The sequence below is a fragment of the Salvia hispanica genome, chromosome 4, assembly GCF_029641045.1.
Source record: "Salvia hispanica isolate PSC_SH4W2 chromosome 4, Shi_PSC_v1, whole genome shotgun sequence".
NCBI classification, from domain to species: domain Eukaryota; kingdom Viridiplantae; phylum Streptophyta; class Magnoliopsida; order Lamiales; family Lamiaceae; genus Salvia; species Salvia hispanica.
The window spans coordinates 13188949-13261037 of NC_142695.1; the positions used below are offsets into that span (position 1 = coordinate 13188949).

General features: G+C 38.1%; 4 protein-coding genes across 5 annotated transcripts; 2 read left to right on the forward strand and 2 right to left on the reverse strand.

Moving 5' to 3' along the window:
• Window positions 1-6107: 6107 nt before the first annotated feature.
• LOC125194684 (cation/H(+) antiporter 15-like) lies at window positions 6108-9207 on the forward strand. Its single transcript, XM_048092927.2, has 3 exons — window positions 6108-6320; window positions 6624-7619; window positions 7885-9207. The coding sequence occupies exons 1-3, from the start codon at window positions 6111-6113 to the stop codon at window positions 9154-9156; spliced, it is 2478 nt and encodes an 825-aa protein (XP_047948884.2). The 5' UTR covers window positions 6108-6110; the 3' UTR covers window positions 9157-9207.
• Window positions 9208-9842: 635 nt separating this feature from the next.
• On the reverse strand, window positions 9843-10725 carry LOC125196914 (uncharacterized). The gene has a single exon (XM_048095579.2). It carries the CDS (start codon window positions 10694-10696, stop codon window positions 10106-10108), a length of 591 nt encoding a protein of 196 aa, XP_047951536.2. The 5' UTR covers window positions 10697-10725; the 3' UTR covers window positions 9843-10105.
• A 20222-nt stretch (window positions 10726-30947) lies between these two features.
• SCR (GRAS family transcription factor) lies at window positions 30948-33049 on the reverse strand. Its single transcript, XM_089057472.1, has 2 exons — window positions 31563-33049; window positions 30948-31470 (listed from the first exon to the last, which is right to left on the reverse strand). Exons 1-2 carry the CDS (start codon window positions 33047-33049, stop codon window positions 31038-31040), a joined length of 1920 nt encoding a protein of 639 aa, XP_088913598.1. The 3' UTR covers window positions 30948-31037.
• Window positions 33050-57171: 24122 nt separating this feature from the next.
• Window positions 57172-60728, forward strand: LOC125193812 (uncharacterized). Of its 2 annotated transcripts, XM_048091705.2 has the most exons (5): window positions 57173-57374; window positions 58306-59217; window positions 59296-59494; window positions 59966-60048; window positions 60351-60728. In XM_048091705.2, the coding sequence occupies exons 2-5, from the start codon at window positions 58318-58320 to the stop codon at window positions 60414-60416; spliced, it is 1248 nt and encodes a 415-aa protein (XP_047947662.1). In that variant the 5' UTR covers window positions 57173-57374; window positions 58306-58317; the 3' UTR covers window positions 60417-60728. The 2 variants fall into 2 exon arrangements, with proteins under 2 accessions (XP_047947661.1, XP_047947662.1); XM_048091704.2 differs by having other exon boundaries at window positions 57172-59217.
• Window positions 60729-72089: the final 11361 nt, after the last annotated feature.

Below are 72089 nucleotides of genomic sequence, written 5' to 3' on the forward strand. Positions count from 1 at the left end.
ATGTGTCGCGCATCACGCAGAGGTTAAACTAGTTTTATTATAAAATCAATGTACAAGAGTGACAGGTTAAACTAGTTTTATTATAAAATCAATGTACAAGAGTGACGTTCACTTTCAACTACCTCATTTTTTTTTATTTTTCTTCATAAAATCAAACAATTTCATTAAACTCTTACCTAATCAAAATGAGACTATAAATGCAGGACGGATAGAGTAGTATGATAGATATTTATATAACTACCATCTATAACCATTATTTGTGTTTAGTCCATATTAATATTAATTATTTTTATTTCTTACTACAATATGTTACAATCATTTGTGTTTAGTCCATATTAACATTAATTATTTTTGTTTCATATATATATAGTGTTACTCAGATTCTTTAGAAATTATTACACCCTTTGTTTCCAGTTGAGTCATTTTCGCATTTCGGGAAATTATTTTTGTCCTTTTTCTTACTTTATTCTCTCTACTTTATTCACTTTTTACTTTATTCTTTCAACTTTTTTCTCTCTTTTACTTTTTTTATCTATTTATTTAGCGCACGCAACATCTCTTTTTAAATTCCGTCCAAAAAAGTTTCGCCTCAACTATGAGGGAATGAAGGGAGCAGTATTTTTATTACTTTTATAAGTTACATAGTACTCCCTCCGTCTCTGAAAATTTGTCACATATTTCCTTTTTCGTCCGTCCCTAAAAATTTGTCACCTTTCACTTTTACCATTTTTGGTAGTGGACCTCATATTCTACTAACTCATTCCCACTCACATTTTATTATAAAATTTATATATAAAAGTAGGACTCACATGCTACTAACTTTTTCAACCCACTTTCTATTACATTTCTTAAAACCCGTACCGAGTCAAATGGTGACAAATTATGAGGGACGGAGGGAGTACTATTTTACATCAAATATTAATTTGACCATTTTATTTTTCACTTATAAAATCAAAAGAATCAAGTAAGATGGCTAATTTTGATATTATAAAAATGATTCATTTACTTGAAACGTTCTAAAAGAAAATATAAATTTCTCCCTCTACTTCAACTAAGTTGAGTCCAAACTTTTGTGCATAGAGATTAAGAAATTATATATATTGAGAATTAAGAAAGAAGAATAAATTAGGAAAGACAAAGAGAGAGTAAAGTAGGTGATGCAATAAACTAATAGTGATTGAATATTTTATTTTTTATTTAAAAAAATAACTTAACTTGATCGGGAAATTTAGTTATGGACACCTAAAATGACAAAATTAATCATTTAATCATGTACGGAGCGACTAGTTTGCAGCCTGAACCAGCTCCACACAATTCATATTACATGATCGTTCTAACATAATTTCACTATATATAGCCACTACTTCTAGTAGCTTCGCCTCTTTGCTCGTGACTATCCATAATGTACTGTAAAATTTAAAAGCATACAACAATATTTTACAAAATGGATTAGTTAACGAACTAGCTAAGTTATGGTTCAAACGGTCATATCAATTGAACTGCTACATTGTTACAAATATATAGAACTAAATACTCCCTACGTCCCATGATTAGAGTGATTAGAGTGAGCATTTTAACTCGTCACGAGTTTTAAGAAATGTAAAGGGAAGCATGTTAAAAAGTTAGTGGAATATAAGTCTCATTTTTATAAAGTACTCCCTCCGTTTTGCTATAATTGAGTCATTTTTTCATTTCGAGAAGTTTCTTCATAGTTGGGTCATTTCTATATATGGTAACTTTTTTCTCTTTCTTACTTTATTCTCTCTTACTTTATTCTCTTTACTTAATTCACTTTATACATTATTCTCTCTACCTTTTTCCTCTCTCTTACTTTTTTATCTATTTATTTAACACACCCAATATTCATTTGTAAAACTCCGTGCCGAAAAGTTTCGCCTCAACTATGGCGAAACGGAGGGAGTAGTTTATAATAAAATGTGAATAGAATATGTTAGTAAAATACGAGGTCTACTTACTATTTATAATAAAAGTGAAAGTGGACTAATATTGTGGGACGAGCCAAAATGATAAAAACTGACTCTTATTATAAGACGGAAGGAATATAATACACATATATATATATTAAATTTAGTAATGATAAAATATAGTCCCCCGTCAGCCATTTAATGTTACATTTTTACTTTTTCATCTTTGAGTCAATAAATTTCTCATTTATTTATACTATTTTTTACAAGTGAATCTCATATTCCACTAACTCATTTTACTTTAAAATTAGTTAGCATATTAGTATATCCCGGGTCCTATTCTAATGCTTTTAGCATCCTAATCCAAAATCAAAATTAAATCTCCACCCTTGAATTTTAAAATGAGTGGATGAGATTAAAGCTCACAAAATCTCAATAAATAGTAGACAAAATATCAACAAAAGGGTAATATCGTCATTATGTTATCATATGATAATTTTCGTGAGTGTTTTTTTATATCAACATTGTGTATTACAAATATCAACAATATGACATTAGAATATCAACACAAGGACAAGAAAATATCAACACATTTTTATTGAGATTGGACATGCATAATATTGAGATTTTGCCTACAATATATTGAGATTTTTTATTGCATTTGTTGAAAATAGCTGCTTATCAACATGTACGAAAATTGAAATATAATTTATCAAATTTCATCACCCGAACATCGTCGGAACATATGCAATTGAGATCTCGTTGGAATCCTTATTAAATTATCTTTAATTTGATATATTTTTTGCGAAAAAATAATTTAAATTGAGAGAGGTACGTAAATTTAAAGATTTGAGATGATTTTGAGGAGATTTAGTTAGTTATAATTACTACATGTAGGATTTGACATTAATACCCTTTTAATTTAATTAATAATTATTTAAATTTAAAATATATTACACTTGTCATTATATTAACCACAAGATCTTCTAATCTAATGGTTGAAAATTGGTCTCAATTTGGGATTGGTAATTAGTTAGCAATTGATTAGATCCCTAGTATATCCCTATATCACAAAGAACATTAAATCTTACTATATATAATTAATTATATTTATAAATACACAAAGTATATAAAAATAAATTTAGTTAATGATGAAATTTAATTAATCTTTTGTTAGTATATATAATGAAATATATAAATTATTAGTAAACGTAGACATAAAAATTTAATATTTTATATATAAAAATAAATAAAGTTCATATTTGTTAAAACATGTATGTGAAAAAAATATTATTATATCAAATATATATAGTTAAACATGAATTGTTATACTAATATCTATAGATAATAAACATAAATTAAATGTACTATAAAAATATTATATTTAGAAACTATAAACTATAATTAATAATATATTAAAAGTATTATGCCATATCTATATTTATTTATATATTATAAAAATAATAATTAAGATTTAATGACTAGTAAAATATATTTAAAATTAGGAAATAATAATTACTAGTATTAAATATGAACAATTACTTAAAAAAATATATAATTAAAAATAAATTATTATTTTGTGTATGTTTAACGTATAAAAATATATAATTTTTATAATATTTCATAAATTAATTGTGGTAGAATGGTATATATGTTAGTCGTTTGAGTTGTTGATCTTGTGACCTTACAAACACAAATTTGTACTCTCTGTCCCACGTTAGGGACGAAAGGTAGATTAGTATTGTTATACTCCCTCCGTCCTAAGGAAGATGACCTCTTTCTTTGGCGGCACGGGAATTTATGCAATTTTATTTGATGTGTAGAGTGGAGAGAATAAAGTAAGAGAAAGGGAATAAAGTAGAGAGAAAAATGTTTCCATTTATGATAATGAGTCATCTTAGTTGGGACAAATTAAAAAGGAAAATGAGTAATCTTTAATGGGACGGAGGGAGTACTATTGATTGAATTAGTTTCCGTGAGCGGAAAAGAAGTACTCCCTTGACTATTAAGCCAATGGAGGCGAGCTCATTGCCTCCAATTCCGCCACAACCAAATTCACCCCTACCGTATAGCCAAAATTCACCCCTACCGTATAGCCAAGCCCAGCACAACAGAATCCAGCCCAAGACATCGGATACCAGTTGCGTCCTCATGCCAGATTATTAAGCTACACGATTTTCGTCGCAAATAAGGTAAAATATACTCCATTTCCATATTTTTCCTTATTTGCGCGATGTGATATTCGGTCTAATGATAAAATTTATGTAATTTTATTATATTTTCTTTATTTGTTCTTTTTTATTTGTATCGCGAAAGTCAAACTCCATAAGGTTTAAAATTCTATATATTCAAGGTTTAAAAATCATTGACAAATAAATTATACTCACTGCGTCTCATATAAATAGGCTAATTGGGAATACTATGAGTTTTAATTTGTAATTGGTAAAGTTAGAGAGAATGATAAAAAGTACCTAGTTGAAATATTGTGGATTTGTAGTGGATGGTGTGGTCCAAAAATGATAAAGTAAAATAAAAGAATAAAAGTTTACTATAAATGGATATTGACTATTTGGATGATGGAGTAGTTATTATCTCGTTCTTTTATCAAACCCTTTGGCCATGTTTGGTTGGCGGGAAAGTAAAGTTGGCAAGGAAAATGATTCCTGGGAAAATGAATCCCGGGAATATGATTCCTAGTAACTTTACTTTCCTGTGTTTGGAAAATATCAAGATTTTAAATTTATACTTAATTTAAACACCAAACTAAAAATATACTTATTATTTTTTTATTTATAAAAAAGAATAATATTGTACAATTTTTAATAAATTATGAATTATAAATAATAATAATTATATTATTATATTAATTACTACAATGGATAGTTTAAATATGGATTATCCATCTTAATATATAATAATATTAATTATTATTATAGTTACATGGAGTATTATACTCATTTATTATAATAATAAATACAATAATTATTATATTATAATTATAACATTTACGGATATTATAATTGAATAAAAATTTTATAAATTAAATTTGCACTATGACTTTATTGATTAATTATTAATTTATAAAATATAATAATTATTATTTATTATATGATTTATATTATATAATTTTATTTTAATTATTTAATAAATTATTAATTTCTATTATGAATTATTATAAAATATAGTTATAATTATGATAATTGTAATTGTAGTTATTCATTATTGTAAAACTAAGTATGATTTATAATTTTTTAATTTATTTTTAAAACATTGTCAATAATAATAATAATAATAATAATAATAATAATAATAATAATAATAATAATAATATAATACTGTATTGCTTAAATATGTAAGAATCCTAGAACTGAGAAAAAGAATATCTAAGAAAAGTTAGAATTCAGAATCCTAGAAAGTTGTACTAACTTTTCCTGTTATCGGATTTTGATTACTTTCCCAGTTGGATTAAAAACCGAAACAAACACAAGAATTTAAAATTTAAGGAATCAGATTACTTTTTCAGACAGAATCCTGACAACCAAACATGGCCTTTGAGTTAGACTGACTTATTCACATACATATTTCTTTTAATAAGGTTTTATTTATTCTCATGATCGATCATCTTTCTCAAGCCTCAAACGAGACAATTTAATTAAAATAGAACGAGGATTGGAGTTGAGACCTATTGTAATTTCTGCATTTCCACCAGTTTAATTTATACATGGATTTATTAACTATCTCGGTAGAGTTTAGTAATAAGCCATTGTTATAGTCCAAGACGTTCACATATTTTCTGGAAGACAATTCAATCAAAATTTTTATCCATTGCTAAATTGATTCAACCACCTTTCCCAATATAGATATTTCCCACATACCACGCTAAATATCCTCACCACCGCTCAAGACAATCCACAACTTCCCAAAGCAAAATCGTTTACACAAAAATGACTAAAACAGATACAGTTTTAGTTGTTCTCTTGAATTTACGTCGACTTTCTCCTTCAATTTCGAATGCCGAAATGATTATTACAACAACAATGAAGAATGCAGGTGATTTGAGACCAACGACAAAGCGTTAGCACTTAACTATTTATATCGAAAGATCTCAACAAGTTCATCACAACAAAAAAGAGACTATCTATATACAAAAACTTTGAAAGGTCTAGACGCATAGAGGTAGCAAAAATGGCGGATTCCACGAACCGAACGGATCAGATGATCGTATGCTACGCTCCAACGATGATCACAACGAATGGAATTTGGCAAGGCGATAACCCTCTCGATTATTCCCTCCCCCTCTTCATCCTACAGCTAACCCTCGTCGTTGTCACCACCCGTATCCTTGTCTTCGCCCTCAAACCCCTCCGTCAGCCCCGTGTCATCTCCGAGATCCTTGTAAGTCTCCAAGTATATATTGCATTTCTTGGAACATAGTACCATATTTATTTATGTAAGTCTCTAAGTATATATTGCATTTCTTGGAACATAGTACCATATTTATTTATGTAAGTCTCTAAGTATATATTGCATTTCTTGGAAGTTAGAACATACCATATTTATTTATGATACTATTTTGGTAAGACATATTTATTATGTTTACTGCTTTCTTATTGCAAAAAAGTTGAAACCCCAACCCCAAGGGCCCCACACATTCTAGTCCGACAGTATTGTGATGTTTATTGCTTTCTTTAAATGCAGGGTGGTATAATCCTAGGGCCGTCCGTACTGGGAAGAAGCAAGAAGTTCGCAGACACGATATTCCCACTAAGGAGTGTCATGGTTCTCGAAACCATGGCGAATGTAGGCCTACTCTACTTCCTCTTCTTGATCGGGGTGGAAATGGACATCACTGTGATCAAGCGCACTGGTAAGAAGGCGCTGGTCATCGCGATCGCAGGCATGATCCTCCCATTCCTCATAGGCGTCTCCTTTGCTTTCGTTCTGCACGAGAAGTCCGAGTTTGTGAGGCTAGGCACGTTCATACTCTTCCTCGGGGTGGCCCTCTCTGTCACGTCTTTCCCTGTTCTGGCTCGCATCCTCGCAGAGCTCAAGCTTCTCAACTCAGAGATTGGGAGGCTGGCTATGTCGTCGGCTCTAATCAACGACATGTGCGCGTGGATTCTGCTAGCCTTTGCCATCGCCTTAGCAGAGAACGAGGCTGCGTCTCTGGCTTCCCTCTGGGTGATTCTGTCGAGTGTGATGTTTGTTGTTTTCTGTGTGTGTGTTGTGAGGCCTCTCATTTGCCGGATGATAGGGAACTCACCGGAGGGGGAATCCGTTAGTGAATTCTACATCTGCCTCATACTCACCGGAGTGATGATCTCGGGTTTCATTACTGATGCTCTTGGCACACACTCTGTGTTCGGTGCTTTTGTTTTTGGTTTAGTCATCCCAAATGGGCCTCTTGGTATAACTCTTATAGAGAGGTTGGAGGATTTCGTCTCCGGCCTTCTCTTGCCCCTATTTTTCGCCATCAGCGGCCTCAAAACCGACGTCTCTTCTATAAAAGATTTCAGCACTTGGGCTATTCTAGCTGTCGTTATCGTTCTTGCCTGTGCCGGTAAAGTTGCAGGCACGCTTCTTGTCACTCTCTACTACAAGATCCCGTTCTACGAAGGCCTCACGCTCGGTTTGCTCATGAACGCCAAAGGTCTAATCGAGATGATCGTGCTCAATGTCGGAAAAGATCAGAAGGTATTTTGCTGATTTTGTGCCCAAAATTCAGTTGTGTATGCACTATTCATTGTTACATGTGTATATATAACAGGTTCTGGACAACCAAATTCAGTTGCGTATGCACTGTTTTATTATAGATGTCAACACGAAGACAGTTGTATGTAAAAGAAATTTAGTTAGCGTACAAATCTCTTCATGTTGACATCTATAACATAGGCTAGACTGTTGACATAGTAAGCAGTTAGCAAATAGTTGGCCACTGATCACATCCCTATATATATAGGTTCTGGACGACCAAGCATTCGCTATTATGGTAATTGTAGCAACCGTGATGACGTCCGTCATCAGTCCAATCGTGACATCCATATACAAACCTGCCAAGAAATTCGCACCGTACAAGAGAAGGACCATACAGAGAACGAAACCAGATGGCGAGTTCCGTGTCCTGGTGTGCGTGCACACTCCCAGAAACGTCCCGACCATCATCAATCTTCTAGAAGCTTCCAACCCGACCAAGAAGTCCCCAATCTGCACGTACGTCCTCCACCTAGTCGAGCTGACTGGCCGCTCCTCGGCCATGCTCATAGTCCACACAGCCCGAAAATCCGGTCGGCCTGCCCTGAACCGAACCCAGGCCCAGTCCGACCACATCATCCACGCCTTCGAAAACTTCCAGCAGAACGTAGGGTTCGTATCGGTCAATCCCCTTACCGCCATCTCGCCTTACTCGACAATGCACGAGGACATATGCGAGGTGGCGGAGGACAAGCGCGTTGCTCTGGTCATCATCCCCTTCCACAAGCAGCAGACGGTTGATGGTGGGATGGAGGCCACGAACCCGGCCTTCCGCACCATCAACCAGAACGTGCTGGCAAACGCGCCATGCTCAATAGGGATCCTGGTCGACCGGGGCCTCACCGGGTCGAACAGGCTGGCCGCCAACCAGATCGCCCATCACGTGGCGGTTCTGTTCTTTGGCGGCCCAGACGACCGGGAGGCGCTGGCGTACGCCTCCCGGATATTGGAGCACCCAGGGATAAACCTCACGGTGCTCCGGTTCACGCCAGGGGAGGGCGGCGACGCCGCGGGGCGGGCGCAGAGTGGGCGGGAGGTCCTGACGGTGGACACGGACAACGATCGGGAGAAGCAGATGGATGCGGAGTTTATCAACCAGTTTAGAGCGAAGACTTCGAGCGATCCTTCAGTTACTTACACGGAGAAGTTTGTGAACAATGGGGAGGAGACGGTGGCGGCGATAAGGTCGATAGATGTGATTCATGACCTGTTTATAGTGGGGAGAGGGGAGGGGCAGACGTCGCCGCTGACGGCGGGGCTGACGGATTGGAGCGAGTGCCCGGAGCTAGGGGCGATTGGGGATTTGCTTGCGTCGTCGGATTTCGCGGCCACGTGTTCGGTGCTGGTGATGCAGCAGTATGTGGGGGCGGAGGTGTTTGGGGAGGCGGCGGCGGGGACACCGGATAGTCCCGGTCAGCTCCATGATCGGCCGTTTGATTTGGGGCGGCGGACCTCGCCGAGGGGGCTTACGCAGCCGTGATGGCTGGCTAGCTATGTAATCAGAATGAAGTTTTTCATGGATTCTTGTTGTATGGAGTAACTTTTTTAGTAATTTTGTATAGATGAATGTTAGGAAGGTTTGTATGTATAGTTTATATTAATGAAATTCTACATTCCGTTTTACATATTCCCAACCGAGATTTTAGAAAAAAATGGTCGCTTGCGTTTTGAAATTTGCGATTAAATTCGCTGACCTTTCAAAATATTGAATTGAGACATGCAAATTTTTCGGAATAAGAGATTTTTATGTTTTTCTCTTTTTTCTCTTCCTTTTTCTTATTATTTCACTCATAAAATTTATAAATCGGCCAAACTATTCCTATAATATTTTCCTAGTCCAGTCCTAATAGTGATCTCTTTGTACTTTATCTTATATGATCTTTTATAACTTTCACTATTTAGCTACAACACTTTTTAACGCATAGAGTTCTTTACTTTAATGTACTGTATTTTTCGTTATGTTTAGAATTAAAGAATCATTTCTTCTCCGTGGATCGACATTTGGTTCAAATTTGACTGAATTTTGTGCATTGTTTTATAAACTCTAATTTTTGAGCATTAGTTTCTCTTTACACATACATGAACTCGATACGTGTGTGCGTTAGCACATGTGATCGCGTACGTATACGAAATGACGAATAGTAAAATTATCCGTATTATAAAAAATAATCAAGAAAGAAACGTAATTAATTTCATAAACTGCATCATAAAACGATTGACATTTTCAATTCGATTCCTTGGGGTTCCAACTTAGGAGTAGACCACCAAGAGATCCCATACACAAATTGCATGACACAATAACTAACATTATTCAAGTCTTCCTTCACACAGTACATATAAAAACACACAAACATTAGTAAAACCACACACATAATCTTGATTAATAAGCATAAAATTCAAGCTTCAAATGAACGAATTAAGTTCGCAGCTCAAGCGCAGAGGAAGTCCCTCGGGACTTCCCTGCTGCACACATTTAGGAGCAAGGTGAGAGCAATGGGAAGACTAATGTTGAGGCCCAAAATGTTAGCCCTAATCACAGTGCAAAGGCAGACGGCGGCCTCAAGATCGGCCAGCCCTTGGACTAGGGTGCAGCATGGGGTCACGGGTGGCGTTCCAATGGTCACGTTAAGAAGGTTGCCGAGCACGTTGGCGCAGATGCCCAATTTTAGGGCATCTCTAGGGCATGATGAGTTTCCCGGTTGTTGGCTCGGTGGAGTCGCAGGTGGCTGGCTCGGTGGAGTCGCAGGTGGCTGTCTCGGTGGAATCGCAGGTGGCTGACTTGGTGGAGTCGCAGGTGGCTTGCTCGGTGGAGTCGCAGGTGCCTGGCCCGGTGGACTCCCGGATTGCTTGCCGCCCGATGGAGTCCCTCCACACGGGCTAGATGGGGTGCGCGGTTTGGGGTTCGGTGAAGTTCTTGAACCTGGTTTTGGGATCGGGTATGTCCAAGCAGTGGTCAAGGAGAAGGATATGAGGTTGAGCAAGAGCAAAAGGGCAAGTGATGTGTTTCTCTTAGTGGCCATGGCTACTTTTTTGTTGATGCAAAAGTGTTGAAGGGATTAGGTTTTTATAGAGATATATTGTGTGGCTTATTGATACTTAATTACTCTATCCCTTAAAAATAGAAATTCTTTTCTTTTTGATCCGTTCTCTAAAAATAAAAACCTTTTATTTTAGGAAAATTCTCTTCATCTAATAAGGTGAGACTCATTTTCCATTAGAGCGTGCACAATAGGGAGCCGCGGCTCCCTATAGCAGCGGAAACGGAGGGCCGTGGACGTGGCTGAGGGAGAGGGGGGGCGGTGGACGGGGATCCTATTGTGCGGCGCCGACAAGCCGCGGCGAGGGCATGGCTGTGGGAGAAGGGGGGCTGCAGCGGGAGGCGGCTTGTCAAACCACTGTGGACACTCTTAACACACTTTCTTTCTATATCTCTTTTATTTTATCAATTTTGCATTAAAATCAGTATATTTTAGAAGTTTCTATTCTCATGAAACGGAGGGAGTATATTTTACTGCTTGTAAAAATTTGGTTGGAATTTAGCCGGGTCCCATCTATTTTAACGAATTTTGGATACAATGCTAATTTGAGCTTGGCGTTTTATTATGTAATTAAGTAGGTACTCAATGAGAATGCATGCCAATTTGAGGATGCGTCTTATTGTGTTATTCATTTGACGTTCAAAACAGTGACATGAAAATGACTAAAGCTATAATAAGGAAACTAGATAGAAAGGGTACTTTTCGTCCTATTTCACTTCTTAGCCACAAGATTATACAGCATACCAAAATGTACTAGTGTAGGTGCATTCTTTCACAAGCAATTATGTCCGAGTTCTATATGTAAACAAACTACACGGGAGTAGAGAGCGACGTCATGTTGGGAGGAGTGGTCTAATTTTAAGCGCAACAAATAAATAAATCTCTCCAATTTACAAGAATACGTTAGAACTTAGAAGCACAATAGACTAACAACTATGACCATCTCCAACAGTAATGCAAAACCTAAAATGCAGTAGAATATTTCCTTCAAGGTACTAGAAAACCAATCTTATTATAAGTTTTTGAAGAAAAAATACACATATTTAGGTTGGGTCTTATTCTAATGCTTATAGCACCCTAATCCAAAATCAAGACTAAATCTCCACCCTTGGATTTTAAAATGAGTGGATGAGATTAAAGCTCACAAATCTCAATAAATAGTAGACAAAATATCAACAAAAGGGTAATATCGTCATTATGTTATCATATGATAATTTTCGTGAGTGTTTTTTTATATCGACATTGTGTATTACAAATATCAACAATATGATATAAGAATATCAACATTAGTACAAGAAAATATCAACACATATTTATTGAGATTTTTACATGGTTTTATTGAGATTTTTTGATGTATTTGTTGATAAAAATCTGAGTATCAACATTTACGAAAACTAAAATAAAAAATATCAAATTTCATCATCCGAACGTCGTCGGAACATATGCAATTGAGATCTCGTTGGAATCCTTATTAAATTATCTTTAATTTGATATATTTTTTGCGAAAAAATAATTTAAATTGAGAGAGTTACGTAAATTTAAAGATTTGAGATGATTTTGAGGAGAGAGAAAGTAGTTAGTTATAATTACTATATATAGGATTTGACATTAATACCCTTTTAATTTAATTAATAATTATTTAAATTTAAAATATATTACACTTGGCATTATATTAACCACAAGATCTTCTAATCTAATGGTTGAAAATTGGTCTCAATTTGGGATTGGTAATTAGTTAGCAATTGATTACCTCCCTATTTAGGTTTACACTAAATCCATATCAATTATCAAACACTTTTAGTTTATTACATTCAAGTCCAAATCATTTTATATTTATCAAAATAGAAAGAAAAAGGAAGGAAGAGAAATTAAAATGCAGAGAGAAGAACTTACAGAACAGTGCGGCGTGGAAAAGAACAGTGGAGAAGAAGATGATTCTATTAGTTAACCTAATTTAATTATATTAATATTTGGTTACTTAGTTAATTAGTGGGATGACCCGTATTAATATAATACACATTTTTATTCATTAGTTAAACTTATATTAATCATAATACTACATATATATAATTGGAAAGAGTCAGTATATAATTGGGTAGGTTTTGTTTTTCAATATCAAGAATTATTTATTTTAAACCAATACGTCTAATGTCTAGTATCAAACTAAATATGCTATTAATTATAACAAATAATTGTTAATCATTAAAATGATACGTACACAGTATGGAAATTCTACAATAGGAAAACATTAAGGTGTGATATTTTTTATAGTATTTTTATTGTATTTAAATTTTTAAAATTATGTGATCTTTAATTTAATAAATAATAGATTTCTTATATAATTATATTGATTAATAAATTTTATTATATTATTTAATTTAAGTTAAGTTATTAACAAAGTGTCATGGGGATTAGTGTGTCATTTAGATAAAATATATAGGCATGATTGAAAAGTATGAAAGATAAATAAGTGGAGAATATTCTTTTTGGTTTGAGTTTAGTGTAAATGGTTGGAGTAAAATCAATAGGTTTGAGTTTAGTGTAATGGTTGGAGATGCTCTAATGTAGCTGAATCAATGAGATAATAACAAGTGATATCAGAAAATATCAAAACCAAGATTTTACGTGGAACACTCCTCATCTCTTCAACGTGAAGAGATAAAAACCATGAGACCTACTGATCTGCCAAATCCTCGATCACCAAGGAGAGAATACAACCAAGAATTTTACAATGATATCCAGTCTTAACAATACAACGAAGGTACTAGACAATAAACACAACTTCAAAGTATGAGTAGACGAAAACATTGGTAGCCACGTTCAAATATTAATAACTTAAGATCTAACCGTTCAAACTCAATTTCCTTTGGTCCGAATGAAGTTTGGCAAGTCATCTACCTCCGATTAAAATTTCGGGGACGATCGGACAACGTTTGGACCTCCGATCATGATGAAAACCAATACTATGTTCTGTAGGAAACTTGAACAACACACTTTTTCTCTTCTTTCTTTCTACATGTTTTTCTCTCACTTTTCTCAATATTACATGGCTCCTACACGGTAGTTTTAATATGTTTTCCTTTGACCTATTTAATGGGTAAGTTCCATTTGGGTCTTTTTCCACAAGTTGAGAGCCACTTCCTCCGTCCCAAGGAAGATGACTCATTCCTTGGGTGGCATGAGAATTTATGCAACTTTATTTTGTGTGTGAAGTGGAGAGAGTAAAGTAAGAGATAGATAATAAAGTAAAAAAAAATATGTTTCCATTTTGAGTAGTGGATCATCTTAGTTTGGACAAATAAAAAAGGAAAGTGAGTTATCTTTAATGGGACGAGAAAGTATAACCTAACAAATCTGCCGACTCACTATTATGTGGAGGATCTTGTCATTCTAGAAAGAGAACAACAAACTTCAAAATTACATCTAACAAAATCTTGGTCAGCATACTAGTACGATTATCACCCATATGATCTTTCTCAAGTTCAATCAACTTTTCATTAAGCACGTGACGTATCCAAAGATGCCTCGCATCAATATATTTTTACTTGGAATGAAAAAGTAGGACGCTTTGCAATTTGTATTGCACTTTGACTATCACAAGTATGACATGGTAACCAAGTTCTAGAACCTCTTCAAATATACTTCATCTGTCCCATAGAAATAGGTCATATTTCATTTATCATTTATCACACATAAATAGTTCATATCCATTTATGGCTATCTTTTTCTCATTCTCGTTTTGTAACACCCCGACTTTTTCTATCTTTTTATTTGTTCTCGAAAGGAGGTCGTTTGTGCATCTGAAAAATTTTCGTCTTTGCTTCTTTTATCGATAGAAGGATTTTACTTTTGGGCCTATAGCAATTATTCTTTTTCTATCCCAATTTATTCATTTTTCCGAGCCCAATTCACTTTGTGGAACTATTTTTTGAAGTCCACAGTTTGGAGAAGCCTGACTCTGATTTTAAACGCATGAGATATTCCTCCCCTCAAATCTGTTACCAAGAAATCTGGCCATGAGTCACGAAACCTGAAAAATAGGAATGAATCGGCAACTACCTACATATATATATATGCATTCTACCTCTCAAATCAGTTTCCTGCGAAGAGAAGTATGGAAGAACTGAATTAGAGAAAAGAGATTAGAGTTTACCAAAGTCAGATTTGTTTTCGTTCAAAGCCCAAAGAGAAACCGAGAGATAGAGAGCGGTAGCCTTCAAACAAATTCATCAACTCCAATAGTAAAACTCACCCAAATCGGCTCGCATGAACAGCAGCAGCGGGCTGATGAAACTCCGAGAGTGCAGCGGTGGCGATCCCGGCAGTGGCAGCAACAGCAGCCGCGACTCACGGCGGTGCTGCAATGCGAGAGAGAAAAGGAGGAACTCAGCCGCGAGATTGATGGAGAAATGGAGGAGAGTTCTCTTTTGATTTCGGATCGGAGATGTCGACAGAATTTGAAAGAGGAAAAAAAAAATAGAAGGAATCAAGTGACTGTTGATTTCAATATGGGGCTGTGTTGATTTCAATTGGAGATTTTTTTTAGAGAGAGTAGACGGAGAGGAGATGGAGAAGAGAAGAAGAGATATAATATTCTTAGTTTTGTTGTTTGGGCCAATATTTAAACATTAGAAGTTGGGCCAAGGAAATAATGGAGTTGGTTGTGTTGAACATGGGCCAGCAACTAGTAGAGTAAGGGATTGGATTTTTGTTAAAGAGTCTGGCTGCTTTTAATCGAAGTGCGCGGGTTTCAGAATTTTCAAAATAAGATCGAGGGGAGATTTTTTTTGCACGCCATTTGAGGACGGAACAGAAAGATAAAGTTGAGGATTTAAGTGAATAAGGTGGACGTTTTATCCTACATGATTGTGGAGGGTTATATGAGTTATGTGCTTAAATTCCAATGTGCTTAAATTCTAAATATATTGTGTCATGCCGTATTTTATTTTAGAGGATGTGCCTATATGATCGCCTAGTGGGGAGTGAGTCCCTACTAGATGTTATGATTTTAATCGAATTCGGTTTGTCTAGGGAGGGAGTCTCTATTCAAGTTAGTGTACACAAAGGGGATCATGCGCTATCTTTCGAGTTGGCCGGTCTGATGATCGAGAATGTGGCCACGTTCTCGTTTCACATATGAGGTTCATATATGGTATGAGGAGAGAGAAAAATGGGTTGTGTGGCCATACTTCTAAACGAGTATATATTTTGGTGACTCGGTCTTTTTTAAAACCCCAAGTTCACTTTTAAATGTTGACGCAATATTTTATGGAAATTATTTTGGCATGTGTTCACTGGGTACACCAAGTACTCAGCTCTGCATATGTTTTAAAAATGTGCAGGTTGAGTTGTGATGAGTGCGGTGGGTGTTGAGCAAGGCCGTTGAAGAAATTTCAATATTTAGATGTTCAGAATGTGTCATGTCTTCACACGTGGCATATTCCTTCTCTCGAATGCTTCCGCTGAGTAGTTGTCATTCTTTTGAGTTCTTGTATTGCTGAGATAATATTCTTTTTGAGTTGTTGATTGTTGAGATACTCTGACTTTATTCGAGCTATTTCCCATTTATTCCGAGCTATAGTCGAGTTGTGTTTTTTTCCCCCTTTCTTCCCCGCTTCTTTAATCCTCCCCTAGTCGCGATCAACCGTGTTTTCTATCCTTAGAAAATGCAGGCGTGATACGTTTACTTTATCATTTATGGGTCCCACCATCCACTACACAATTTCAACTACTTTCAACTACTTTTCTCATTCTCTCTTGCTTTGCCAATTGTGTATTAAAACTTGTGTCAATCCTAATTGGCCTATTTTTATGGGACGGTGGGAGTAACATCTCTTTGCACGCTTTTGTAGTTGCAATAAACTCAGCTTTTTTTTGTCGACAAAGCTACACATTTTTTCAATCTAGATTGCAGAGGAACAACTTCTCCTGCAAAAGTATTCAAGAACCCTGAAGTAGACCTTAAGGTATCAACATCTTACATCTCCAGTCAAATTAAAATCTATATAACCGGTGAGTACGAATTTTCCATCTCCAAATCAAGCTTTAAATTTGGAGTACCTACAAAGATATCTCAAAATCCATTTTACTATATATTTCAATGCTCTATTGAAGAGAATTATGCACAGTAAACCAACTGCATGAGCTAAATTGGGTATTGAACATACATCAGATTAACAATATTAGAAAAATAAGGAATATTATTTATTTCTTCATTTTCTTCAGCAATGGATTGAATCTGTTTGTTACTCAACTTCATATGTGTCGTCAATAGAGTGATAACCGGCTTAGCCTTCTCCATTTAAAATCTGCCAATGTACATTTCTTCTGATAGCCACAATCTCTCTTCTTTTTTATCTCTTGATATGCTTATTACAATTATTATCTTCACTGGCCCCAAATATTTTATTTTGAAGAACTTGCTCAACTCATGCTTCAACTAAGAAATTCTGAAAACACTTACATATCATTAACATAAATCAATAAGATGATAAAATCACCCAGGGAGAAGATGCATTGTCTTGCTTTAGCATCTAAATTTGACCTCTTATCTCTAGGAAAATGAACATATGTTTTGCAACAAAACACACTCAAATTATCATAAGAGGTATTCTTTCATGTCCAAACATTTTCTGGAACATCACCCTGCAAAGCAATCGTAGTATTCAGATTAATAACAAAAGCAGCAACATATAAAGCTTCTCCCCAAACTGATTAAGGAAGTTTTTAACTCCAATACAATGCATCTAACACGATCCATCAACGTTTTATTAATCATTTTTGCCAACCCTTTCAATTGAGACATCTTTGGTGGCATCTGTCTGATCCCTTGTTATGACTTATGAGCATTGACCGATTGATTTTTTTTAGACTATTAGATTTCAGCCACACCAGACATATACTCTATGTAATTATCATCTACTAGTGTAGCTGTATAAGTGATCCTTGTTCCACTAAGTACAAGATATCTATATATTAAACTAATCATGCGTGCATCTATATCTATTCCAAATATTCACATACCGTTGAAACTAACTGATAATATGATATTATCATCACGTGATATTATCATTACATTCTCTATAATTGATACACTCGGATTTTGCACTATTTTAAGGCCATATTTTGGTCCGTTTTGAGTGTCAAAGTTGCACTACACGTCCATTAATTGCAGATTTTTATCTATTTTAGTATATTGCTGTATTTTGTGAGAAATGTGCATATTTGAGCCTAAAAAGATAGCTAAAAGTCGAAGTTGGAAATCTAGAGCTTTCGAGACGTCCAGCGGTCCGCTAAGCCAATAGCGGTCCGCTCCGAGAAAGTTGTGCTGAAAAGATGAACACGCCTAGCGACCGCTGGGGTGTGCGCAGCGACCGTTCCAAGAGATCCAGAAGCTACGTGATGATTGTTGTTCAAGAGGCAGAGGCTACGAATCAACCCACAGCGACCGCTGGCCAAGGTGCAGCGGCCCGCTGGAAAAACGCGACGCACAGAGTTGATCTATTTTTTCCCCAAGATTTACCATACTTGGCTACTTTTTGCCTTAATTAAGGATGCTCAAATTTATGGCTATATATACTCCCTCAAACCTCTTCAACAAGGATCTTCTTTTTGCTGCATAATTCCAGAGCATAATATTTGAGAGTTCATCTTTGTTCATCAAAGTGCAAGGGTTTTGAAGAAGGATTCAAGAAAAAATTAAGGCTACAAGGATTCAATCTTAGGATTTTATTTGATTTAGTTCTTATTTTCTTTATGATTTTCCTAAAAACTATGTCTTTAGATTATTCTACCATGTGTAACTAAATTCATAGAATTTTAGAGATGTGTTAGTAACGATTTTGGTTATACAATTCCTTTTTATTTAATATCCGTTTTGTTTTTACTTTGTTTCTATTCAAAGTTCAGGATAATTGCTTCACGTTTGATTGACACATTCTGTGATGATCTAATAGACTTGCTACATAATCATGAGAGGAGGTTGGTGAGTTAGATTGACTTAGTTGACACTACAATTAGCTTCCCTTAAAACGACAAACTGAGAGTGGGGACTTTTCAAGGGTCTTAGGAGCTTTAGGGAGTAACAAATCTAGGATTAACGCCCCTAGTGAAGTAATCTACGTTTGTACCGCATGGGCAAAACTTAGGCGACTCGTCCTACTGAAGTAAGAATTGTGCTTGGGTGTTGTAGTTGGAATTTGTATAACCATAACTGTGAAAGCACATCCCTGGAATTCCCTTATCTTATCTGATTTATCTCTGTGTGTTATCTGCTTAAGTTGTTTAATTCTGTTTTTAAAGTTTTTATTTTCAAAATTCCAAAAATCTTTCGGTTTTTCAAATAGTGGAAGAAACTTAATAGAAGGTAGACAATTTGTGATTGTTTTCTCTGTGTTCGATTTCCGATACTGACCATTAACTATACTATTTCTACCCTGTATACTTGCAAGTATTTTTAGTGCTAATAAAAAGTGCATCAATAATAATAGCTTACAAACATGGTAGATCATATATTATACCCAGAGCTAGGAGTTGGACCATTTTTCCATTTCAATACAAACTCAGAATCACAATCACCCATAAAAAAATATGGAGTAGTATAATAAAACAACAATAGACGTGATATACACTCTTACAACACATGTTTTTGCGCCAAAAAACAAAATTCCAAAATGAGACGCAGATTGATATATTTCAAAAAGAATGGCATGTCACGTCTTTAACTGACACACATTATGCACATGCGTGTTTACATACGACATATGGGTCTTCTAATTTGACCTAATTGAGATTGGGTTTGAATGATTAATCGAATGGGCTGAATTAATTCTAAGCCGGATCCTTATTTGAGTGGCCCAACTTGTTGAGGCCCGTTAAATACCGGAGGGAGCCACCGATTGCTGCCTGCGTGGCACCTCCTTGAGGATCACGACTTTTGGCCATTGGATTGATGGTTGTGTTTGTTCGCTGAGTGTAAACTATACTCTCTTATCCCTTCCTTCATTCATACGATACTCTCTCTCTCTCTCTTGGATATTTTGTGCTCCTCCTTCTCTCTAAAAACTTCTCTCTCTCTCTCAGCTTCGGTCTACACCGATCTTCTTTTCCGCTGACTCTCTCCCTCTAGTTAAGTGAGTGAAGAGTGTAGATCTGTAAACCCTTGTGTTGATAGATCGATTTGACGCAAGATTGAACGGTTAAGTTCAGATCTGTGGCAATTGAGTGAAGAACTTCGGGCGATTTCTTGTAATCTGAGAGACCTGTGACCTCTAGTGGTTTCGGAGGTGGATCTGAGGTGTGATGGTGATTTTCATGTGGTAGTTGGTTGGAGCGAAGTAGTAATCGGTAGATCCCTAGGGTTTGAGGTCTGATTTGTCTCGCGGTGCTCCCTTGTGACTTGTTGGTGAAGATAGAGCAGGTCTTTGGGCCTGTTAAGTTGCGTGTGCAACCTGAGCCATATTCTCATCTTTTAACTTGCTTTCTGTGGTTTGTACTTGTTTAGATCCGAGAGGATCTTGCTTACGTTTACTGACTTGTGTATCTAGTGTGCAGGTAACACAGTGACTTAGCTGGAATTCTGATGCAGAATAACATCAGATAGCAGCTAGGGTTTTTTCTTTTGTATTACTTGTACTTAGTCGTAGTCTGTAAACCTTGTATACTCTTTTTTTATTACGGCTTGTATCTTCTGAGATTAGCCATCTCAGTAGCGGCGTAATTAAAAAGAGGTCCTGATAATTAGTGTATCACAAATGATCTATCCCTACGGTGGTATCAGAGCCACGGAGGGGACCATACTTAGATTCTTGTTCCTTTACATGTTGGTGCTTCTGTAGTTGATTGCAGGTGGCTTTATAAGCTGAAAAATGAGATAGATGGTATTCGGTACAAGGCCAGATTAGTGGCCAAAGGGTTTAGTCAGCAAGAGGGGGTAGATTACACCAAATTATTTGTTCCTGCTGTGAAATTTACTACTGTCAGACTTATTCTTGCTTTATGTGCTTACTTTAATTAGGAAATGTAACACATGGATGTCAAAGCTGCTTTTCATCATGGTGATCTTGTTAAACCTATTTACATGAAACAGTCTGAAGGATTTGTTGACCCCAAGTTTCCCAATCATGTTTTCTTATTGAAAAATGCTCTATATGGCTTGAATCTGTCCTTTAGACAGTGGAACATCAAGTTCAATACTTGTATACAAAAGTTAGGCTTTGTTAGGAGTACCTTTGATGCATGCATCTATGTTAAAAATCTTGGTAATGTTCATGTGTTCTTGTTGCTTTATGTTGATGACATGCTTATTATGGGACCCTGTATAAAGTCTATCAAGTCTATGCAAACTGCTTTGTTTTAGAACTTTGACATGAAGGACTTGGGTGATGCTCTGAAAATATTAGGGATTAATATTTTCAGGGATAGAAAGGAGTCTATCCTGGTGCTTCACCAAGAGCCTTATGTGCATAAGATTCTTCAAAAGTTTAATATAGTTGGTGCTAAATCTGTTTATGTTCCTTTAGCTGCGCATTTTTTACTGAGTAAAGATCTTTGTCCTAAGTCTGATGATGATATTGCTGCCATGAAAAAGATTCCCTATTTCTGTTCCTTTAGCTGCGCATTTTTTACTGAGTAAAGATCTTTGTCTTAAGTGTGATGATGATATTGCTGCCATGAAAAAGATTCTCTATGCAAATGCTATTGGTTATGTGATGTACTTGATGGTTAGTACTTGGCCTGATATTGTTTATGTTGTTTCTGTGCTTAGTAGATATATGTCTAGTAGATTCCCCATGCAAATGCTATTGGTTCTGTGATGTACTTGATGGTTAGTACTAGGCCTGATATTGCTTATGTTGTTTCTGTGCTTAGAGCATCTCCGGTAGCGCCCTTCCCACTAGGACTTCCAAGAGGACTTCCCACAAAAACCTCCTGCCACGTCACTAGGACTTCCCATCCTACTGCACAATGTAGGACTTCCACTAGGACTTCCCGAAATAAAATAAAATCACAATTATTGAATTTATACGTTTCAAATTTACGAAATTTAACGAGCCGTATATATAGAGTTGGGCTTGAAGAATGTGAGATATGTTTAGGCTGGAATATGTGAGATAGGTGGAATATGTGAGATAAATGGACCTGGCTGGAATTGGGCTTGAAGAATTAATCGAATGGGCTGAATTAATTCTAAGCTCGGATCCTTATTTGAGTGGCCCAACATGTTGAGGCTTGTTACTTACATGGGAGCCACCGAATGTTGCCGCGTGACACCTCCACGAGGATCACAACTCCTGGCCGTTGGATTGATGGTTGTGTTTGTTTGCTGAGTGTAAACTATATTCTCCTTTATCCCTTCCTTCATTCATACGATACTCTCTCTCTTTCTCTCTTGGATATTTTTGTACTCCTCATTCTCTCTAGAAACTTCTCTCTATCTCTCATCTTTGGTCTTCGCCGATCTTCTTCTCCGCTGACTCTCTCCCTCTGGTTGAGTGAGTTAAGAGTGTAGATCTGTCAACCTTGTGCTGATAGATCGGTTCGACACAAGATTGAACGGTTAAGTTCTGATTTGTGGCGATTGAGTGAAGAACTTAGGGCGATTTCTTGTGATCTGACAGACTTGTGACCTCTAGTGGTTCCGGAGGTGGATCTGAGGTGTGATAGTGATTTTCGTGTGGTAGTTGGTCTGAGCGAAGTAGCAATCGGTAGATCCCTAGGGTTTGGGGTCTGATTTGTCTCGCGATGCTCCCTTGTGACTTGTTGGTGAAGATAAAGGAGGTCTTTGGCCCTGTGAAGTTGCGTGTGCAACCTGAGCCATATTCTCATCTTCTAACTTGATCTCTGTGGTTTGTACTTGTTTAGATCCGAGATGATCTTGCTTACGTTTACTGACTTGTGTATCTTGTGCAGGTAACACGGTGGCTTAGCTGGAATTCTCATGCAGAAGAGTATTAGATAGTAGCTAGGGTTTTTTCTTCTGTATTACTTATACTTAGTCGTAGTGTGTAAATCTTGTATACTCTTTTTGTATTACGGCTTGTATCTTCTGAGATTAGCCATCTCAGTAGCAGTGTAATTATAAAGAGGTCCCGGTAATTAATGTTGGTTTTGCAGCGAAAATCTATTTAGTTTGATTGAAAGATTTACATCTAAGCATGCTTTTTCAGATTGTAAACTTAGAATCATGTTCAAACAAGCATATAATCACAAATCGTATTGAATATACGCAATTAAATAAAACATACCGTAGGAATTCAAGAGTTGAATTCAATCACCTTCTTCAATTTATCTCAACCACATATCTTCTAATCTGTTCCCTTTAACTCGAGATTGACCTTCGTGTGGGCAAAGCTTGTAAAATCCTAAATAACCGGAGAAGAATTGAAGACAGAAATCTCTAGGTTGAGGAACCCTAAATCTCAAAATTTCACTCTCTTACAGATCGCAGAGAACGAAAATTATCGCTTAATTAATTATGTCTTCTCTTCTTCTCCCTTTTATATTAAGTTAATTATTTTTTGCCAGACCAGGGATCTATGGAGGATTAGATTGGGACTCAGTTCAGGCTTTCACTAATTAAATTAAAACTAATTTAATTCAAGTCCAAACTTAAATATTATTATCATCCACTATAGATATAATATTGACTGCCCGTCCAAACCGAAATTACGAGTAATCCGGGACTTCCTCTTTAATTAAATCATTTCTTGTGTTAAAGGTATAAATATCCATTAATTAATATCAAGTCTGCTATCTGACTTTTATTAATTAATTTCTTTTCCAAGAGTGGTCTAGTTCAGAAACATTATTTATTAATCATGGAATAAATTCCAACTGACAATTTTTCTGAATAATAAAACCTTTTTTTCTAAACACCACTTGAGGATATTATCAGACTGGCCTCTCTCTGCTGGGGATTGGTGCCCCTTGCACAGCGGAAGTCATGCATAAACAAATAAATCATGCATCCAGATCTATTTGACTGATTATGGGATCAATTAACCACATGTTAAACAATCAAAATTGCATACAAGAACGCACATAAATCATGCTTTAAGGAATTAAACCCTAATTCATGATATTCTACGGATTAGGGTTACCGATTTGATTCTCCAAAGAATCGACGATTGCTTGCTCCTTCTCCACATGAAGATCTTCGTATTCGACCATGAATCTTCTAATCTGTATCCCGAACTCAGATAATGACCTTTGGGTGGACAAAGCTTGTCAGAATAAAAAAGGGATTGATTAGAAAGAAGTTAGAATTTCAGATCGGGAAAAAATTGAAAAAAATCGTTCACTGCAGAGAGCAGAAGGAAAATTATCAATTAAAAATTAATTAATCTTCTTTCTAATCTCCTTTTATATAGAGTTATGATGGGCCAGATTAGGGATCCATGAAAGTTGGACTTGGGCCAAACCCGTTTGACTTTTACTAATTAAATTGAGCCCCAATTTAACACAAGTCCAACAGAATATTATAATCAGCCACTACAGTAAAATAATATTGACTGCCCGTCCAATCCCAAATTACGAGTAATCCGGGCTTTACCTCTTTAATTTATTATTTCCCGTGTTTAAGATATAAATATCCATTAATTAATTTAAGTCTGCTATTTGACTTTAATTAATTAAAATCTTTTTTCAAGAGTTGTCTAGTTCAAAATCTTTATTTATTATTCTGGAATAAATTCCAACCGGCCGGGTTTCTGAATAATAAAACCCTTTTCGAACACCTCTTGAGGATATTATCAAACTGGACTCACCCAGCACACGATTCATTGCAATAACAATACTAGCACCTCTAGACATTGATCACCACTACCCAAGATATCAGCATTCTTGGATTGCGAAAAATCCGCACCATTTGATAAATCAAAGTAGTGCATAATCAATATCGTATGCTCAATGTTATGTCAACAATGATTAAGAAATAACAATCACCGAGACCTCGTCTTTTGGTAAATAGCAAGAAAGACTTATCTCAACTGTTAGATCCTTCAGTGCTATACCACACCAGTGTCGTTTATTTCCTAAGGTAAGGAAACAAGCGGACTGACACTGCAACCTTTCACGATAGGTAGCAAAGTCTATCTAGGTTGTGAAATTCTATTTCTCTTCTACAAAGATCCGACTGCGTCACCTTCTGTGAACGTCGTTCACGACCAGTCTACTATGTAGAAGAATTAGACTTATTTGCTTCTTATACATTTAAATGTTTGAGAAACATCTTATAAATGCACAAGCAAACATCAATGCGATAAAATTACTTCTTCTCGCCTTGGGTTAAAAGTAGATTGTAGAATTTATTGTATACAAACAATTCTATCCGTGCAACATGCTCGAAATATGCTTTTCAGTATACCAATCCTAACACTCCCAGCACACGATTCATTGCAATAACAATACTAGCACCACTTAGACATTAATGATCACTACCCAATCTATCAGGATTCTTGGGCAACTAAATACCCTCACCATATGATAAGTCAAAGTAGTTTTTAATTAATATCATATGCTCAATGTTATGTCAACAATGATTAAGAAATTATAATCACCGAGACCTCGTCTTTCAGTAAATAGCCAAGAAAGACTTAACTTACTGTTTGATCATTTCAGTGCTATACCACACCGACGTCGTTCATTCCTTAGGTAAGGAAACTTTCGGACTGACGTCGCAACCTTTCACGATAGGTAGTCAAAGCCTATCTAGGTTGTGAAACAGTTTTCCTTCTGCAAGAACCGACAAGTTACCTACTGTGAACGCCGCTCACAACTTGTCTACTGTGTAGAAGACTTAGACTCATTTTGCTTAAACTATGTATTTAAATGGAAAACATATTTCAACATCTCATAAATACATAAATAACCCATAAGCAAAACACATTGTAACAAAATATTCTTTCTCATTAAATGGTAAAAATGGATAGAAGAGTTATTACATATATAAGCATACGAAAGATGTTTTTCCAGTATACTAAACTCTAACAATTAAATGATTTGATCCCTACAGACCATATTAAGAATTTTTTCCCTCTCAGTCCGCTATTCGTCGACATTTCCGTCTCTCCAACCATATTTATGCCATGTCTACTGATCGTCCCCACTTTCCCAACATCTTACTCTCTTTTATCTTCCTCAATTCTATAACCATTGCTCTAGATTTTATCTCATCTATCTAACAGCTTCATCAACAAGCAACTGTTGAGGATGATGAACTTGTTCCTGTTCCTCCGCGAGACCCTTTATCAACACAGGTATACCAAGTATGCTATTCATCTTTCGTGTACCGTTTTCAATCATTCATAATCATATTATAATAATTTTTTACACAATTACTTGATTTAGGAATTTCCTATATTGTTTGTGTGATTATTGTTACATAAGTATTCTAATAAGTCATTCGAAATGCTTTTTGAGGATATTCATCCATTCCACTATGTTGTTCATCTCATACAACTGGAATTTTCATTTATGTTATATTATCTTCATAATGTTAAGATTACATTGATTATCTGATGATTGTCCATCTCACCTCAACCCTATAACTAATTTAATCTTAATTAAACTACATTTTGACTTCTTCATATTGTACGTTACTATTACCTTATTGAATGAACCAAACACCACCTAAGAGGATCTTTGATCTATTAGGCCATTTGCAGTGCTCCGGGGTGGACCGCATCTAGGGTACGGCTCGGCCTGCGTCCGTTGTAGGTGAGGGAGGTCGGGCCTGGGCCGCGTCTGGGGCCGGTGGAGGGGCCTGAGGGCGCGTCTAATTGACGTCCGACCCGACGTTGCAGATGATGGAATGCATCCCGTTGCGAGCGCTCGGGCCAGACTCAGACCCCATATTTTTTTGTAAAGAATCGTCTTTTGCCTATTTATATCAATTTCACAACATTTTCTTCTTCGCACCAATTTCTCTCTCATCTCTGTTCATATCAATTTCTCTAGTATGGAGTGGTTTAACAGCGACCAACGGCATATTGGAAGAATTTGTTGCGTCCAACAATTGATACTTACCAGCATCGTCCGAGCAACATGTTGCTCCTAGTCTAGAAATGGGGCCCACCACTACCCCGGTAGACTTGTCGTTGTCGGCTAGTACTTATGAGTATGACATCAGTCAGATGGAGCCCGGCGTCCAACGTGTGGGGAAGGGCAAGGTTGTGGCATCTGCTGATGATGATAGCGGTGTTAGGTTTGGTATAGTGAAAAGCATGTTTCGAGCAAGTTTCACGCGAATAGAATCTTGCTTGTATACATAAAACTCTACAATCCACTTTTAACCCGATTCAGTATTATTCGAGCAGTCTCGCACGAATAGAATCACTATTATTATTACATTGTGTTTGCTTGTGCATTTATAAGATGTTTTACAAACATTTAAATGCATAAGAAGTAAACAAAATCTAAGTCTTTTGCTTAGTAGACCGGTTGTGGGCGTCGTCCACTTTAAGGTAACACGGTCAGATCTATGCAATGCTTTGCAAAATAAAAAGAAGAATTTCACAACCTAGATAGGCTTTGGCTACCTATCGTGAAAGGTTGCAATGTTAGTCCGCATGTTTCTAAGCCTTACTGAAATAAGATGACATTGGTGAGGTATAGCACTGAACGGATCTAACAGCAAGACATGTGCTATTTACTGAAAGACTAGGTCTTGATAAAATACTATTTCTTAATCTACATATGTTAGCATTGAGCATACGGTATTGATTATGCACTATTTTGACTTATCAAATGGTGCGGGTTTTTCGCAACCCAATAATCCTGATATATTGGGTAGTGGTGATTAATATCTAGCGGTGTTAGGATTGCTATTATGTTGAATCGTGCGCGAGGTGAGTCTCGTTTGATAATGTCCTCAAGAGGAGCTCGAACAAGGTTTTATTTTCGGAAAACTGGTCAGTTGGAGTTTTATTACTCTATGAATAATAAATAAATGTTTCTTGCTAAGTCCACTCTTGGAATTAATAAGATATTAATTAATTAAGTCCATAGCAGACATTAATTAATTAATGGACATTTATATCTTAAGCGCGGGAAATAAATAATAAACAAAGTGGAAACCCGGATTACTTGTAATTTCGGATTTGGATGGGGAGAGTTCAATATTACTTCTGTAGTGGCTGCTCGTAATATTCCAATATAAGCTTGTATTAAATTGTGGGTTCAATTTAATTAGTAAAAACCTAATTGGGGGAGCCCATATCCAAAACCTTCCATAGATCTCTGTCTGGGCCTAAGAAGGAACTTAATATAAATAAAAGAATAAAGGAGACAGAAATCATTCATTATTATTACTCATATTTTTCATCTCCCTCTACCTAGAGGAGTTCGAATTTCTCTCCTAATTGGAGAAGGATTTCTTCTGTCTTCTTTATTCGAGTCCTAGTATTTTGATAAGATCAGCCCACCCTGATATCGAGATACAGTTCGAGAATCAGAAAGAAGATCCGTGGTCTAGTATTGAAGATTATCACGTGGAGAAGGCGCGAGCAATCGTCGATTCTTTGGAGAATCAAATCGGTAACCCTAAACCGTAGAATTCATGTTTTAGGATTTACTTTCTATGAGCATGAATTATTTGTTTAACATGTGAATTGATTAATCGCATAATCGGTCAAATAGATCCTACGTCTGATTTATTTGTTTTGTACAAGTCTTCCGCTGTGCAAGGGGCACCAAACCCCAACAAGCGGCCCGAAGAAGTGCAGCCTGGAGGATACCTATTTCTGGCCAAGAACTTCATCGGCAACTAGTAGGCCAGTAAAGCGTTCTAGGAGCGGGTCGCCGCAAAGTTTAACATTGGTCGACCAGTAGCGACGTCCGAGCGTGACTACGTGAAGCTTCGGAAGCACTAGAGCCGCGTTCAGAAGGAGATTTCGAAGTGGAACGGCTAGTTGGCTAACGTGGTCCGGATGTGGCCGAGCAGTCACACCGAGATGGACCTCGTGGCGATGACCCACAAGAAGTTTTACCTTGCCAGGAAGAAGCACTTCAAGTACTACGACATCCGGAAGATTCTCTAGAGGAGCCCGAAATTCGGTGGAGCGGCAGAAACGATGGGAAGTGATGCGCCGAAGAGAACCAAATTTTCCACCCCTGGAAACTACTCTACGAGCGTTGGAGGTCTACAATCGACTTCAACATGAAAGACGAAGACGTCTTCATTTCATCCCCCAACACTCAAAGCCGTCCAATGTGGACTAAAGGGGCGAAGAGGAAAGCAAAGGGGAGGCCAGCTACGAGTCAGTCTACTATGCCACCGCCACCCAACCCTTCGCTAGATATCATAAGATGTATGACTCCATCAGAAATGAGTATTTCATTGTAATGCCATCTGAAGGACTTGGCGTAGAAGGATACTCGGCAATATCGGTGTTCGAACTTGAGTTGCACAATGCCTGACTTCATAAATGAGTATTTCATTGCAGTTAAGCCATCTGAAGGACTTGGTCAAGAAAGATACTCGACAATGTCGGTGTTCGAACTCGAGTTGCACAATGAGATGACTTTCTTCGCTCAAATATGAGGAAGAAAAAGTTTTTTTTTTATCTAATTTTTTAGGAATTGTAAATTATGAATTTTTGTAGTAATTTTTAATTTCTAGGGTTTGTAATTTAATTTTTCCGTGTTATAATTTTTCAATGTTTTATATTTTATAAGTAAAAATAGTCTGTAGTTGTGAATAGTGCAATTTAATAGTTGTGGCCTAGATAGGGCCTGAAGGATTGTGGGAGTTGTGGCCGAAAATGAGAAGAATGATGACACGGAGGGGACTTGGGAAGCTAAGGAGATAAGTGTTCCTGCAGGGAAGCTTACGATATATTTTTTCTAGCTCTTGCTTTGGATCTTTGCTTCATTGAGAACTAGCCATATGCTTATCATATTATCTATACCATCTGCATAGACCGACGCATAGATTCGGGATTTTTTTGGAATTTCACAACTGAAATATCGGTCCTTTTATGCCTCAATGGACTTTTCTGCTCTTTTAATTAACAGTGGAGTCAAGGAATTTCACTGGTGCAGGGAAAATTGAATCTGGTATTCTTCTTTAAACTCTTGCTAGTTATTGATGTTAACTCATTTTAGCAGTTTTGTAAACTGTGTGCATATTTAATGGGTTCCTCGGAAAGCTGGTTATACGATCAATTTCGGAGGATCAGCAAAACCAAGCAAGTGTAAGTGATAGTGTTTGTAAAAATGTTACTCCCCTTCATCCGTCATTACGTGTCACTAGTTTCATTTTGGATCTATACGCCAATGGTTGTCACACTTACTTTTTACTAGTTTGGTAATGGATCTCACATTTCACTAACTCATTTCCTGCACATTTTATTATAAAGTAGACTCACACTTCACTAACTCATTCAACCCACTTTGTATTATATTTTTTAAAACTCGTACCAGATTAAAGTGTGACATTTAATGGCCGACGAAGGGAGTACTTTTGAAGGGCCAATGTTAGTTTAGCCCCTGCAACTATTTCACATGGTGCTTTTTGCTCCCTCAGTCCCTTTTGAAGTATTGCTATTTGAGTATCGTACCCATGTTTTAAACCTTAAATCCTTTATTATTACAGAGATGTGGGGCATCATTACATGTATGCTACTTTCTCCCCTGCTACATCTTATTCCTCAGTCCTCCCTTGTTGTAACTTCATTTTGTCTTTGTTTATGGTTTGGCCTTGGTTATTGGCGTTATGAAGCTGATCAAGTGAGTCTTGCCTTCTTTTTTGATCATTTCAACTATCTGAGAGTTTCATAAGTTTTAACTTCATTGCAGGGTAACTTGTGCAAATGTGTGTCCGGAGACTACAAGCTTATATAGGATGATTCATATTCAACACCTTTCTTGTTGAAAAAAGAAAATGGTCTTTCACATTTCAGCCTATCTGAATTATAGTTTCCATCTCTCCCACCTCCTTCTCAGCTTCCATTGCTAGTCCTCTTACCAGTTTCGGTGAAGCCGAAAGTGGGTGATTGGATGAACAATGTAACTTGAACTTATCCTGATATTTTAAGCTTGTGTTTGATCAGATCAAACCAAAGAACAGGGTGGACTCCACGCTGCTGTGGATCACAAATGCTACTTCTTTTGGTGCATCTATTTGTACTTGCAAAAGTTGGTCCAGTTTAAAAGTAGTGTTTATTGTGGAACATTCCCTCCAAAGTGCATGGGTTAATAGTTTGGAATAGGAAATGTTTGCAACTAGATCGAAAGTAGTAAATGGTAAATGGTAAATAGTAAATGTGTAATTGTTGCTGAAAAAAACAAGTTTGTGAGCAAGTAAAGCGAGAAGAAAAGGAAGCTAGTGAGGGGAGGGGCGCCAGGCAGAGGCAGTGAGCAAACAGAGATCCTTCCAGCCGAGCTTGAGGGCGCCGTTGTCTTCGACCAAAGTGTATCCATCCGAAGGGAACATCCCTAGCAGGAGTGTAGCTTGCGCGGCGGCATTGCCTGCCAGAGATATACCCTTGAATCCAGACTGCTCAAGCTTCTCCCTCCAGTTGTTGAACTTGATCTCTCCCCTCCTTGACGGCCCGCCAACACTCAACACGTTCCTTATCTCCCTCGACAATAGCTGTTGCTCCACGACATGCCTTTCCTCGCTCTCTTCCCCGTAACAAGCTCCCAGCGAATCAAACAGTGCAGAGTAGTAGTGGATTGCTTCCACGAACCTCCCCAGAAACGAACCCGCGTGACTCAGGTCTTGCTCCACAACCGTCACCACCTTCGGAGATAATCTGCATTACACATCATGATCAGATTAAATCAAATCAACCATATCATCATCCATCAACTGAGACCCTGAGAAGATAGATAGATGGATAAGTACCGCTGCAAGAGGCCGAGGGTATTGGTGTCGGAGCCAGTGACATCGTAGAGCGAATGCTGGAGCCAGTGAACGGCAACAGCCTCTCTCTTGCTGATGTTGAGCTTCTCCGGGTTGAGGTTGCCAACTTTATCGGCGAGGGGGCAGAACTCGAACGGCAACCCCAATTTGTCAGCGAAATCAGAGAGTCGCTTCCCGGTGGCTTGGAGGGCTTCGGTGGAATTTCCCAAACCGGTGAGGCGGACAAAGGGAGGTCCACCGGGGCGGGAGGCGAGTATGTGGAAGAGGCCGGGCCACTGCAGGCCCTGCATTATGTCCAGATCTATAATGTGGACTCTATCTTCCCTCTCGAAGGCCTCTTGAATTGCTTGGTTGGCTGTGAAATGCGAGAACTTCACGAAAGGGCTGATCCCGTTGAACACCTGGAACGCGGAGGCGAGCTTCTGGGCGTGTGGCACAGTTGGCAGCGCGGCGTATATTCCCAAGCAGGAGCTGACTATTCTGGCGGACATTGCCTCGGAGAAGTAGGCCGCGACGCGCTGGGCGGACGTCCCAAATGGGGTGGCCACTTGCGAGATCTCGAGCAACATCCTGTTTGCCTCCTCCAGGTTGTCGGCTGATACTGCCTCGGCGCATTGGAGGAGTAGCGTTAGGAGGTGGAGGCCTTGCTCGTCTTTCTCTTGTTGCCGTCGCTCCTCTTTCCTCTCCCTTATGGTGGCTGATGGGGATGTGGATGATGGGCTCTTCTGGTTGGTGGGCTGCTCTTGTGGCTCTGGCTGAAGAACATGGTCCATTGTGACAAAGGAAGTGGCTGTCGTAGCAGCAGCAGTAGTAGTAGTAATAGTAGTCGGAGGAATGTTGTTGTGATGGAAGAGGATGTGGGTGCTGGGAGAGGACCAATCAGTCAAGGGGTCATTAGCACCAAACCCCACCTGCGAGAGCAATACATTGTTGTTGATTGGCTGTGGCTGTTGGGGCGGTGGCTTTCTCCTCCGGTCGTCGAGAGAGCGGAGGCGCTGCTCGAGGAGGGCGGCGAGGCTGGGGTTGCAAGGGTGGATGATTTCTCTGACGTTGAGGATGAGCTGAGGGATGGAGACGTGGGAGGAGGAGTGGATGAGATCTCGGATGATGCCGTCGATCGTGTCCTCCATCGGAGACTGGCTGTTTCGGTCCGGCGCCGGAGGGAAAAGAGGCAGACCGGAGAAAACACACACGGAAGGCAAAGGCAAAGGAGAGGGCAAAGGCTGGGTGGTGCTTTCAATGAAATTGGGTCTAGTGGAGTAGTTGGGGGTTAATGGATTAGGATAATTGCTTGTCCGCCGACAAATTAACCTATCGCCGCCGTCCAAATCCATCTCCATCTCCGACGCCGCCCTCTTTCGGACCAGCTTGGCGCCGCCGCCTTGGCCTTCACCGCAAGAGGTGGTGGTCATTAGGGCAACCTCTTCAGCCTCAGAGACTAAACCAAATGCTGCTGCTTTCGCCGCCATAGATCTTAATTTCTTGTTGATTTGATTTATCCGTGATCTATCCTTACCAAAATGGAGTAATAATTATAGTATTATTTTGATTGATGATGGAGCAACACCATCCAACAAGATACAGCCGCAACATTGGGATTCTGTGGTCTTTAACTCACTCTTTCTCTCTCTATTCTCTTTCACACACACACAAACATATATAAGCAACACACACTCAGACACAACAGGTACATACAAGTAGAAAACTACTAAGCCCAGCACAGCCTTCTAGGGCGCTCGCATTATATATTTATATGTTTAATCGGATATAATTCTTGAAATTTCGAGTTTTGAAGGTGAGGTTTTGATGGGATGAAATGACGGACGATTTGATGATTTGAATCCTTTTATCACTGTGTTTATCTGTCTTGAAGCTTTTGACTTTGAGTGGGAAACTTCCAACTTAGCTTTTGCCATTTTCGATAATCCTCGAACGCCTGCGACATCGAGCTCGCCGATTTTCTTTCTCCCTTTTCATTTCCAAAAAACAGCTTATCTTTATGGTATCACTGTTCCAACAAACGAGTTTTTTTAGAGACCGTTCCATTTATTGAATTAAATTGAGACAATAAAGTACTGTATCTAAGTATAGAAGAAAAAGAGGAGAAATGTAAGAAAAATAAAATACTCCGTCCGCAAAATGCTGTTCATGTTTGATTTGGAGCTAGTCTTAAGAAATGTGAAGAAATGTGAGTTGAAAAAGTTAGTGGAATATAGGTCTCACATTTATATATTAGTTTTATAATAGAATGCTAGTGTAATGAGTTTGTGGAAATTATGGTCCATTTACCAAAAATGAAAAAAATAAAAATAAAAATAAAAACAAGTGGACAAAATTTGACAGTTGGACCAAAATGGTAAAACTGGACAATATTTCGTGGTCGGATGGAGTAAAAAGTAGCAATAAAATAAATGAGAGAAAATAAAATAAGGGGTAGAAAGGGGGTTGCTTTTGAAAAAAAAAAGAAAAAAGAAAATCAATGAAAACAAGTTAAAATGAAAGTTGATCATGTATAGTGGGACGGAGAAAGGGAATGGAGTATATATATATTGTGTACCGATATACCAACCATTAATGTCGCATCAACAAATATACCGGTATAAAGTAATCTACTATATCCGTTTCGTATATCCGTTCCGCAGTAGTAGAGATATTTCTTTTCAACGCGTGATTGAAGAAATATTGTGTTAAGTGAGTTAAATAAAGAAATAATAAAGTAGGAAATGAAAAAGGTAGAGAGATGAAGAGAGAATAAAGCAAAAAGAGTAAAGTAAGAGAAAAGAAATGTGTTTTTTTGCTAGAAAATGAAATTATTCTACTATTTTATGGAACGTACCAAAATGGCAAAATAATTCTACTACTGCGGAACAGTAGTTAATATCTTATACTATTATGAAAACACAATTTAATATCTTCCACATTGTCTCGTTGGCATTGTGTTTGTGTAAGATTGTCTTATATTATCTGTCCCACTATGATTTTACACAAGTTTTAAGAAATGTACGAAAAAATAAGTTGAAAAAATTAGTGGAATGTGTTATCTATTTTTATATTAATTTTATAATATAATGTGAGTGAGAAATGAATGAATAAAATGTGAATCCATTATTATAAATAATAAAATAAGGTGAGACGGTTAATAAGGAATGAACTAAAAAATTAGAACCCATAGTGAAGGACCGATGGAGTACAATTTTTATATAAATATGTTTAATAAGTTCTAGTATTTCCCAGCATTGGTTATACAACCATGAAATCAAAACCATACATTTTTAAAATCTTCACAGCTTGATCGAAGAAAAATGGACTAAGTTTTCAATTTTTTATTAGTACTTTGTAGTATGCAAAGTTGGCTTAAATGGACGTCAAATCGGGCATCACTAAAATCATTAGTTAAGAGCATCCGCAATGGTTAATAGGCCAGCCATAGTCCAGTCATAGGCCAGCCATTCTCTCCTCTGCCACGTCAGCAACACTAAAAAAACCACCTGCCACGTCAGATTTAGGCCAGCCATAGGCCAGCCGCAATAAAAACAATTCAAAATATACTACATTTACGGAATTAAAATTGCGATATACGGAATTAAATTTACGACACATATACGAAAAAAATAATCCATTCCATTAAAAAAAAAGTACAAAGATTTTAAAAAAAAAGTACATGATTTTTTTTTAAAAAAAAGGGCTTCAACACCCGAGCCCCGCCACTCTCTACTCCTCATCGCCGTCGCCGTCGCCCTCCTCGTCTCCGCCGCCGCTGCCGCCACCCGTGGTATCTGAGCCCACGTCGGAACCCCCCAGCCGTGACCTCGCCATCTCTAAATCAGCACGCATGCTCTCGAGCATCTCGTAAAGAAACCTCTTCTCCGTGGGGTCAGTGGCGTTCTTCCACTCTCGGAAGACCTGTAACATCTGAGCCCGCGTTTGGTTACGCGAATGGAGAGCGTACTCGAGTGGGGCGGCTGGGAGGGCGGAGGACTGGACCTCGCGGGGCGATAGGGGGGATCCGCCCCTCGCAGCCCGCTGCGCCCGCTTCTGTCCAACCGGGCGGGGGCGACCAGTAAATGAAGGAGGGGATGGAAACTCCTCAGCATCCGGGGGGAGGTCGTGGGATCCGCCGCTGCTGCCGCTGTAGTCGCCGCTATAGTTCAGTCGCTGCTTCTTCGGCCACCCAGCGTCGCACCCCGCCCGGAACTTCTCCGAGTCCTTCAGCAACAAGAAGCACTCCCAGAAGGTGAACTCCTTATACTTCCCCTCCAAGGGGAACTGACTCGCGGCTATCCTCCGGGCATCGTCCTCAGTCTGCCCACTTTTGAGCTGACGGAGGGCGTTGGCGTACAAATTCGCAAAACGGCCCACTGCGGCCCTGGTGCGCTCCCACCCCTTCCGGACCTCCTCGTTGCTGAAGTCCTTCCCGTGCGGGCAGTGCCTCTTATAGGCAGCACTGATCTTCGCCCACATGTTGACGACCCGCTGGTTGTTCGCAACCAGTGGATCGTCGCACACCTCCAACCACCCCTTGGCCACCGCGGCGTACTCATCCTCCGTCCACTTCCTCCGGCCGGTGGCAGTGGGCTGCGATGACTCGCCGACCGCCTTGCCCTTCCCCTTCCCCCTCGTCTTCTTCCTCGGCGCGGCCGGCGTCGCTCGAACGGGAATATCATCGTCCCCGAGATCGATCCCCATATCATGCAATGACAGAAGGTCATCGCCAGAGAACTGCGTCTCCACCGGGGTCGACGTGTGAGACGAAGCCGTCAAGAAATCAAGCGAGGGCCGATATACCGCGTCCCCTCCTGGTGACCCCTGCAGCCCCCCCGGCATCCCGGGATGCATACCGTGCGGCATCCCCCCCGACATCCCCCCTGCCACATCATCCCCATCATCTGCTGCAGCATCATCTGCTGCTGCATCTGGGGCATACCCCCCCCACCCGGGCGCTGACTGCCCGCCGCTCCCCTGCCCGCCGCCCGGCATCCCCCACGGCATACCCCCCCGGTTCCCCCCCATCGCCCCCCCCCCCCCCCCCCCCCGGCGCACCAGCCATCATCCCCATCATCTAATTCCAAGGGATGTTAAACCCCGGGCCCATCTGCCCCCATCCAGATCCCACAGGTACCGTGGGAGTCTGAGATCCACTCGTCGCTGGGCTGGACTCGTTGTTGTGATCCATCGCCGCTCGATAATGCTCTTGTACAGAAAGTTAGAGAGAGAGAAAACTCGTTAAAACAAGTGGTGCAAATGAAAATGAAACGAAAATCGCGTTTATATAGGTTTAAAAAAAAAAAAAAAAAATCGGAAAACACCGCTGGCCGATCGCTAGCCGATCGGGCCCCTGCAATGGCGGCTAGCCGATCGGCCAGCGGATCGGCTAGCGACGAGCGATCGGCCAGCCCACGCCGATGCGCTCGCCGATTTCGCGCTGGCCGGTCGCAATGGTTCGGCTAGCCGATCGGCTAGCGCGACGAATCGGCTAGCCGGTCGCTAGCCGACCATTGCGGATGCTCTAAGCTACTATCTCCGTCCCCCAATTTTGACACACTTTGACCCGACACGAATTTTAAGAAATGTAATAGATAGTGAGTTGAAAAGGTTGGTGGGATGTGGTTCCTACTTTTAAAGTATTAGTTTTATAATAAAATGTAAGTGGAAATGAGTTAGTGGAATATAGGGTTCACTAACAAAAATGATAAAAAATGAAGTATGTCAAATTTTCAGGGACGAATCAAAATAGTAAATTGTGTCAAAATTTGAAGGACGGATGTAATAACCTCGTTTAAGCACACCTTTAAATTAATAGGATAATGTTATTTGGATCATAACAGTAAACTTCTTTTTGCATTTTATACATCAACACACATTTTTTATTATCTTTTAGTTTATTTTACTATACAAATTTCACAATTTATTACTCCATAATATTGCTACACTTAGATTTACATAGTAAAATAAAACGTCCTAGACCCTTCACGCTTAAGTTTAATGTATACTCACATTTCAATACTATAGGAATGGGAAACTCGTTATGTGTATTTTACTTGTGTTGTGTCTTATTGGTTATAGTTCATTTGGTGGCATCACCAATAGAACTAGGAGTTCTCGTATTTATGTTATAACCTATTATTAAAGTAAAAGAGAGTGAAAAAGAAAATACATCCTAGCTGATAATGGTTGAATAAGAGCACAATATCTTAGAGTCTGGAAAACAAATGCTCTACTTAGAATGGGGCGGGACAATAGGTTCTTTGTTAATTAAAATAATCACCTTTCAATAGCATTAAACAATGTACTCCTTTTGTCCCATAGTAGATGTCACACTTTCTTTTTTAGTTTATTCCATAAAAAGTTGTCACATTTCTTCTTTTGAAAAAGGTTATCTCTCATATCAATTATAAAAGGGAAATTGGTCTCTAAAACCATGAACTTTGGCTAAAATTTGGTATTTCCCATGAACTTTGAAATTGGTATATAATATCACGAACTTTGCATTTTGTTTGGTATTTCCCACGGCATGTCTATTACTATATTTGACTAACTTACGAGGCTTTTTCATCATACTTCACACAATTAAATCAACGTGATTTTCAACGTAACTTTTTATCTTACATGTTATGAACTTATAAAGTGGTTCAAAATATTATAAAACATATCACGGTTGCCTACGTTAAATAAGATTTTGATGAAAATATCTTATTTGAGTGAGTTTGGGAAATACCAAACAAAATGCAAAGTTCGTGATATTATATACCAATTTCAAAGTTTATGATTTTAGGTAAAGTTCATGATTTTAGAGACCAATTTCCCATTATAAAATTATATTTTCTCTTGCCACTTAACACACAAAATAACATCTCTTAGGTAAAGTTTATGGGAAATACCAAATTTTAGGTAAAGTTCATGATTTTAGAGACCAATTTCCCATTATAAAATTATATTTTCTCTTGCCACTTAACACACAAAATAACATCTCTTAAATTCTCGTGTCATCTCCCAAATGTGACATTTACTATGGGACGAAAGGAGTATCTTGTATAGGCGGTGTCAGTTGTTTGAAGAGTGATACTTAGCCTTCATAATTTCGATTTAAAATTAAACCACAAATCAGTCGTACTCCATTTTTCATCTTGGCACATCATGAGGCCCCATTGTTGAAACAAACTTCATTTCGGTCACAACTCAACAAGAATAAAATTTGAAAAAAAAAACATAAAATTAAAATATAGAAATTGCATAATATAAAAATCCCAATATTACTTAGTATAATAAATAAACTCTATTTTTGTGTTTCTAAATTTTCTTTAATCAAATCTTGTTAAAGCTGACCAAAAGTTGAAAGCCTAGAAAAATAAGCAACAATCCCTATTATATACTCCTTCTGTTCCATAATAATGGAGGCGTTTCTTTTCGGCACAGAGCTTAAGAAAAAAAATTGTGTTAGGTGAGTTATGTAAAGGGAGAATAAAGTAAAAAATGAAAAAGGCAGAGAGATGAAGAGAGAAAAAAGTAAAAGAGAGTAAAGTAAGTGAGAAGAAATGTGTTGACTTTTACTAAAAAGGAAAATTACTCTATTACTATGGAACGTACCAAAATGGGAAAATGACGCTATTACTATGGAACAGAGGGAGTACTACCATATAAGAGAAATAATGTAAAAGGTCCCAAAAATATGGGGTTTCCAGGGCATATGACTTGTCAAGATCACTTTGGTGAAAGTTCTACACGAATGAGTAGAAGTTTATGCCCTTTAAGAGGTCAGAAACTTTGACCGTCCGGGTCGAGTTTGGTCGCCAAAGTCTGCCCACCTAAGTAGAAATTCTAAATTGCGCAGTTTTCGTAAAATGGTCAAAACTCTATCTTTCTCACTCCGATTGAAGCGTGCAAGGTATCCACGCGAAACTCTTTCGAAACCGAATACACCAATGGTCTTAATAGAGCGTTTGGAATTCGTGACATAGCTGCAACTTAGCTCCTTATCATGAATTTTCCCTCTTCTTATGTCCTAATCTATCCATTGTTGAAGTCTTGAATGAATCTTTTGATGCGAGGTATCCATGGTCGTATCATATACACTCTTTGTCCCATTTTAGCAGTCGCAATTGAGTTGTGCGCGGTGTTTAAGAAATGTAAAAAAGAGTTGGTATAAAAAAGATGTGGAATGTGAGTCTCATTTTTATATACTCCCTCCGTCCCCCAAATTTTGTCACAGTTTAAACGGACGCGAGTTTTAAGAAATGTGATGGAAAGTGGGTTGAAAAGGTTGGTAAGATGTAGGTCCTACTTTTAAAGTATTGATTTTATAATAAAAATTTGAGTGAGAATAAGTTAGTGGAATGTGAGATCCACTACCAAAAATGGTAAAAAAGTGAAATGTGACAAATTTTGTGGGACAGACGAAAATAGAAAAATGTACAAAATTTTAGGCTCCCTCCGTCCCGCTTAAGATGACACGTACTTTTTAATTTGTCCCAACTAAGATGACACATTTCCTTTTTTGGTAACTTTCTCTCTCCAATTAATACATTCAACCACTTTTTCTCACTCCTATTAAAACATCAATCTTTCTTTATCTCTCTACTTTAATACTTACACCCACCTTCTCTCTCTCCAATTAAACACTTTAACCAATAACTCATAAAATCCCGTGCCGGCTAAGCAATGTGTCATCTTAGCCGGGACGGAGGGAGTAGTTTATACTCCATCCGTCCCATGTCACACTTCATTTTTACCACAAGTGGTAAGTAAGTCACACATTCCACTAACTCACTTTACTCACATTTTATTTTAAAACGTGGGTCTCACATTCTACTAACTTTTCCAACCAACTTTTTGTTCTATTTGTTAAACTCGTGCCCACAATAACAGTGACAATTATTGTGGGACGGAGTGAGTAATAAAATGTGATTTAAGACCTATTGCATTTATGGAAGATTCTAACTAGGACTCTTAATTTGGGACGGTTTAAAATGAAAAATTGGGATTGCTAAAGTGGAAGGGAAGAAGTAATCCCTCCGTCCCGCTTAAGATGATACGTTTTCCTTTTTAGTTTTATCACAACTAAGATGACACGTTTCTTTTTTTGGAAACTTTCTCTCTCCAATTAATACACCCAACCACTTTTTCTCACTCCTATTAAAATATTTATTTTTCTTTCTCTCTCTATTTTAATATTTACACCCATATTTCTTTCTCCAATTAAATACTTTAAGCAATAACTCCTAAAATCTCGTGCCGGTCAAGAAATGTGTCATCTTAGTCGAGAGGGATAGAGTATTTCAATAATGTAAGTATTATTCATAGATAAATTTAGAAATTGAAAGTAGATGGAAAGGAGTATTTCCTATATATCTAACCTCATAAATTTTCAAACACCCAAAACTAATAATACTAGTAAAACTTAAATAAAACGACAACAACTGTCACTATTGAAGAATTCCCTAATTATATTAAGAAAAAGTAGATGGAAAGGAGTATTTCCTATATATCTAACCTCAGTTAATTTAAAAAATTTCGTATAGTAGAATAATCCAAATACAAGAAAGAATGAAATAATTGTGATTGAGAGAGGAAATAGGAGAGGGGAGCAGGTAAAGAGAGAGGACGTGACATGCAGAAGAAGCAGGTGGGTGGTGTAAATGTGATGGGAAAAGGGAAATAAGCGAAGCTGTCCAAAACTCATTTACCTAGAATATGCAACCTAGTGTTTGACATTTTGCTTTCAACGGCATCATCACTACTACCTTTTCCCTTTTTGGTTTTATTTATTTGGTCCTTTCTTGGCTTCTGTCTCTGTTTGACTCTTTTTCCATATATACTATACTCCCCTTTTTCAATTATGAATTGCTTATTTCTATGTATTGCATTGCATTGCACACACATTTTTACTCTCCTCCCTCATCTATACATATATACAAATATATTTTATTGTTGCTACTATATCCTATATTTATGTAACTATACAGCTTTTTGGAAAAAAATTAGTATTGTACGTTCGTAAAACACTAAATTGGCACAGTCTTTAAGGAAAAAGCTACCTCAGGATTTGGATCTGAATTTTTTTATACGCAAAAGTTAAACTTCTTTTTACGACAAGTCTTGGTCTTATTATTGCCGCTGTCAGACGCACGAACTATGTAGCTACAGTACCTACTATGCATAGATATTTCAAAGAATGTAGTAGTATAATATACGGTGTATATTGTACGGTAACAAATTACTCCATCCGTCAAGAGTTTAGTGAAATGTGAGACCTACTTATCATTTATGATAAAATTGAAGCGTGACTCTTATTATTGGACAAACTAAAATGATAAAGTATGAATTGTGAAACCGAGGGAGTAAAATTTAGCTACTATACAAAGATACGGTGACATCCATTCTCCAAAACACTATTTCCTCCAACCCCAAAAAAATGTAATTTTGCAACAACACGAGAACTAATGCACAATTAGTAAAGTAAACAAGAGATAGAAAGAAAAATATAATTATAATATTATTAGTGGAGAATGAATCCATCTTATTAGAATAAAAAAAGTTACCAAAAATAGAAGAGAATATTTTTATGGGATATCCTAAAATGGAAAATGTCCTTATTTTTATGGGACGGGAGAGTACTTCAATTATGGTCAAATTTAACAATGTATTACTTCCTCCGCCCCATAATAAATGACACATTTGGATAGTGGTACTCCCTACATCTCAAGGAAGATGACTCATTCCTTAGGCGGCACAAGAAATTACGCAGCTTTATTTTGTGTGTGAAGTGGAAAGAGTAAATTAAGAGAGAGAGAATAAAGTAGGGAGAAAAGTGTTTCCATTTTTAGTAATGAGTCATCTAGTACGAGACAAACTAAAAAGGAAAGTGAGTCATCTTCAGTGAGACGGAAGGAGCACGAGATTTTAGAAGATGTTTTTTTGTGTGTTAATTAGCAAGAGTAAATATTACTCTATCCGTCCGTCAATAGCAGTCTCATTTCTTTCTGGCACTGTTTTAAGAAATGCTAATAAAAGTGGATGAAAAAAAGTTAGTGTAATTTGGGTCTCACTTGTATTTGTTATTCCATTCGTCCTAATAGAATATGCACTTTGGGTTCGGCACGAATTTTAATGCAAAATTGGTAATGTAAGAGAGAGATAGAGAGAAAGAGTAATTAAAGTATTGTTAGTGGAGAATGAGTCTCACCTCATTAGAAAGGAAAGAGTTTCCAAAATTAGAAAGTGCATATTCTTGTAGGACTGACTGAAAAGGAAAGAGTGCATATTCTTGTGGGACGGAGGGAGTAGTTTTAAATGAAATGTGAGTGGAATGAGTTAGTGGAATGTGGACCGTTGTACCATTTATAGTAAAGGTGAACCGAGACTCCTATTCGCGGACGGACTAAAATGAAAAAAAGGAGTGCTATTCGCGGACGGAGGGAGTATATTTATATTAATGTGAGAGATACCTTTTTCCAAAAATAAAAGTATAACATTTTTTGTGAGACAAACTAAAAAGGAAGTGTGAGTCTCGAGTCTTTGTCCTAGCGGCAATGAGCTTAGACATTATTGTTTGAGGTGCCGAGTTCGAGCTCTCTTGACATCATTTGTAATTTTCTCCTTTATATAGGAGTTTATTTTTAAAAAAACACTAAAAAGGAAGTGTGACTTCTATTATGGGACAGAGGGATTACAAACTACTCCCTCTGTCCCAGAAAGTTTGTCACATTTTTTCATTTCCGCATTTCCCACAAAATTTGTCACATTTCACTTTTACCATTTTTGGTAGTGGACCTCATATTCTACTAACTTAATACTACTCGTATTTTGTTATAAAACTAATATACGTCCCGCTAACTCTTTCAACTCACTTTTTAATACATTTTTAAAAATTCGAGTCTGATCAAAGTGTGACAAAATTTATAGGACGGAGAGAGTACTAGCCCAACTATATTTTTTACTCTCTTCGTCCATAGAAATAGACTATTTGGGATTGACACGGGTTTTAATGTGTAATTGGTAAAGTAAGAAAAAAGAAGAAAAAGTAGTTGAATTGTGTAGTCGATTGTGGGGCCTATAAATGATAAAGGAAAAAATAGGAAAAAAAGTTTTCTTAAATAGATATAGACTATATCTATGGGACAAATAAAAAAAAATGTAGCCTATTTCTATAGAATGGAGGGAGTATAATAGTTATAAAAAAGATCATATTTACGATTTTCAATTCTATGCAAGGTTTAGATAACAAAGTTTTTATTATCAAATCACAAATTTATAGGGGTGTACAACTGAGTTATGGTATATTGAATTATTGCAGAGTTGGGTGTGAATCCTCAATAGAATGATTACTTTTATTACATTGCTTTTGCTGCGAATGTTATTATTAATACGTTCAATACAAATGCAGTGACATTCTCAGAGTGTTTTAAAATATGAGAAATAATATGCAACCAACCTTATATGAACATCATTTAACATTATTTATTTTGTTTTATATATTTATTTTGATTCTAATATAATATATTAAAATCATTATGGACACTTCTCATTTTATAAAAATAATAAAAATTTAAATTTGATTGTTTATTTTCTCTATAACTATAATAAAACAATTAAAAATGCACAAATTGGACGTTGATTTTTATGAATTTTTATAAATTAAAAATATCAATAACATTTTCAATAAATTAGCATCAAACAAACAACACTAAATGTGCATTAAATAATGTGGTCCACTAGTCCTTATATAAGATGCTAATGTATTATGTATCTTGAGCATGATAGAATCCTAGAGGTCCAACAGGCTATCAAAAGTCTAACAAGGGTATGAAATTTATATATTTACTCATACATTAAAGTTGTAAAATGACTTGGCTATGTTTGGGGACATAGAATTGGGGCTATGGACTCCAATCCAATTCCATTGTTTGATATCAAAAAAATGTACTTTCTCCATCCGTGAATAGAAGTCTCGTTTTTCCATTTTAGTCCGTCCGTGAATAGAAGTCCCGATCCACTTTTACCATAAATGGGTCTCACCTTCAACTAACTCATTCCACTCACATTTCTTTTAAAACTAATATATACAAGTTGGACCCCTATTCCACTAACTTTTTTCCACCAACTTTTCTTAACATTTCTGAAAATCCGTGCCGCCAAAGAATAAGACTCCTAATGACAGACGGAGGGAGTAGTATTGAATTGGAATTGAATTACAATTCCAAGTTTTTCAGTTCCATGATTCCAGTTTTGCGGTTCAGCAAAAGAATTGGAATTCCAAAATTTCAATTCCAAGGTCAAAACTTAAAAAGATTAGATAACCGGATCATAATTATTTTCTCTCAACTCTCCGTCTCTTCTCCTTTCTCACAACTGTCCCTTTTCTTTACAGATTTGCCTCCATCTCTGTTCAAACGATTCGTCAAGGTAATTATTCCCCATCGAAAATTCATATTTATCACCATTTTCTTATGTTATGGTGTATATTTTCATGTTTTTGCATTTGAATTTGTAAATTTGTATTACAGTTAAATCTCTTTTTTTTAAATCAACCAAATTTTTTTGCAGATCTCAATTGTAGTTGTTAGCTAGGGATGTGTTTAATTGGGCTTTATCTTAGCTAACGTTTTTGGCTTTTAGGTTTCTGTTAGGGTTTCTCGGTTGAACTGTAGATTGTTTAATTTATATTTTTGCATGCATTTATTTTCTTGATTCTTGGCAATGTCTATTTACGAACCTATGTGATACGCTCGGATTTTGCACTATTTTAGGGCCCTTATTTGGTATGTTTTTAGTGTCTAAATCGCAATCCATTCTCATATTTCACATATTTGATCTATTTTGGTATGTTGACATGTTTTGTGATAATTGTGCATATTTGAGCCAAAAAGATAGAAAAAAGCCGAAGATGGAATTCTGACGCGTTCAAAGACGCCCAGCGGCCCGCTGCGTGCATATTTGAGCCAAAAAGATAGGAAAAAGTCGAAGATGGAATTCTGGCGCGTTCAAAGACGCCCAGCAGCCCGCTGCGTGTGTCGCAGCGACCGCTGGCCCACAGCGACCACTGCGCTTGAAGCGGTCCGCTCCGGAAAAGTTGTGCTGAAAAGTCTGAAGACGCCCAGCGACCGCTGGGACGTGTGCAGCGAACTCTCGAGAAGATCCCGTAGCCACTGGACTAATTTGCAGCGACCGCTACCCAAATCCGCAAAGGCTTCGGACAATGCACAGCGACCGCTGGCCAAGGTGCAGCGGTGCATGAATTTGATTAGATTTTCTCCAGATTTTACCAAGATTAGCCAATCTTTTCCTTTCCTTCATAGGATTCGACTTACTCCCTATATATACCCCCTTAAACCTCTTCATTCAGAGACGGCCTTTTTTACACTCTTTGCCTCAAAATTCTAGAGCAAAATATTTGAGAGTTCATCACTGTGCAAGAGGTTGGAGACGAAGTCAAGTGAAGAAGATCAAGGCTACAGGTATCTACCTTTGGGTTTTATCACTCTAGTTCTTATGTTTACATTGTTTTCCCTTCAAACTATGTTTTTAGATTATTCTATCATGTATAACTAAATTCATAGGATTCTAGGGATGTGTCAGTAACTCTTTTTGGTTTATACAAATTCCGTTTTCTGTTTAATATTCGTTTTGTTTATACTTCGTTTCTTCCTTAAGTTGTTCCGTAATACTGCATGTTTGAGTGGCACATTCAATGCTGATCTGCTATAACTTGCTACATAATCGTGAGAGGAAGTTGGCGAGTTAGATCCACTTAATAGACACTACAATTAGCTTCCCTTAAAACGACACTGTTAATAGAGAGTGGGGACTTTTCAAGGGTCTTAGGAGCTTCTAGGAGTTACGAATCTAGGATTGACAACCCTAGTGCCAGTAATCTATGCTTGTACCGCATGGGCAGAACTTATGTGACTCGTCCTATCGAAGTATAGACTGTGCTAGGATATTGTAGAAGGAATTTGTATAACCATAGTTGTGAACGCACATCCCTGGAATTCTCTTATTTCACTTATTCGATCTCTAGTTTGTGATGCATTCATCTATTTTCTGTTTTAATTCAATTGTTTTCACAAAATTCTCTGGTTCTCCAAATAGTAAAAGAAGCTTAGTAGAAGATAGTCAATTGGTGATCTTATTCCCCGTGTTCGACATCCCGGTACTGACCTTTAGCTATACTAGATCTACCATGTATACTTGTAGGTATTTTTAGTGCTAATAAATAGTGCATTACTATGAAATTGCGTGAGGTAGGATTTAGGATCCGAGAGATATGTTTTGAATTGAATATGATTTGGGATATTTTGCTAATAGCTAGTCATTTAATATTGAGTAGGTGATATTACAATTTCAAAGTTGTGTTATGAGCTCTGAAATTCTTGTTCCAATCTCAAGAAGAACTTTACATTAATATTTTGCTAAAAACACAAATGTAAGGCATTTATGAGCTTTCACTATTTATCTTGAGTTATTTAACAAAACTAGAGATCATCCTGCTATTATGATTTTCTTCAGTTGTAGCAGGTTATTATATTTCTTGAAGTATTAGAACCGGGATAAATTTGTTTGCTTTATCTCATTTTTTTAGCATTTGTACCAACATGAGGCTTATGGATTTCTGGTTGTCATTGTAAACTGTGTTCCTCTTATTAAATGTAATCAGGGTTCCCTTTTCATTTTTACAATGCTGAATTTGACTTTTATCTTGTTCGTTTGCTGATTGTTATACAAAGACCTTTCCACTATTGCTTCGAGTTGTCATCAAGGTATGCTTCTCATTTTGAAAAGCAGTCTCATATTTTCTATTAATAAATTTTCAAATCTCGATTGTAGTTGCTAACTGCTTGTAATGAAGCTATATATGTTTTTACTAAAAGTTGTATGCTTGATCAAGTGTTTAAAGTTATATCTGTTGCCACATACCTACCTCATTTTTCTATTTTATCTCATTTTTGTCACGATTGTTGTTATATTATGGTTATAATGTGATTATATGATAGCTTATAAATTTTCACTACCTTTTAACTTTAGTACATGAATATCCATGAGTTGACTCCGATGATGGAAGTGGCGATAAGAGTTCTTCGACAAAGATATTCACTATTCTTCAAGTTGTGAGGTTTTCTACATTAGTCAGTCAATGGCATGAACAACGCATGGTAATGAGCCCAGTCTTGACTTTTCCATAGCACGCGACTTATATATAAGACATCTCTATTACGGAAGTGATAGAACTTGTAAGGAACAACTTATATTGACTATACATTGCTTTATTGTGCTATGTTTTACGTTAAAAGAGTTAAGTTTAAAAAACACAAGAAATATCACGGTTGAAGAAGTAGTTGCCATGTTTCTAAATATCACCGTAAAGTCGGCTTTGATTTCATTAGATCCGGAGAGACGGTTAGTAGATACTTCCGTATAGTATTAGTATTAAACACTATACTAAAATTATAAAGTCATTATGTTGTCCAACGAGAAACAGTCATGGAAGGCTTTAAAGATGAAAAATGAGATTGGTTTGAAGTAAGTATTATTCTATTTTTTTTTTATTTTTTATAAATCAATCTAAAATTATACTGATTAATTAGTACTTTTGTGATTTTGAACTGTCTCAGAGCACTTGATGGAACACACGTTGAAGTAAGTGTTCTATTGAAAGATCAAGGAAGGTATAAAAATAGAAAGGGTAGGATAACAACTAATGTAACATTGGTTGTGTGATCTCGTGACTTGAGGTTTACCTATATTTTTATCTGGATGGGAAGGATCTGCAGCAGATAGCGGAGTATTACGAGATGCACTTACTAGGAATGATTCACTCATAGTACCTAAGGCTATGTTCTAGTTGAGAAGTTTCATTTTTTTTTCCTCTTTGTTATCTTTTTTAATCTTGAAGTACTAATCAAAATTTACTTTTTATCTCGTTGATAAGTATTTTCTGGTAGATGCTGGATATACCAACGGACCTGGCCTTCTAGCTCCTTATAAAGGTATTCGATACCATCTCAATGAGTGGTCCACTAGAGGCAACAATCCACAAAATTCAAAAGAGTTATATAACCTCAGACATGCAACTTCTCGGAATGTGATTGAAAGAACTTTTAGATTATTCAAAAAGCGATGGAAAAATCTTTGAGAAGAATGCTTATGCTATTCTTCACATTCTTTTTCGAGTACAAGTACCTAATGTACGGAATGAACGAATAAAGGTAAGTTTATTTATGTATATTCTTGTTTTTATTCTTTGATAAAAAATTCTAATTTTTGTTTTTAGTTAACTGCCTCAAAAGTCCCTAACTTTTTGGTTCGTGAAACCACATAACCTTAATAAAAGAAAATAGCGCCAAATGACCCTAATGTTAAATATAATCACGAATCATGTTTTTTAAGACCAAAACAGGCCCTAAAAGGGCATTTTTGTCACTCCATTATATTGTTGACATGTGATTTTGCCACATTTCAGTCAGTAACTTCCGATACTTCATACGTAATTAAAATTTTGTCATTATTTACACTTTCTAATTTTTTATAATATATAGATTTATCATTATCTGCATTAATTAATATGCGAATAATAAAATGAGACATTTTCCTCCTTATAAAACTCATTTTCTGGTTTTTTTCCGGGTTCCTATTTCTTCTAATTTTTATTTGTTTCTTACCTTGATCTATGGATCAATTTTATTTATTATGAAAATTTACTAAATTTTGCAGTATTAATTTATAAATTTACATTGTCTTAATTTCAAATACTATTATTAAATAAAAAAAATCTCCGAGGATTAAATAGCTAATATCACATGCTTCGAATATATTACTCATATTTCAATTTTATCATGAATGACAAGAAACTATGCAAATTTATATCTAAAGATTGAATGTTCAAGTGATGTTAAAAATTTCAGTTTGAGCTAAATTAAAATTCTTAAAATATCAATCATAAAAATCGTCTTAAAGTTAGGCTTAAAGCAACAAATTAGTTCGATCAAATATAATGAAATACTATTTTAAATGTCAGAGTTTTCAAGAAAATAATTACTGTATCATTTAATTAAATGTGAAATATTTTTTATTCAGTGTATTATTGATTCAAATTTTATTGCATAAATAACTTCACTTTCCATATTTTTTGTTGTTTCTAAATGAATTTTCTACGTGATATAACTAGTATATTGTTACCACTAACTAGAAATAGGAGAGGGATATAAGAATTTTTGTCTAAAAATAATGACAAAACTGTAATCACGTATGAAGTACCAAAACTTATTAGGAAATCACATAAGAAGTTGCTGACAGAAATATGACAGAATTCATATGTCAGCAAATTTAGGGATTGCCAAAAATGCCCTTCAAGCTATTTGAGAATTTTCGTCCGAAAAGTGGCTGAAAAAACTTCATTCGTGATTCTATTTATCGTTAGGGTCTTCCGGCGTTATTTTTTTTTTTTTGTTAGGAGTATGTGGTGTCACAACTTAAAAAAGTTAGGGACTTATGAGGCTGTTCACTTTTTTTTTTTTTTTATTGATGTATGCACCTTCCGTCAAGACATTAGTGCTGTATTAGTTGTTGTTACACGGACGCGCATATGCTCATTCTTTTTAAATATAGTATTAAATTGTTTGTTTGATGGACTTTACACTATTTATGCATAAATATGTTTTGTGAATATGAAGCTTTAGCATATAGATGCCTATGTGAAAGTACATGTTCACTCTCAATTATTCTTGTATGAAGTTAAATGTTATTGTTATTGTTTTGTAGGCAAATCCAAAAAAATTGCACCTTATAGAAATGAATTACTATAGAGAATTGAGATGATATATGTACTCTTTTCTCTCAAGATTGGGTTGACGGTCAAGGTTTGAAAACATTTCAAGAATATAATAATGAGGTTGACATTGAGGTTGATTCTGCTACCATTGGAGAATCACTTGATATGAGTACTGAAGAAGCTAATTAATGCTATGAGAGATTTGTTGGCCCGAAAAAAATGAAAGAAGACAACATCTTCCTCAAGTTCTCTAAGATCAAAGAAGAAAATATCATCGACTAAGGTGATATCTAACTGTATACAACGAATGAATATTGATTTTAGTGACTATCTGATGGTGGAAAAGAATAAGTCTGAGCTTATTGTGGAGCAGAAAAGCTTGTTATAAAGCAGAAAAAGCTTCTTATAGAAAAGAAAAAGCTTCTTATAGAAAAGCAAGAAAAAGATGAACCCCCAAGAAATATTATAGTTGAAGATAGCTGATTTGGATGAGATGCAGATAATAGATGAGGCTCGTTTCATGGTTGATACGCTCGGATTTTTCACTGTTTTAAGGCCTTTATTTGTCTGTTTTTAATGTCTAAATCATAATTCATGTCCATATTTTGTATATTTTCTCTATTTCGGTATTTTGACGTGTTTTGTGAGATTTGTGCATATTTGAGTCTAAAAGACAGGAAAAAGTCAAAGTTGGAAATTTGGAGCGATCATGATGTCCAGCGGTCCGCTGCAACATGCGTAGCGATCGCTGGAGCCTAGCGACCGCTACACCTATAGCAGTGCGCAGCGACCACTCGAGGAGTTTCCGAAGCTACTGGAATATTTGCAGCGACTGCTGCAACATAGTGTAGCGACCGCTATCCAGAAGGGCAAAGGCTACGGACATTGTGCAGCGACCGCTGGCCAAGTTGCAGCAGCCCGCTGCGAAAATGCGGCGCAAAAATTTGACCTACTTTCTCCCCAAGATTTACTAAACTTAGTCATCTTTTACCATATCTGATAGGATTCGATTTTTCCATTATAAATACCCCATCAAACCTCTTCATTTTGATCTTCTTTTTGCCTCATAATTCTAGAGCATAAAATTGACAGAGTTCTTCATTGTGCAAGAGCTTGAAGACGGAATCAAGAGAAGATCAAGGCTACAAGGATTCAACCTTTGGGTTTTATTACTTTAATTCTTATGTTCACTTTGTTTTCCCTTCATTTTATGTTTTTAGCTTATTCAATTTTGTGAAACTAAACTCATAGGGATGTGTTAGTAACGAATTTGGTTATACAATTCCGTTTTATTTTTACTTCGTTTCTTCCTTATGTTGTTCTGTAATACTTCATGCTTGAGTGACACATTCGATGAAGATTTAATATAACTTGCTACCTAATCGTGAGAGGAGGTTGGCGAGTTAGATCCACTTAATAGACACTACAATTAGCTTCCTTTAAAACGGTACTGTTAATTGAGAGTGAGGACTTTTCAAGGGTCTTAGGAGCTTTTAGGAGTTATGAATCTAGGATTGACAACCCTAGTGTTAGTAATCTACGCTTGTAACGCATGGGCATAATTTATGTGACTCGTTCTATCAAAGTATGAATTGTGCTAAGGTATTGTAGGTGGAACTTGTATAACCATAACTGTGAACGCACATCCCTGGAATTCTCTTATCTCTCATATTTTTACCTCTTTAATTTATTGCAATTAGTTGTTTTATTGCTTTCAAATCGTTCTTATTTTCAAAAGTTTTCAAAATTCTCATTTTTCCAAATAGTGAAATAAGCTTAGTAGAAGGTAGACAGTGTGATTCTATTCCCCGTGTTCGATATCTGGTACTGACCTTTAGCTATATTATATATACTCTGTATACTTGCAGGTTTATTTAGTGCTAATAAAAAGTGCATCAATGGTACCCTAGGGATGAGAGCCCTACGCCTCGCTATATAAAGGAATCCCAACACAAGAAGAAAAGAGTCCCAACCGTAGGTAGAAGGGCAGTCTCAAACACACTTAATTAGAATATCTTTAGGAATTCAGCTCTCTTCTAGGGCTGAAATCGGAGCTCTTGCACTTCATCTTCTTGATTTGGTTCCACACACACACTTGGTCTCGTCTTAGTTTAGTTTTAATGGTAGTTTGGTGATAGTTTCTCGCATTTTCAACTTTCGGTTATGTATTCCGCTCCGAGAAGGGACGATGAAATAATTTACTGCTTTCCCTATACATTTTTTGTTTACTTTCGACTCGTCTTAGCATCAACTTGTAAAGATCAAATTTGCCAATATACCTTGGAGACTGTAAACATCTTGACCCTATCACTAGACAACAACAACTCTCTTAGGGATTAACTACTTCATTTACATGTAATTTGAGTGGACTTCGATCGCTTGAATTTGAAATTTCATACATTTTCTTATTTTGATTGCTATCAACTCCTCTCCCTTGAAAGAATTCTCCAATCAATACGTGGATCATGGTCAAAAAGAGAAAGATCAACAATATTATAAATTTTACCAGATTCTCACTAGGCAAATCCAACCTATTAGCATTTTCACTAGTTTGTTTTCCGTTGTTGGAAATCTCTCTTTCCTCACATAAATTCAGACTCAGTCTCTTAGAATAATGTGAAATATTGGCGCTTATCTTTTATTTGGTTCGAGCCCAATTCACTTGGCTTAGGGACAATTCAGTTGAGAAACTAGTTGGCCCGATCCCAGCTCTCTGCCATGTTACCCGATGGTCGCCACGTCAGCGCTTGATACGGTCGGATTTTGCACGGTTTTAAGGCCATTATTTGGTCCGTTTTTTTATGTCAAAGTCACTTTACATGTTGATTATTTGCACATTTTATCTATTTTTGTATTTTGACGTGTTTTGTGAGAAATGTGCATATTTGAGCCGAAAAAGAGAGTCAAAGCGCAAAGTCTGGAATTTTGGAGTTCAGACGGCGGCCGCAGCGGTCAGAATCATGCAGCGGCCAGCCTCGGAAATTTACACTTGGAAAAGAGTCTCGTCCGGCGACCGCCGGAAGTCATGCGGTGGTCCGCCGCCGAAAGGACAGAGTCTCTGAGTCTCTGGACTCCAACGTGGCGACCGCCGGCCAAGGTGCGGCGGCCCGCCGGAGAAAGGCGGCGAATCCGATTAGAGCTTCTTTTTGCAACATAAATTCTCAGAGATTAAAAGCTAGAGTACGTCATTGTGCAAGGAGTTGAAGAAGGATTTCAAGAACATCAAGAACGACAAGGATTCAACCTACGGGTTTTATTTGATTCAGTTTTATGTTCTAGTTGTTTTCCCTTCAATCTATGTGTTTAGCTTATTCCATTATGTGTAACTAAACTTATAGATTCTAGGGATGTGTTAGTAACGACTTTGGTTATACAATTTCAATTTTCTATTAATATCCGTTTTGTTTTTACTTTGTTTATTCCCTAAGTAATTCTGATGCTACATGATTGAGTGACACAATTATGTATGATTTAATATAACTTGTTTAATAACTGTGAGAGAGTTCTAGCGAGTTAGATCCACTTAGTAGACGCTACAGTTAGCTTCCCTTAAAACGACACTGTTAATATGAGAGTGAGGACTTTTCAAGGGTCTTAGGAGCTTTATGGAGTTACGTGTTAGGATTGACAACCCTAATCTTGTAATAAACGTTTGCATCGCATGAGCATAAGCTAGGTGACTCGTCCTATCAAAGTAATAACTGTGTTAAGGTATTGTAGTTTGGAATTTGTATAACCATATTTGTGAACGCACATCCCCGGAATTCCCTTATCTCTATCGTTTATCTCTGTGTTTTAATTGCATCTAGTTGTTAATTGCTTTCAAATATTTTCTGTTTTCAAAAAGTTTTCAAAATCTTTCGGTTCTCCAGATAGTAATTGAGTTTTAGTAGAGGATAGACACTTTGTGTTTGTTTTCCCCGTGTTCGATATCCGGTACTGACCTTTGGCTATACTATTTCTATTCTGTATACTTGCAGGTATTAATAGTGGTAAAAAATAGTGCATCAGCGCTCCACTCGGATCTCCACTTCTGACTGTCAGAATTAGGGTGTACTTGTTTCTAGAGACATTTATGTTAGAAAAATATTGGGATGGAGTTCCCAAGCCATGTACAAGCGGTATTCTAACTATTACAATCGAAAGGAAAAAAAACAACAAAAGTGGAATGAAAATTACAATGGAAATAATAAAACAAACCAAACTATAAGTCGATCGAGGAAAGCCCTCTTTCTGTAAGACAAATTACGCTCCGGCTAGTGCTCAAGGAATAGCGTATTGTCCCCAAAGATAAAACGACTTCCTCCTAACATGTAGAAGCACCTCAAACCCGCTAGACACCGGCGAACTTGATGGAGTTTCGAGAATCGAGCTATGCAATGCTCCTATATGCGAACTAGGATGTAGAGAGCTAGCGACAAACACTAAAAAAACGTCAATTAGTGACGATAGTGACGGCGATAATTAGCTCAAGAATTAGTGACAGATAAAATGACTGAAAACCGACGGTCACTGTGTAGTGACGGGTTATTCCGTCACTAATACTAACTTACCATTTATGTTTTCCGTCATTCAGCGGATTAGTAACTTTAGTGACTTACATATCCGTCACTAAAGTTTTATTAGTGACAAGTTTTTTTAGTGGCGCACCTGCCAATACCTATACTACCACTAACCATGTTAAGTGCCTAAATTTTGCTAATTAGTGACAGAATTATCCGTCACTAATTAGCGAGTTTTTTGTAGTGAAGGGAGAATCATTTGTTGGTGTCTTGTTCATCTTTCAAACCCACCTATTTATAGGATAGGAGAGACCACTTCAAAAGTCTTAGCATTAAGGATCCTCATAAACAGCTTGAAGGTTACCTTAAGTTGAAAAGCCAAAAGACATAAGAAAATGAAAGGCTAAAAGCCTTTTCCTAATTCACACGTTTTCAAAAATTTAGTCTTTGGACTTCCATTCTCTCTCTATTGTGTGTGATGTTTAGCTTTTCCTTCTCTATCTCGCTCATATGTAGGCGATACAGTGAACTTCTTGGACTCAGATCAATGTAAATCTAACTGTAGATAGAGGCCTTGTTGTATATTGTACTTCTATACTTGTATATCTTGTTAGTCCTAGTTCGTTTTGTTCCTAGTAGATTGACCATCTCTCTACGGCTGGCCTAAAAGAGGTCTCGATTTAAAGTGAATTCTTGGTGGGGTCTGATCCCTCTAAATAAAAACATACTACGCCCTTCGTCCCAACTAAATTGAGTCAAAATTTTTGGACATGGAGATTAAGAAATTGCGTTGAAAGTAGGAGAGAGGAATAAAGTATGAAAGATAAAGAGAGAGTAAAGTATGTGTTGGAATAATGTAAGAGTAATTGGATGTTTTGTTTTTTGTCAAAAAAAGGAAATTACTCAACTTAATTGGGACATTCTAAAAAGAAATACGACTCTATTTAGTTGGGACAGATAGAATACTACTTGTATTCTCCATAGTTGCAAGTTGATCATTTTTAGCTTTCAAATGTGTACAGATATTGCATATTCTTAACGACTTTAGACTTTTAGTTCAATCATGATTTACATAGTACTTTCTTCGTCCCATTTTAGAGGTCTCAGTCACTTTTCTGCACCAATTTTATAAAAATGATAAATAGTTAAAGTCGAGAAATGGTAAAATAAGAGAAAGAATAATATTGAGAAGAGTCTTTTCTACATTATTTTCTCTCTTATTTTACCATTTCTCCATTTTAGCTATTTATTATATTTTTATAAAACGGATCCAGAAAAGTGACTGGGAACTCTTAAAATAGGACGGAGGGAGTATATGTTTTTGACAAATGAGATAAATCTAAAAGAAATAAAAGTTAAAAGCTATATATAAATTCAATTCGAAATTGCTTTTATATATGTTTAAGGTTATTATTTTTATGGTCATAAGTATCTCTTACTTAATTCTTTTCTGCTATCCATTTAACATAATTTTTTAATATTTGTATATGTAAGATAGATATGCCTCTAAATAGCACAAACATTTTTTTAGAATGAGAGTTATATTAGATTAGAAATATGCATATGTGCATGTAATATTATTCTTTTATTTATAAATTTTTTAGTAATTAATTATAAGGATATACTAATCTACTAACTAATTATAAAGTGCTAACGTACATCCAATCTTGTGTTGCCACGTGTCATGAAACATGCAATATTGTAAATACTAAAATGCAATATACATCTGTAGAAGTGAATGATGGATTTCAGAAGATTGCATTTTAATTATAGACAGACTATATTTTTTATTGTTGAGTTTTGCATTATAGATATATAGACTATTTAATATGCATTTTATATATAGACGGATTGCATTTATATAGTTTATTTTGCATTGTACACAATTTATGTTAAAATGCAAAACTCAACAATATAAAATACAATTATTTTATAACTAAAATATAATATGTAAAAATGCATATACAGCTTCACAAATATATATTGTATTTTTCGTGTCATGTGTCAGCACGAGAATGGATGTGTGTTAGCATTCTAGTTAAGCATGGGCCATAGTGTTCCTCCTTAATCATAGAATACACAAATTGTTTTTACACATATATATGGTTATTATTTTTATGGTCATAGATTTTATGTCACCTACTTTATTCATATCTCTAATTATTTAAACATGATTTTTTAATCTTGGTGTCCAAAATTTTGGGTACTACTAATATATTTTTTTAATGGAATTCATATATTTCAAATAAGGGAAAATAAAAATAAAAACAACGAATCTGTACATACCTTAATTTTGGTAGTTGGAAGTGATAATGATTACTCCCTCACGCCCTAGTAATAAAAAGAACTACGGCGGGAACATGACAATTGACAAAGAAACGATTCAAAGCCATCTTCTTCTTCAAACAATCAAACTGCTGCCCTTTCGTATGTAGCCTCTCTCCCTTGCACACACACACTGCGTGTTTGGAGTTCAAGAAATTGTAGAATCTTTTCATTTCCCTTTTCTCTTCTTTGTTATTTGTGGGAAAGGTAAATTTCTCACTTCAAAGCTGCTACTGCGTGAGTGTGAAACGTTATCCCCATAGGAGTTGTGATCTGAACTACTTGAATTTTATATGTGTGTGTCTTCGACTTGATCATATTTTGCTTCAATCTGGGACGTTCAAATTTTGCTTGATTCTTCACATGTATATTCTGAGATTACTCTCTCAAATCCCACCTGCATTTATGTGTGTATGTGTGTGAATGTTGCTCTTTTTTTTTGTATATGTAAATGAATTATGTGTATGATTCTTGGGAGATGGGCACTTAAATTTGTGTGTAATTGGTTTATTCTTCTAATTGTTTCTCAATAAATGCCTCTATTGTTTCAAGATTTGATTTTTAACTCCATTAGTTGTAAAGAATAGCTGTTTGTACTTGTGTGTGTAATGTGAAAGAATGCAGTTCCTTGTTGAAACAATTTGTTTTTTCCTTCCTTAATTTGATGGGTTTGGGGTTAAATGAAAAGTTTGAATTTTTAATAAGTACTGTATGATTCTGGAATCTAGGAAGTAGATGACATTTATGGATTATGATTCAACTTTCCCAAATACTCCCTCCGTCCCCAAATAATATGCACTTTGGTTTGGCATGAGTTTTAATGTAAAATTGATAAAGTAAGAGAGAGGTAGAGAGAAAAAAGTAATTAAAGTAATGTTAGTGGAGAATGGGTCCCACCTCATTAGAGAGAGAGAAACGTTCCAAAATTAAAAAGTGCATATTCTTGTGGGACGGACTAAAAAGAAAAGAGTGCATATTCTTGTGGAACAGGGGGAGTACAAGTTTTGTGACTATTTTGCAGATAGTTAGAGGTTTCTAAGGGAGGAAAGAGAAGTAAGGATTGGTCGAAATGGTTAAAAAAGATAATAAATTTATTGACTTTGATGCAATATCCTGCAATGAATTGCATAAATTGCAGCAAAAAGGCGGCATGGACAAGACCTTCATGGGCCTTATGGAATTATATTCCGAGCAAAGTAGAGCGAAGCCAAATGAAGAATTGAGATTAAACGATGATGTTGATGAGCATAAGAATGATCCCGATTATATGCTTATGTTAGATAAAATAGAGAAGCATGGCAACGCGTATAGAACTGAATACATGAAAGAAGATGGTTCGAGGGCTATCATCAAATATGAAGACGCTTCAAGTTCAGACACAGAGCCTGATCAAGAACAAATAGATGGACCTTTGAATCAGATGCCTCTTGCAGAGGTTCAAGCCATTCTTGATTCACATCTTCCTCCGAGTAGGGAGGAGGTTCAGAAGCTGACTTGCACGGGAACGAGGAGCAAGTCCAACAATAAGAGGAAAGACAATGCAAAGTTGTTGTCACACTCTACCTATGCGCATGCTCCTCACACTCCCAGTGTCAAAGGAGATTCGGGTTTGGATAAAAACTGTGGTCAACGCCAATATAGAAGGAAATTGAGGAGTTATACTACGGAACTAATTGATGAACATGTCAATAGGGCAAAGGAGATGGAAAATCTGACTAGGACAGATCCGCGGGGTAAGTCCAAGAGTGGGAAGGAAGAGAATGTAGTGGTGATGGAGCCTGTTTCTTGTACCTACCCACGAAAACGCAAAAGGAACGAGTACAAGATTGAGTATGATGAAGAGAAAATCCAATTCGAACCTGACTATCATTTATGGTATGAAAAACTCAAGCCTGTCAACGATCATCTTATACTTACTGCCGGGGGTATTGAAGTACTGTATGAACAGAAGAGTGGAGAGCGTGATCGGATGAAAGAGGATGAGGGTGATGATGACTGTGACGACAAATCCTCTGATGTGGAAATCATTGACAGCGATACATTCCGCAAGGTAGTTTCTCGTTGTGATTATCTTAGAAACATATGTCTTCATATTCATGTCATTGGTTAATAAGTTCTAGTTATGCAGATGAATAACAGGGGCCGGTCTGCATTTAGGGACAAGGTTATTGCTGCTCTTAGAAAACCTTTTAATATCGGTGAATATAAGAAGCGATTGCGAGATATCAAATTCCGCCCACTGATAGGACGCCACATGGATCTGCGTAATGGGAGAGAAAGACAAATTGGAAAGGGAGATGGAAAGTGTTATCTTGATTACCATCCAGGTTAGTTGAAGTTGATGTATTTTAGTCCCAAGATATTTCCTCATTACAGTCTCTGTTATACTAAGCTGTCTTGTAATGGAGTATGGGGTGATGGTGGTTCTGTATGCTCGTTTCTGGCAACCGGACTCTGAAGTTGGTCTCATATTATGCATATTGTTGAGGAACTCTTGTCAAATTTGGACTTCGTTTAGAAAGTACAAACATGAGAGGGAAGAAGAAATTGTTTCTCAAACCTTTAAAATCGCATACTAGTCTAGGTCGAACGTTATAATCATAGTACGGCGAAAGGCCACGCGTGCATTGTCAAATGTTTATTTGAGTTTATGTTCTAAATTGTTTCCAAGAGTTATAGCAGATGAAGAGAACATTCGAGATTTTTTTTTGGGCATTTGTATGGTTTTCACACTTGAATTCGTAACTTAGCATTCTCTTGATAACCAGTATGTAATTTGTTGTTTTTATTGAGTGCAGCTCTCAGGAAAAGGCTCTCACAAGCGAAAGGCAACCGGCCAAAACGATTAAACCTTCTACGAGGATTCTTCTTATGGATTAAGGTAGTAGCCTATCAAATTTTGGTGCCTTTTAAGGTTCTTACATTCATCAGGTTTTCTTCTCTTGCGCGATGTTATGTAAATATATATGTATCTAGGTATATCGAAAAATTTCTGAGTCTGAACTGCTCAAGAAATTGCTATGCATTAAGAAACAGTGCGATTTCGATATCAGTTCATTCGAAGACGATCCCTTGAGAGGATATATCATATGTATTTGGTTTGACTTTCTTTTTCACAAATTATGTTGAACTTTTGCGAATTTTTCTGACAAAATTTGTTGCTTCCTCTACTGGAATTTGCAGCAGCCAGAGGAATTCAGCCCGTGGCTCGACAAAGAATGCCTCACTGTGCGCCCAGGGCCCGGCTAAGGTGATATGTGAATCAAGATTATGTAAAGATCTCATCTTTTTTGGCATGTTTTGATCATGTAGGCTATACTCTTGGAGGGGTGTATACAACTTGCCCAACCCTAATGAGATTGAATTTTTTCTATGATGGTCAAGGCTTCATGACTATGCACATTAATCATCATCAAATTGATTTCATGATATTTCTGGCAACATATTGCACAAATGAAGGGCCTCACCACCACAATCCATCATCTCCAATATCTAGATTATTTATTGGTTTTTGAATTATGTTAAACAAAATTATCATGTAAAACCATTACTTTGGTAGTATGCTCAACGCTAGTTATATATTGTATAACTCTAATTCACATCTTCACTATTTTATATAAATATGATGTGTAAATTTAAAAAAAATTCACAACTCTATTAGCATATCAATAAACATGATAATGACATGACAATTTAGAGCCTCATATAATCTCATTATAAAGCGTGAAAGGCCTTGAAGACGCTTATAGAAATATAGTTACGAATTAATAATTGCTACATAACGAACATTCTATAAAGGGTTAGTATGTAATATTAATGTAATGTGTAAGATGTTTTATGTTTAAAAATGTTACTAAGTCATAATATTGAGAACCTACCCAAATATAATAAGGACAATTAGTGTAACAAGTCAAAAAAAAAATCCAAAAAAACCTACAACAAATGATTTAACCAAATTATAATGTTCTCTTCATACTTAGCACCATCTCTTCACTTTAGTTATTTATTACCAAAACGTCTTTACTACATAGGGATAGATGGAGTTTGTCATTAACACAACGCTAATGAACAAAGGTCATTCATCGTGAAATTACTCTCCCCGTCCTACTCAAGATGTCCATATTCTTGAGTGATACGGGATCTAGGAGTTGTGATAAGTCATATTCTAAGCCTTGGTTACTGATCAGTATGTCGTGAAATGCATGTATTATCTGCAAAACAGTTGCTAAAGTGTGCAGGATTAAAGGATCCAAGTCAGTAGGAGACGATTCAGGTGACGCGAGTGAAAAGAGCGCCAGAAGGGTGCAATACTGACCAGGATGCATGCCAGAGAAAAGGCTCGAGATGGAGAAGAAGGATAGCTGGGATGATCATTAACAAGGGCAGAAAAGTCAAATCGTGAAGGAAGTCTACCCTAAAAGCAAGGGCAAGCCTCCCTATAAAAGAAGCCACTTGGAGAGAGAAAAGCGGTTCGGTTCGAAGTTCGGCTCTCATACACACTTAGTAGAATTCTCTCTAGAAGATCAGTCCTTCAGCATCATCCACTTTCTCGTTCCTCGCCAGAGCTATGGTCACTTGATGTCCAAAAATCTACCGGAGTAGTCATCATCCCACCGTTCCAGCCAGTTCGTCTTAGTAGTATAGCAGTTTCACTGCCCGGAGTGGCAAAAACAATCGTTACTCGCTTTCTAGTTTAATCTTTACTTGCTTTCTCCGTTGGCTCTGTGCAAACATTTATCTTTGTTGCCTTTTGAAGTACTTGGTGAAGATCCAAACGTTTTAGTTATGAAATTTCTATTCCGAATGTCTCTTTGGTTTGAGTTTGCTTCATTTTGCCTAGGAAAGTTAGATTTAGTTATCGCCTTTAACTTTTAAGTGCGTGCATGTATTTTTTCTTTCGAGTAAGCTAGATTTGTGATTGTCGATCGAATTTTATAGTTATGTTTCAGTCTGAGTTTTCGTGCATGAGTCTTTTCGATCCACACTGTGATCACCACCTTGCATGTCAGTCAGTAGAGGTAAAACTGCAGTCCGCCGTCCAATTTTAAGTTTGAGTATTTTAATTTTATAGATCTTGAGTTTGAAGTCATGAATATGAGTTTGGTTATGGTGTTTGTGTTCATATGATTTCTGTTAATGCTTGGTGATGAAGAAAACGTCAAAATCAACTTTAGTTTGGACCACTTTACTTTTAAGTTACTTTTGCTTTTGTTCCCTACTTTTCAGTTGTACCTTCCAGACCTGTCAGAAAGCCAACCAGCCACCAGGTATACCTTGTTGTCTAAATTTCCTCTTTTAGTAACTGTCTACTTTTCATATACCTCTGAGACACCTTGTCCCCTATTTTCACGAACACAACCACATGCCTGTTATTTTCACGCCTACTAGTCAGTAGAGTACCACCTTTATTTCTTGCCTAGGTAAAATCTCAACCCAAGCGTGGTAGCTAACCAAAAAACACCCAGGAATGTCACCACAGTATCCGAACGTGTCCATCCTTGTGGGATTCGACCCTTACCTCCATTATACTAATCAGTAAAAGTGGGTTGAGGAATATTTGTTTGATACCAGGTCCCGGTTATCGTGCCAACGACTCAGCTGGGTCGGGAATCTCATCCTAATCAGTTGGATACACTTGCAATTACATACGTTGGCCGAGAAAAAAAACCTGCGCTTTCAAAATGGCGCCGTTGCCGGGGGTGGATGGCGTTCATACCTGTTATTGTGTGTGATCTTTTTGGTGTACATACTGTTTATAATTTTCCTTTTCTTTTTATTTTCAGTTTATGAGAAGTGGCTCGGCTCCTGGCCAGTGGAGACCAAGGATACTTCCCCGAGGAACGATACTCGTTACCACTCGTTCTGGTCTGTCGACAGCACTGTCCGACCTAGGCACGAACAGCGGCGAGGAGAAAGAAGATCTAGAGTACCAACTCCCGGAGCTTCCACCCCAACCATTAAGAACACTAGTGAGAATGGCTGACCAAGGTGAGGACGATCCCGAGCTCGCAACACTTACTGCACACGCTGACGGAGATCCTCCACAAGCCATAGTGGTCACCCCAGGCCAGACCGCCTGTGATGTGAAACCCCACGTTATTGCAATCCTACCGACGTACTGTGGGAAGAGTTACGAGGGACCCTACGAATTCTTAAATGAGTTCTGCAAAATCTGTAAGGCGCAGAGGCGGCCAGCAGGAGCAAGCGAGGATGATTATAGACTGAAATCCCTACCTTTTGTCCTAAAGGGAGAGGCCAACACCTGGTTCATGCGCCTGCCAGCCGACTCCATCAATACATGGGCCGATTTCAAGTCGGTTTTCCTAGCTGAGTTCTTCCCATCTTCAAAGACAAGTGCATTGAAGAGGAAAATATCGTGCATAAGGCAAGAATACGATGAAACCCTGAGCGAGTACTGGGAGAAGTACATGAGTCTTCTGGAGTCATGCCCCAACCATCGCATGAAGGAGATAGAGGTGCACCACACCTTCTACGATGGAATGAACAAGGAAACAAAGGATCTGGCGAATTCATCATCCGGAGACGATTTCACACAGTTGAGAGTCAGTGAAGCCAAGAAGGTGTTACGTAAACTATTGAATGCGAAAAAGACGTACGACAACGCAAGGGATGGGTACAGCAGAGAAAGGGTAGCAAGTGCTTCTGCTACTGACCAGGAGGAAAGGATGGAATTGAAGATGGAGGAACTACAGAAAGAATTACTGACTGCAATCAAGCAAAACACTCCATCACCTTCTCCGACTGGAGGCAAAGAGGCCCCAGAACTACCATATGATCAGCAGGACAACTCGCCAGATGTGGAACAAACAAATGCCGCAGGATACTACAATTCCAACGGCAATTGGATTCCGGGAAGGCAGAGGGATGCACCGTGGAGGGAACACCAAAACTTCTGATGGGGGGATGGGAATCAGAATCAGAACCAAAATCGGGCTCAAAATCAACCCAACCCCCACCCGAACCAAAATTCCAACCGTGGCCCAACGAATCCTGACTACCAGTCTAACTGGGTAGGAAGAAACCAGCATTCTCAGAACCAAAACCCTCAAAATCAGAACCCGAACCCTGCCTATGTACCACCCCATTAGCGAAACAACCATAACCAAAACCAGAACCAATTTAACCCAGGGCCTCAACATAACAGCCACAGCCAAAACCAAATTCAGTACCAGCACAACCACGACCAGTACAACCCTCCTGCCCAGTATAACCAGTACCCACAAAACCAAAACCAACAAAATTTCTCGGGTTAACAGTCAAACCCACCACCCCAGCATTACCAGCACCAGGGCTCGAAACAATTCCATCACCCAAACAGGTCGAGGAGGTCTATGGAGGACATGATGGGAGAGATGCTTGCTTCGCAGCAGAGCATTAAAAGCGACTTGCAGTCCAGTAATGAAACAATGCAAGGAATGCAAAGTGCCCAGAAGGAGCATAGGGCGATGAACAGGCAGTTGGCCCAGCTCGCTAACTCGGTGGGCGAAATGAAAGGGAACTCAGGGAAACTCCCATCTATAGTCCATGTACCTGAAAAGGCAAATGTGAGTAAGATTACACTGCGGTCCGGAACAGCCTATAATAGACCTCAACTCAAGAACCCTATTGGGGAATCTAGTGGAGCAAGGGTGCTGAGCGACACCGTCTCAGCGGAAGAGCTCAAGAGGCCTCTGCCTCAGATGGAGGATCCGTTTTTTCTGAACGAGGAGCCTACTGTGGAAGGAAAATAGGGAAAAACACAACCTGGAAACGAGCAAGCTGAAGGAGCAATACCCGCATCGGGACCTCAACCCCAGGAGGCACCAAAGGAAAGTCCTCCAAGGCTAACTGAAGAGGCTAAGGAAGAAAAGCCGTTTCCATATCGGTTTGTTACGAAGAGGAGGAAAGAAAACCCTGTGGATTTCATGTCAATCTTCGGAAAGCTGGATGTCACAATACCATTCCTCCAAGACGTGAGACTGCCCCCTCTGGGGAAGTTTATAAAGGAGTTCATAGCCGGAAAGGCCCAGGAGTATGGAAAAATCATGGTGGAAGGAATAGCGTCAGCTATTGTACAGGAGAAACTACCACCCAAGAGAGCCGACCCAGGTATATTTACTCTACCCATAACAATTGGAGATGTAAAAATCGAGCATGCAATGTGTGATTTAGGAGCATCTAACAATGTTATGCCGTTATCCATTTATAATCGGTTGAAGGGGGTACAATTGTCAAATACTAGGTTGTTGATTCAACTGGCTGATAGGTCATGTATAAATTCGGAGGGTGTGTTAGAAAATGTGATGGTCAGGATACGAGACTTTACTTATCCCGCTGATTTTTATGTAATTAAAATGAGTGAACTAGAATCTAGGGAGTCTAGCGGGATATTGTTAGGAAGACCATTTTTAAAAACGGCTAAGACAATTGTGGATATGGCTGAGGGGACAATTTGCATTGACTTTAATGGTGAGAAATTTGTTTTTGACATCAATGAAGCCATGAAAAAACCAATAGATTCTGAAAATCTATGTTATGTTGATGTAATTGACCCTTTAGTCCAAGAATTTCTTGAGACCTAATTATTGCAGGAAAAACTCCAAGCCTTGGATGTGTATGCCCAGGCTGATGTGGAGGCAGCTGCATGGTGTGATCTGATCAGTAGCCGAGGGTTAACTGACGAGGAGATCGAAGAAGCAATTACAAAATTCTGTCAGAAGTCGGAACTAGCGGGATCCGTAGGGGCTTTGCTACCGGCCAATATGGAGGAAAAATCAGATGGTGAACAAGTGGAGTTGAAAAGGCTTCCAGCGAACCTTAAGTATGCCTACCTCGGGGAGAAAGACTCGTTCCCTGTAATCATCAATAGCGGGCTGACTGAAGAGCAAGAGGCAAGACTACTAACTGTGCTGAGCAAAAACAAGAAGGCTATTGGATGGAGCCTTACGGACCTGGTGGGGATAAGCCCAGACGTCTGCATGCACCACATTAGGCTGGAGGAGGGAGCCAAGGCACATAGAGATTCGCAAAGAAAGGTGAACCCAAACATGCGGGAAGAGATACTGAAGGAAATCTTGAAGTTACTCTCACTGGGCATTATATACTCGGTACCCGATAGTGAATGGGTCAGCCCAATCCATATGGTTCCCAAGAAGTTAGGGATCTAGGTGGTTAAGAATGAGAGGAATGAGCTAGTGCCCACCAGACTAGTCACTGGATGGCGAATGTGTATAGATTACCGAAAGCTGAACACTGCAACCAGGAAGGACCATTTCCCCCTGCCATTCATCGATCAAATGCTGGAGCGACTGGCTGGGAAGAAGTACTTCTGCTTTTTGGATGGGTACAATGGTTACTTTCAAATCTACATGAACCCGGAGGACCAGGATAAGACCACGTTCACTTGTCTGTTTGGAACCTATGCGTATAGGCGTATGCCGTTTGGCTTATGCAACGCCCCCGGTACTTTCCAACGGTGCATGATGAGCATATTCTCAGATTTGATTGAAGATTGTATAGAGATCTTTATGGATGATTTCACTGTCTACGGAGACTCTTTCGACTCGTGCTTGCAACATTTGGATGCGGTGCTAGAAAGATGCGAAACAAAGAGCCTGGTTTTAAATTTTGAGAAATGTCACTTTATGGTTACAGAAGGAATTGTCTTAGGACACGTGGTGTCAGAAAAGGGAATCCAGGTGGATCAAGCTAAGGTGGATGTCATATCCAAACTACCCTTCCCTACTGATCAGAAAGGAATAAGGGTTTTTCTGGGCCATGCTGGATTTTATCGAAGATTCATCAAGGATTTCGCCAAGATTGCCCAACCCCTTACCAGACTTCTCCAGAACGAGGTGGAGTTTGTTTTCGACGAGCATTGCAAGGCTGCTTTCAACCTCCTTAAGGAAAAATTGATCTCTGCACCGATTATTCAAGCTCCTAACTAGGATCACCCCTTCGAGGTGATGTGCGATGCTAGTGACTATGCAGTGGGGGTCGTACTGGGTCAGAAGATCGATGGGAAGATGTACGTGATATTCTATGCATCCAAGACCTTGAATAAAGCCCAACGGAATTATGACACCACCGAAAAGGAGATGTTGGCTGTTGTCTATTCGTTCGAAAAGTTCAGGCAGTATCTACTAGGATCCAGAGTCATCGTCTATACTGATCATGCGGCCATTAAGTATCTCATTGCGAAGAAGGAGTCAAAACCCCGACTGATCAGATGGGTGCTGCTTTTACAAGAATTTGATTGGGAGGTAGAAGACAAAATGGGGGTTGAAAACAAAGTAGCGGACCACTTGAGCAGAATAATACAAGAAGGGAACAGTGAGGATGTGAGAGATCGATTCCCGGAAGAGCATTTGTGTGAAGTGATTTTCTCCGCAAGGAAGATCGACTGGGAAGAAGTAATGAGGCTTACTGGGCAGGACGCAACAACCAAGGGCAAGGAGAAAGTAGGACAGGAACCCTGGTATGCGGACTTGGCCAACTACCTAGTGACGGGAGAGCTACCAATGGTGCCAAACGTGACAAAGGCTCAGAGGATGAAGATCAAGAGTGAAGCAAAGTATTATTTCTGGGACGACCCATACTTGTGGAAGGCAGGAACCGACCAGTTATAAGGAGATGTGTTCCTGACTGGGAGCAACGGGATGTACTAATACACTGTCACTCCTTGGCATGTGGAGGACATTTCGGGCCAAGGAAGACTGCAAGAAAGGTGATGGATAGCGGATTCTACTGGCCGACTCTAAACAGAGATGCATATGAGTTCTGCAAGGGCTGTGACCGTTGCCAACTGACCGGTGGGATCTCCGCAAGGTATGAAATGCCACAAGTTCCAGTGATTGTTTGCGAAGTGTTCGACATCTGGGGCATGGACTTCATGGGTCCTTTTCCTTCATCTTATGGGAATTCCTATATCCTGGTGGCAGTTGACTATGTATCAAAGTGGATAGAAGCCAAGGCCACAAGCACTTGCGAATCTAAAGAAGTGACCAAGTTCCTCAAGAGTCATATATTCAGTCGATTTGGGATACCAAGGGCAATCATCTCCGATCAAGGGACTCACTTTTGCAACCGAACGGTCGAAGCATTGATGAAGAAGTACGGGGTTCATCACCGCCTATCTAGTCCTTACCACCCTCAAGCCAACGGGCAAGCGGAGATCTCATACAGAGAAATAAAGAGCATCTTAGAGAAGACAGTCAACCCCTCTAGAAAAGATTGGAGCACAAGGTTGGAGGATGCTCTGTGGGCATATCGGACAGCCTACAAAACTCCTATCGGGATGTCCCCATATCGCATCGTCTTTCGGAAGATGTGCCACTTACCAGTAGGAATTGAGCACCGAGCGTACTGGGCAGTTCAGCAGGTTAACGTGGATGCTAAGGCCTATGAAGAGGAAAGGAAGCTGCAGCTACAAGAGCTGGAAGAGCTCAGATTGGAGTCGTTTGATTCAGCCATGTGGTACAAAGAGAAAACAAAGATGTTGCACGACAAAAATCTGAGAACCAAGAATCTCCAAGTTGGTCAGAAAGTACTACTCTTCCAGTCGAGATTGAAGCTAATGCCTGGGAAACTCAAGTCAAAATGGACAGGACCTTACATTATCACTGCACTACGTGCCAATGGAGCGGTCGATATTTCAGGGAGTATCCCTAACTCTGAACCTTTAGTCGTTAATGGGCATAGATTAAAAATAGATAGGGAAAATGAAGAGATGTGTGTAGTGGAAGAAATTCCACTACACTTTAATAGCGTCTAATTGACCAGTAGAAAAGGGGTTTTGGAGTTCCACCTGGTCAACGTAATATGATTCGTGCTTATTGACCAGGTAAAACTTCAAATACCCTTAGTAATGATGTAAATATTATGAATATTTAGTAATTTAACTTAAGTTCAGTAGGAAAAAAAATACAAAAAAGATTTTCGGATCTTAAATATTAATTTGGAGTCCGTACTGACCACGAAGATACCACTTGGCTGAAACTCTGAATTATATTTAAGAGCCATTTATTTGCTTTATTTCTATTTTTAGCTAGTTGAGAGGGAGGTATAGAGTGAAATTTGAATTTTGGTGCGTGTTGCAGCTTTGCAGGCGAGTGCAGAGACTGGGAGGGCGCGTGGAGTAGAGACGTGACAGGGGACGTCCAATCAGCTGCGAGAACGCCCAACCGCCTCCCACCCGAAGCGTCGCAACCTGGCAACCGCTTACAACCGGTCAAAACCCTCAACTGCCCACCCCACTATAAATACCCCACCGCCTACTCCCCTTCACTTTACAAACCCTTACCTGCATTCATCAACGCCGACTGACCAGAAGGGAGAAGCTGACAAGGTGGCTGAGGGTCTGGACCTCGCATCAGAGTCAGTAGGTCGGGAGGAGGCGGCAGGAAGTGATACTAGTACCCGTGCGGTGACCGAGCCTACCACCCAGGAGGACGTTTCAACACAAGCAGACGAAGAAGCAGAGGCAATGGAAATCGAAGAAGCCAAGTACATCCAAGAAAGAAAGAGAAAGGGGAAAGCCCCTGCCAAGAAGAAACAAGCCGTAAAGAAACAGCGCACTGCCAATGCCAGCATAGTGATCAGAGAGCCGGAAGAGAGAGGGAGATTAAGCGACAGCGACTACACTTCCAGCGAGGAGTCTGACTCGGAGAGTGATATCTCTCTAGAAGGGGAAGAATACCATGAGCAGCAGCTCCCCGACAACCACCATGAACTAGTCCACCCTCTGGTAGAGAGGATCGTGTACCGACGGTGGAGGGTAGAGCTCACTGATGAGCTTATGGAGGACATGAAGCACTACGACACCAAAAAGCTTCAAAACGCATTTGACGACAAGGAAGATAGCAGCAAGCAGGTCAAATGCGGAAAGGTACTCCACATACCCTCTTTTGGATGAGTTATCTGTTCGTAATTCCTTCCTGGCCAGTATATAAGCATTGGGTTTTGAGTGGCTGTTAGAGAATAGGGACCCGGAGATATCTGTGAGATTAGCGAAGGAGTTCTTCACCACATTTAGGTTCCAAGTCACTACGGACCTAGACGAGATGTCAATTTCCTTTAGAATATTCGGTGGAGAACTGTCCATGAGTCTGATCGAGTGGACTGTGCGACTGGGTATGTGTAGCCTGGAGGAGGCTATAGGACCAGAATGGAGAAGCCGTGAGAGGGGGTTACCGAGGAGACACATAGACTTTGAGCCCCAGAAAGCCTAGGAGGAGCTAACCCACCCCGATGCTGGTCAGTTTGCCTCCACTACATCCAGATCCACCCACTTCAACAATTCCATGCTCAGATTGGTGCAGCTCTACTTAGGCTATAACTTACTGGGACAGAGTAATTCAGCTGCCAGAACGTCCATGACTGAATTGTACATGGTATGGTGCGCTAATCGCGGAAGGAGGCTGCATTTGGAATTTTGGACAGCCTACCAATGCCACCTGATAGCCACCCACCCAGCTAGGAACTTGTCCCTCTGCAACATACTGAGAGCCTTCGTGCGCAACAACATCATCATAACAGAGGCAGAAGACCTATCTCCGATGTACATGGTCGATGCTCCTGGCCTGTTCGATATACCCTTCTTCGTCCGCACAAACGTGGTATACTACCGAGAAGGAGTACCCCAGTTCTACCCGATGGGGGAAGCCCCTGGTGGAAGGGCACAACAGGGCAAAGAGGGGCAAGCTGGGCAAATCGACCAAGCGCAAAGGCTGAGGCAAGAAAATCTGGAGAAGGCAGTCACTGAGCTAGCGGAGGAGAATAGACAATCACGGGCAAAGCTGACGACCCTAATGGAGAGCATCCTAAAGGAATTGGCGAAAGGAAAGGAAAGCACTGGAGCTGGAACAAGTGGACATGAAGGACAGAACGAGGAACCCACCGAACCTGAGGAAGAAGAAGGTGATGAACAAGAGGAGGAAGATGACAACCAACCGGAATCCACTGAAGAGGAACTAAAGGAACCACCTGCACAGACACCTGCGCCAAGGAGGAGCAGGAGGAACGTCTGACAGACCTCCCCCCCCAAACTGACCAGTTAGTTTTCTTTTTATTTTTTTAAGTTTTCTTTTATTTCTGTTTTTTTTTACTTTTGTTAAATAGGTAGAATTATGTGTATTAAATGTGAGCAAACCCCATTCATAACACTTAGCCTATTCAATAGTCTAAGTGTGAGAAGTAAAGGGTTTGCTACTTCGGTGCATGTGTTCTGTCATAAGCATGTTAACTCACACTTAGCCTACTGCGTAGTCTAAGTGTGAGGAGTTTATATGTTTAGATATCATGTTTTGTAAATATTCTGCTCTGTTTTGTAAATCTATGTATATATCTGAAGCTCTCCCACTTAGCCTATTGCATAGTCTAAGTGTGAGAAGTTTTTAGATATAGTATGTGTTGTTATAAATGTGTGTCTGTCATACTAGCCATTCCCATTTTTCACTTCACAGCCCGTATCTGGGGCAGACACTTGTGAAGAGAGAGGGGGGAGCAAATGGCCAGTATGACATGTATATATGTGTTATTTAAGTCAGTGCATGTTAGTATTTTTTAGGGTTTCTTAGGTCTAGGAATTATGTGTTATGTGTTTTTTTTTAATGAATGGGCTTAAAACTCAACTGCCTCGAACTGACGGTGAGGGGAATTGAGGGAGATAAGGCATGCCGGAAAACAAAAACCACCCCCTCCAGTAACCCCTAGTTAGTATAGATGATGCAAGTATGAAGGAAAAACCCATCCCTTAGGTCAGACACGAAAGCCCTCTTAAAAGGTGAGTTAGAAGCCTCAAAGTGGAACTGCTTTCCACTAAACACTGAAAAAAAGAAGAGTGGCTACCACATGATGTCTAGGGCAAGGTGACCGCGTGTAGCAAACCCTAAAGGCAATAGAAACCCCCCCCCCCCCCCCCCT

Excerpts from the sequence above, each read along its gene's own strand:
- LOC125194684 (XM_048092927.2), top strand. The coding sequence starts at position 6,111 with ATGGCGGATTCCACGAACCGAACGGATCAGATGATCGTATGCTACGCT. Across the intron at positions 6,321-6,623 it reads GTGTCATCTCCGAGATCCTT|GGTGGTATAATCCTAGGGCC; the intron begins GTAAGTCTCCAA and ends CTTTAAATGCAG. Across the intron at positions 7,620-7,884 it reads ATGTCGGAAAAGATCAGAAG|GTTCTGGACGACCAAGCATT; the intron begins GTATTTTGCTGA and ends CTATATATATAG.
- LOC125196914 (XM_048095579.2), bottom strand. The coding sequence starts at position 10,696 with ATGGCCACTAAGAGAAACACATCACTTGCCCTTTTGCTCTTGCTCAAC.
- SCR (XM_089057472.1), bottom strand. The coding sequence starts at position 33,049 with ATGGCGGCGAAAGCAGCAGCATTTGGTTTAGTCTCTGAGGCTGAAGAG. Across the intron at positions 31,471-31,562 it reads ACCCTCGGCCTCTTGCAGCG|ATTATCTCCGAAGGTGGTGA; the intron begins GTACTTATCCAT and ends TGTGTAATGCAG.
- LOC125193812 (XM_048091704.2), top strand. The coding sequence starts at position 58,237 with ATGGTTAAAAAAGATAATAAATTTATTGACTTTGATGCAATATCCTGC. Across the intron at positions 59,218-59,295 it reads ACAGCGATACATTCCGCAAG|ATGAATAACAGGGGCCGGTC; the intron begins GTAGTTTCTCGT and ends CTAGTTATGCAG. Across the intron at positions 59,495-59,965 it reads TTATCTTGATTACCATCCAG|CTCTCAGGAAAAGGCTCTCA; the intron begins GTTAGTTGAAGT and ends TATTGAGTGCAG.